The following is a 72,089-nucleotide window of genomic DNA, read 5'->3' on the forward strand; positions in this document are numbered from 1 at the left end:
GGCATGTATTGAATTTTAGAGTATCTTGGCAAGAAAAACAATTGTGAGAGATCACCCAAAACATCTTTCTTCTTTTCTTTGATTTTTATTGCTAGTTTTTGATGATGAATATTATCTTATCTTGTTTACCCATAGTTATGAGTAGCTAAATCCCTTGTCTAAGGTTTTGATGGAACCTATTGGGGGATGAACTTCTGGTTTATGTGAATACAAATTGCTAGTTTCAATCTTTATTTATTCAACTATGTTCTTGTTGTAGTTAATTGACAGGATCCTCAATTAGCTGTGCCTATTTAGTGTGCATAACTCGGGAGAGAGTGCATATTTAGGTTATTGTTGAGCAACACCACTCCCAAAGTATAAGAGGGATCTATAACTGCGGGTTTAAAGGCGGGATTAGGGATAACGAAACCTTGGTGTAATCTTAAGTGAATTGTGTTAATTAAAGCTAGCTAGTGTATCTCGGGAGAGTGCAATAGTATATTACTGTGATTACTCGAGAGAGATTTACGGTAAGAAAAGTGTTCATTATTGATAGAGGTGTGTTGGTAAATTTGTATGACGCATAAACAGAAGGGATTCCATCAATAGGGGAAATCTTTACCTTAGCTTTTTCTCACCATTGTTTACAACCTTAGCATCCCTAGTTTACAGCTGTTTATTTACGTGCAATTTTAGTTATTGAAGACACCATCAACTGTGATTCAAACGTTTGGGGAAATTGGCTCTCAAGAGTTTAGTAGTTCTAAAGATAGTGATTGATAGGTTAATTCTCTGTGGATTCGACTCTGGGCAGAATACTCAGGTTATATTTGCAACGTCCGCATTGTCCTTTTTATAAGGCATATTTGAGCGTGATCAAATTTTGGCGCCGTTGCCGGGGAATTAACGGAATTATCAATTACCATTGCTAGAAATACAAAAATTCTTCGCGTAGGCAGTTTCTCTACACCCAATTTTTGATTGAAATTTTTTACGGTTGTTGACTTGGTTGCACAGGTGTATGCCTAGAAACTCTACGAGGACTGGAGAATTACTTGAAGGACTCGCAGACCCTGAGAAAATATTCAGGGCATTTAACCGTGCCAATAGAAGACTTCAACCACCTCAACAAACAGACAAATTCGAAACTGACATGGGAGACGCAATCAACCCTAACGGAAACGGCAGGTATGAGCAAGTCAACTTGAATGTCAAGAGACGCAGCACCTCTGGTGCACTGTATGACTGGGCACAGCCCACAGCTGACAAATTAGCTACTGCCATAGTTGTGCCTGCAATACAAGCTGAGTCGTTCCAGATCACAAATAATATGCTGCACTTATTGCAAAACAAGGGACTTTTTTCTGGGACACAACTTGAAGATCCTCAGCAACACTTGAAGAACTTCCTGTCGATCTGCAAGACCCAAAGGCAGCCCAATGTCACTCCAGAGGCTATCAGGTTATTATTGTTCCCATTCTCGGTGACAGGAGCTGCACAGGTTTGGCTAAACTCACTCCCCATAAATTCTATAGCAACGTGGGATGAGTTAGTCAAGCAGTTTCATAACAAGTTTCATCCACCCAACAAAACTGCCCAACAAATTGATGAGATCGTGAGCTTCAAGCAAAAACCAATGGAGACACTGCATGAAACATGGAGCAGGTTCAAAGGAATGTTGGTTATGTGTCCACATCATGGTATTCCAGAACAGATGTTGGGACAACGATTTTATATGGGACTGTCAGATGGGTTGAAGAATATTGTGGATGCTTCAGCTGGTGGGGCATTCTTGAGCAAGACATGGAGAGAAGGTCAGAGTTTACTTGATAAAATGGCACAGAATTCGGGATGGACATCCAGGAATGCACCCATCACTCCAGTAGTACACTCAGTGCCCCTTGATCCTTCAAACACTATGGCTGAAAATATGGCGACCCTCCTGACACAAATGAGCATCCTCACCAAAAAGGTGGAGGAATCAGGACAGAAGCAGCAGGTACACATAGTAGACACTACCAATGGGGGCTTGTGCACATCTTGCATTAGTCAACCAGTTGGTAATCCTTGGAATACAGAGCTTGATCATCATCATCAGCACCCTGAAGATATGAACTATGTAGCTAACTATGGGGGTCAGAGACAGGGAAATCATAACTGGGGTCAGCAAACTCAAAAACAGTACAGACCACCTCCGCCACAATATAACGCTGGAAACATGGGAGGTATGAGACCCCCCAACAACATGGCTCCGTATCCTAGATCCCAGGGGTATAACAATCAGCAGTAGGGGTACCACCCGCCTCAGCAGCAGCATAGTGGAAGACAGGACGATGGGTTTGCTAGACTGGAAGCAATGATGCAGCAGGTTATTGGGTCCACTGCGAAGATAAATGAGAGAGTAGATGCACATGACGCATCTATCAAAAATATTGAAGAGGTGGGCCAAATTTCAATGTCTCTGAATAATCGTCCTCAAGGAACGCTACCTGCAGATACCCAAATCAATCCTAAAGATTAGGGCCTGAAGCAGCTGATGGCGGTGAGTCTCCATAATGGCAGGGATCTCGATGAAGAGCAGGAGAGAGTTCGTGACAATATACAGGCTGAGACACTTATTCAAGTACCCATTGAGCTGGATGAATCCATAAGGCTGACAGATGTGACAGTCCAGCCTGCTCAGGAAGAAAAGAATACTCAGCAGGAGACCGAGAAAGTTGTTGAAGCAGTTGAAGAGCCAGTAGTAGAGATAGTAGCTGAGAAAGAAAAGTCCCAAGTGATTGGGAAGAAAAGACCTCTTGCACCATTTCCACAGAGGTTGGCTAAACACCAAAAGGAGGAGCAATACAAAAAGTTCTTTGAGATGCTCAAGCAAATTCAGGTAAATATTCCATTGATCGAAGCTTTAAAGGAGATGCCTGGATACACAAAAATGATGAAAGACTTAATGTCCCGGAAATTTGACTTCCAAGACTTGGCTACGGTGACACTTACTCAGACGTGCAGTGCAGTGGTAACTAGACCTGTTGCTGAAAAGCTCTCAGATCCCGGGAGTTTTACTATTCCATGTACTATTGGAAACTTTGCTTTTGCGAAATCACTCTGTGATTTAGGGGCCAGCATTAATCTTATGCCCCTGGTCATTTACAAGAGGTTGGGCATTGGGAGAGCTAGACCCACCTCTATGCTATTGCAGCTGGCTGACAGGACTGTGAAGCGTCCATTTGGGATCCTTGATGATGTACTTATTCAGGTGGGGAAGTTCGTGTTCCCTGCTGACTTTGTGATATTGGATTGCAAAGTAGATGAAGAAATTCCTATCATCTTAGGAAGACCATTCTTAGCCACAGGGAGAGCTCTTATTGATTGTGATACCGGAGAGCTTAAGATGAGGCTCAATGACGAAGAGATTATATTCAATGTGCAGAAATCTATGAGGCGCCCAAGTGAGTTTGCAAGTTGCTCTCTTATTGATGCCGTGGATGTAATCGTTCAGTCTGATGATGAAGTGTTGACGATTGAGGATCCCCTCGCTGCATGTTTGACGAATTTGGAGGAAGTGAACGGTGAGGACTTGGCAGAATGGGTGTTGACATTAGAAGGTAGAGGGTTTTGGGAAAGAAATCTAGAGTTTGAGCCCCTACACTTAGAAAAGAGGGAGACTCCTCCAGCTAAGCCATCCATTGAAGAACTACCGAAGCTGGAACTAAAGCCACTGCCAGGACACCTCAGGTATGAATTTCTTGGACCTAACTCCACTCTACCTGTTATTATCTCATCTGGTTTGTTAGATGTGCAGGTCCAACAGCTTCTACAGGTATTGAAGGAGTGCAAAACTGCCATTGGGTGGACCATGGCAGACATCAAGGGGATCAGCCCCGCGTACTGCATGCATAAGATTCTGCTGGAAGAGGGGCACAAACCTTCCAGGGAACATCAGAGGAGGCTGAACCCGAATATGAAGGAGGTGGTGAAGAAGGAAGTGATAAAGTGGCTAGATGCGGGAATTATTTTCCCAATCTCTGACAGCAGCTGGGTTAGCCCAGTTCAATATGTGCCTAAGAAGGGTGGCATGACGGTTGTGAAGAATGAAAACAATGAACTAATCTCAACGAGAACCGTCACAGGCTGGAGAATTTGCATGGATTATCGAAAGTTGAATCTAGCCACCCGGAAAGACCACTTCCCACTTCCCTTCATTGATTAAATGCTGGATAGATTAGCAGGGAGGTCACACTTTTGTTTTCTGGACGGGTACTCAGGGTACAATCAAATTTCCATTGCACCTGAGGATCGAGAGAAAACCTCCTTCACATGCCCTTATGGCATCTATGCCTTTAGGAGGATGCCCTTTGGCCTATGCAATGCACCCGCCACATTCCAACGGTGCATGATGGCCATATTCACTGACATGGTTGAGGATATAATGGAGGTGTTCATGGATGACTTCTCAGTGGTGGGGAATTCATTTGATTAGTGCCTGGTGAATCTGACGCGTGTGCTGAAAAGGTGCATCGAGACTAATCTGGTGCTGAATTGGGAAAAGTGCCATTTCATGGTACAAGAAGGCATAGTCTTGGGGCGTCGGGTGTCAAGCAAGGGAATAGAGGTAGATCGAGCAAAGGTTGATGTAATAGCAAAGTTGCCTCCACCAACTTCGGTCAAAGCAATCAGGAGTTTCCTTGGACATGCTGGTTTCTACCGGCGGTTCATAAAAGACTTCTCCAAAATCGCCAATCCTCTCTGTAAGTTATTAGAGAAAGATCACCCGTTTGTATTTTCTGATGATTGCAGGGTATCGTTTGAGGAGATGAAGTAGAGGCTGGTCACAGCACCCATCATTGTTGCCCCCAACTGGGAGCAACCGTTCGAACTAATGTGTGACGCTAGTGACTACGCAGTGGGGGAAGTGCTGGGCCAGCGAAAAGATAAATTGATGCACCCAATCTACTATGCTAGTAAAACGCTGAGTGGAGCCCAGTTGAACTATACGGTGACTAAAAAGGAGATGCTAGCTATGGTGTTCGCATTCGACAAGTTCCGGTCCTACCTGATAGGATCAAAGGTAATTGTATACACTGACCATGCTGCTCTCAGATACTTAATAGAAAAGAAAGACTCTAAGCCACGCCTGATTCGTTGGGTGCTGCTTCTGCAAGAGTTTGATCTTGAAATACGTAACCGCAAGGGCACTGAGAATCAAGTCGTTGATCACCTATCACGACTTGAGGGATCTGAAAATGCAATTGAAGTTGAGGAAATTCTGGAAACTTTTCTAGACGAGCAACTGCTCGCCACCACTCATCAGGAAGCGCCATGGTATGCGGACTTGGCCAATTACCTAGCCAGTGGTATAGTCCCTCACGACCTTTCATCGGTCCAGAGGAAATGATTTTTTCGTGAAAGCCGCTTGTACTATTGGGGTGAGCCCTATCTCTTTAGAATATGCCTGGATAACATGATCCAAAGATGTGTCTCCGAGATAGAACAATCTTCTATTTTGCAGGCTTGTCATGCATCGGCTTATGGTGGACACTTTGGAGGGATCAGGACAGCAGCGAAGGTGCTAGAGGCCGGATTTTTCTGGCCGACTGTGTTTAAAGATGCGCACTCATGGGTGAAGGATTGTAATGAATGTCAACGCACCGGGAACATTTCCCGGCGCCACAAAATGCCCATGAACCCAACTCAGCAGATAGAAGTGTTCGACGTCTGGGGGATTGATTTCATGGGTCCCTTCGTCAGCTCCTATGGCAATAAATACATCCTTGTTGCTGTGGACTATGTGTCCAAGTGGGTGGAAGCTGTAGCATTACCCACAAATGATGCGAAAGTGGTGGTGAGATTTCTAAAGAAGAACATATTCACCCGCTTTGGGACACCACGGGCGATTATTAGCGACGGAGGCACTCACTTCTGCAATAGAGCCTTCGAGAAGTTGCTTATGAAATACGATGTGCGCCACAAGGTAGCTACTCCTTACCACCCGCAGACTAGTGGACAGGTTGAGGTATCCAACAGGGAAATCAAGAGTGTGTTAACGAAAACTGTAAACGCCACAAGAACTAATTGGGCAAGGAAGCTAGATGATGCACTCTGGGCTTACATAACAGCTTTCAAGACACCAATTGGTATGTCACCATACAAGTTAGTGTTTGGGAAGGCCTGTCACCTACCTGTAGAACTTGAGCATAAAGCGTGGTGGGCACTGAAGCAACTAAACTTAGATATGGAAGCTGCGGGCACATCAAGAGTCATAGAATTGCTTGAGCTTGAGGAATTCAGGTATCTTGCTTTTGAGAATACAAGGCTGTACAAAGAGAGAATGAAGAAACTACACGATCAAAACATTGTTGAGCAAAATTTCAAACCTGGGGACATGGTATTGCTATACAACTAAAGACTAAGGTTGTTCCCGAGCAAGCTAAAGTCACGATGGTCGGGACCATTTCGAGTAGTTGAAGTTTTCCCGTCAGGAGCAGTTGAAGTTGCCACTGAGAATGACTCTCGTACATTTAGAGTCAATGGTCAGAGATTGAAGTTGTATGTGGGTATGAGCGAGCTTAAGGAAGGGTCTGAACTACACCTGACTGAACCACAGAGGTCGAGCGAGCCTTAAATGCGCTGATCCTGCATCGTGCCGCGACGTTAAATCAGGCGCTCCGTGGGAGGCAACTCACGAAATTGTTGTAAGTATAACATAAAAAAAAAGACGTCAGAATCAGAGACGCGGTCAGACCGCGGTTCCACCGCGAACACGGTCAAACCGCGGTACTGACCCCTCTCTGAACCCAGGTCATCGCATTTCCACTGCGGTCGCGGTAGAACCGCGGCAAGTACGACCCTCTGAACTTGGTCTACCGCATTTCCACCGCGATCGCGGTAGAACCGCGACAGACACAGATCGGGTCCAGGTCTGATTTTTTTTTAAAAGTTTTTTTTTTCTTTCCCTTTTACCTAAAATACCCCACCCCCACCTACCACTAATCCCCCCATCTGCCCATCACAATAAAACACAACCCCCCTTTCTTTTCTCATTCTCTTCTTCTCTATCTTCTCTATATCTTCTCTTTTCCACTCTTCTCCTCCCAAAACCCCATTATCACACTCCCTTGCCATCCACCTTCATCACCCACTTCTACTCAACCACACTAGTAAGTTTTTATTTTTCTCTCTCTACTTAATCTTCTATTTTTGTGTAATCTAGAATACTTTTACTTAGTTTCAACCTAGGTAGGCTTCGTATAATTTTTGTCAATTTTCGCTTTGTTCTTGATTTTCGTTGTTGTATGATAATGTTGTGAACTTGGTTGGTGTTAAGGTGCTTGGGCCTTCATGGTATTTGTGATGTTTTGGTCTAAAAATCTAATCTTTTGGGAATAGTTGTTGTTAGGCACCATGTGGGCCACAATTTTGGAGTTGTTGTGATATTGCGGGGCGGGTTCTACACACCCCTAATTGTGGAGTGTTGTACTCGATGATAGGGGGTGTTGTTTATGTTTGGAAAGATATGCACAGGAGTAAGTGTGGGGTGGTGTTGGCAGAATGTGGTAAGTAGTTCTGTTGTGAGGCCTATGGAGGTTATGACCTTCACCACCCCGCTTGTGCGGCTAGTTGTCATGAAGAATTATATGGGGGCATTGTTTTGGTGCCATACGGTGGCGATGTCTGCGTACCCATCTGACTGGCACTAATTAGGATGAAGTTGATTTTTTTTTCCTGACTCCCTGCAGGTACTATGGAACGTAAAAGGCAAAGGAGAGGGGCGGGCACATCCCTCCAGCCGACATTTGACGAGTCCCGGTTTGAATCGGAACGAGCTGAGGACGATTTTAATGCGAAGGCTGGAAAGAACTTCATTCACGAGATTCAAATTGATCGGGCAGCCCTCCGCGTGGAACAGGAGGACATGTATGAAGAAATTCGGAGGAGGGAAATGGAATTCCTCTTTGATCTGCCCGGCCCGGTGAACTGGATGATTGTTAGGGAGTTTTACGCGAACTGCCCTGCACATATGCTGCGGGAGGTGATTGTGCGAGGCATAGTGCTGGATGCCTCTATTGTGACTGTCCAATAGGTATTGCAGCTGCCCCAGTTCACGGGCGACATTGATTTCTACCATGACAGACCAGGTGTCACGTGGGAGGCTATGACGGTTGTACTTTGTGCTGGGGGGCACCCCACCTGGATCAAAGACCAAAGCACCTTGAACTCCAATTCTTTCACGCATTTGGCTAAGTGTTGGTTGACTGTTATCTGCAGCCGGTTCATGCCCTCCGGCAATACCACTGATGTGAACTTCAACAGAGCATTATTGACATGGTGCTTCGTGACGAAGAAGGACTTTGATGCAGCCCGGGTAATTAGTGACGAAATGGTCCTGCGGGGACCGCTGCTGTCAAAGGGGTTTTACTTCCCTTCCTTGGTGACTGCACTATGCTTGCGGAGGGGGGTCCCCACAGGTCCTGCCGATGGAGAGTTGGCACCTGAGGCACCATTCCGAGCTTCACGCATCAGAGTGGGCAGGGGTACACGTGCAACAATTGTGATAGATGATGAGGATGCTGACCCATTTTCGAGTGCACCGTCCAGGAGATCGACTGACAGTGCGGGACCCTCTCGGCGCCCCCATACTGGGGCAGGCTTCGCTAGATCTCAGTCTACCATGCCTATGTTGTGTTCCATGGAGGAAGAGGTCGCGGATCTCCGCGCCTCAGTGGATGGCCTACACACACGAATGGATGCAATGTCTCAGAGGCAGGCCCGGTCTGAGAACAAGTTCATGGCCTGGTTCCGTGCTTTGGGGAGAGCTTGCCATATGGACCCCAACACCGTCTCCGACTCTGATTGAGTCTCAGGGAAGTCTTCTTACCCTTCTGCTTTTTACTTTCTTGATATGACATGAGGACATGCCATTATTTTTAAGTGTGGGGTGGGAGACTTGCTCTAGTTATATGTGTACTGTACATAGGCATTGTGTGTATTGTAGCATGAAATTGATGTTGTTGTACATAAGTAACTCTTCTTATATGAGGAGTCTGATTTGACCCAACGACGTACATTTGTCGACGGGTCTCTTGAGGGTCCAAGTCGTATATATAAAAAAAGGGACTCTTCCTGAGGACGGACCACTTGGACAGTACTCTTGAGGGAAGTAGTCCATAAAAATTTTGTTATTTATTTCTTTTTCTTTTTCTTTTTAGGTAGTGTAGCAAGTCTCCCTTGGTTTTTCTTTTGGCCACGGTTCTTTTCCAAGGGTTTTGCTTGAACCGGGTTAGGTAGATTTTCCGTTTGTAGTTAGAACTGAGATAGATAAAGGCTAGAATTCTACCTGTGATGTACACACCTGCAAACAACTAAAACGAACTTGAGAGTGTGAAGTCTGGGCTCAGTTGTGGACTTATAAATCTATGCCTTAATATTGCACATCTTGCCTTGCTCGAACGCTTGTATGAGTGTGTTGATAAACTGATTCAGAATGAGTTACATGATGTGTGTGTGTGAGGTTTGTGGTATTCTGTGCATTGCATTTGGTGCCTAGAACTTGCCCGGTGTGTTTGTAAAGCGAAATAGTAGTTTGTTCAGTCTTAGAAGTGATATAGGCATTTCTTTGTTGAGCCAGATATGTATATTTTACCCACCTAATTGTTATGTATCGTAGTAACCCCTTTGAGCCTATAATCTCATTTCTTTGGCAACCACATTACAAGCCTTACCTATTTGTTTGAATTAACCATCTATTTGAACCATTATAACCTCTCATGAGCACTTGAATTATTTATGAACTTTCTAAAAGTTAAAGTGTGGGGTGGTTGGTTTGGCTTTTGAGTGGAACTAATGAAATAATGAGAAAGGGTGCATTGATTTGAAAAGCAAGAGCCACTTGAATTGAAAAAAAAACAATATTCTTTGAGAGTGGTGACTTTTGATATAATTGTGCTTAAATAATTTAGGAGTTGATGTATATTGATGTGAAGGTGGAGTTTGGCTTGACATAAGTATGAGGTTTGAATGTTAAAGTATAAGTATTAAAGTGATAAGGGAGTTGTAGTCACTCTTATATCTAAATGTATCCTACCCGTCCCTCAGCCTACATTACAACCAAATAAAGTCCTAATTGATCCTAGATTGAATGAGCTCCATTAGTAGAGTAGTACACTACGGGCAAGCTTATGGTGCATCTTTTTTGGAATATGAATGTTATTTCTGAGAGTGAGTGAATTCTTGATATCTTCGATTCCTTGTGTTTAAATTTTATGCGTTTGGAACTGCTCTCAGATTTTTTAATGTGAGGGAATGTGACTCAGGAAGAAAAAGTAAGTCTTCACCTCTGTTAGAGTAACTAGAGTGAGCGCAAGTGTGTCATGGCAGTAGAGTCTGCAACTGGGGTGTGACCGGCACATTTCTTAGGCTGTTCTGTCAAAATGGAAGGTGTGACATACATGGGGTAATGCGTCAAATGGTTAGGCCTAGAAGTGTGGTTTAGCTTGCTCGAGGATGAGCAAAGGTTTAAGTGTGGGGTGTTGATAATAGGTGAATTTAACTTTATTCAGACCCTAAATAACTGCCTTCTTGCATAGTTTTGATAATAAAAGTGATAACAAAATACTCTTATTAGTGCTTTTAATGATTTGCAGGTTATATATGACTACGGAAGGCTAGGGAGCACTTTTGGAGTGAAAAAAATGAAGAAAGAAAGGCCAACCATGAAATATCCCAAGTGAACCACGCAAAACAGGCTGAAGAATCAGAAAACTGAGTCTACCGCGGTTCCACCGCGACCGCGGTAGAACCGCGGTGAAGGATGTTCGCGGATAGAAGGAAGATCAGAGGCCATGTTTGGCCGCGGTGCTACCGCGGCAGAACCGCGGCAGGAGGCGGGAAGTTCAGGGACTAAAGTGTAAAACACGGGATTTTCAGCCCAAAACCCTATTTTAAACACTAGACTTCGCCCAAGAGAGGCATGTATTGAATTTTAGAGTATCTTGGCAAGAAAAATAATTGTGAGAGATCACCCAAAACATCTTTCTTCTTTTCTTTGATTTTTATTGCTAGTTTTTTATGATGAATATTATCTTATCTTGTTTACCCATAGTTATGAATAGCTAAATCCCTTGTCTAAGGTTTTGATGGAACCTATTGGGGGATGAACTTCTTGTTTATGTGAATACAAATTGCTAGTTTCAATCTTTATTTATTCAACTATGTTCTTGTTGTAGTTAATTGACAGGATCCTCAATTAGCTGTGCCTATTTAGTGTGCATAACTCGGGAGAGAGTGCATATTTAGGTTATTGTTGAGCAACACCACTCCCAAAGTATAAGAGGGATCTATAACTGCGGGTTTAAAGGCGGGATTAGGGATAACGAAGCCTTGGGTGCAATCTTAAGTGAACTGTGTTAATTAAAGTTAGCTAGTATATCTCGGGAGAGTGCAATAGTATATTACTGTGATTACTCGGGAGAGATTTACGGTAAGAAAAGTGTTCATGATTGATAGAGGTGTGTTGGTAAATTTGTATGACGCATAAACAGAAGGGATTCCATCAATAGGGGAAATCTTTACCTTAGCTTTTTCTCACCATTTTTTACAACCTTAGCATCCCTAGTTTACAGCTGTTTATTTACGTGCAATTTTAGTTATTGAAGACACCATCAACTATGATTCAAACGTTTGGGGAAATTGGCTCTCAAGAGTTTAGTTGTTCTAAAGATAGTGATTGATAGCTTAATTCTCTGTGGATTCGACTCTGGGCAGAATACTCAGGTTATATTTGCAACATCTGCATTGTCCTTTTTATAAGGCATAGTTGGGCGTGATCAACTATATTGTGTAATTACTACCCTAGTAACTATACCAATTTCAATTATCCGGTGGCTTTCCAAACAGACCCTTAGTTGATTCCTATGGAATAAATAAGTATAAAAAGTGCCAAACATGAAACAAATTGGAATGGAATATTAAATTCATAAATTACTATGTTGGCATAATTTGATTCAATTTGAATTTTGCTTAAAATATTAAATGCATATATACTTGCATTAATTGTCATAAACTTTTTTCTAATTTAACTTAACAATTAAAACAATCCTTAAGTAACTCGTTAAATATATTCTCTACATGAATTTAACCTAAATCTAAATACATTGAAAATAAATTGTTCATCTCATAATATCCAAATTATTAGTTTTTAATTTCAAATAACAGGTATCAATAAGTTACCTGACTTACTCTCGAATTCTTGGTAGTTTCCCTAAAGATCCCAACACAGGAGCTAATTCAGCCTGCCTTAAGCCCGGTTTATTACGGCCTGGCTTCATACTGCAGCAAAGTTTGATTGAATTCCATTCCACTTCTGTAGACTGCTTCTATAAAACTGTCTATTACCCTTATAGATCAATTGAACTCCCCATTGTCTCACAATGCGCCCATGGATAGATGCCTCAAATAGGCCATACTGGTTAAGGTCCTTAACATCCGTACCAAATGCCTTCAGCGAAGAATAAAATGGTATGCAGGTAAAGCAAACACACCAGCCATAAGTTTACATTCTTTCTCTAGCACTGTTTTATTGCATATCAATTTGGCTTTGATGAATGATGTATAGTCATACTTTCCAGATAACCCCGAATCAGGATCACAAATGGCTGCTCCCATGAGAGTCACACAGCATATAGCAAAGCCCTCAAACTTATCATTGTACCAATCATTGGGCAGTTCAAATGAGATCGTTTGCTTAGAATTTTGATGCTTAAACCACGTGGGAATTGATATGGTGTCCATCTCATTTAAATGATTTGGTAGCCAATTTTATTGACTTGGTTTGGTTTGGTAGTCAACCTTGTTGAAATTGTGAAAAGGGTGTGCAAATTGTCAAATATTGTAGGCTTTAGAGAATGAGCTTTTGGCTATAAATGGACAGCTTTAACTCTCATTTCCACACCCCAACAAAGAGAGGAAAGAGAGAGAGCAAGGTATTCCATAGACTATAAGAAAATAGTCTGTGAAGAAAAATAGAGTGTAAGAGATATTATAGTAAGGTGGAAAAAGCAAAAGAGTAGTTTTTTCTTTTGAGGGTATAGTGGTCTTAGGAGTATTTGTACTCGTTACTACACAGTGTAAAATCCTCGCTATAGTGATATCAGTTGCTCTTCTTGGCCGTGGTTTTTCCCTTATTCAGAAGGGTTTCCACGTAAAATCTTGATGTCATATTTACTGCATTTTTGTTCTTACTGATTTAACCATAACTTGGTGGTCCACGTTTATCACTAATACCGTGAATATTATTTTTACGGCGTTTATTCCCAACAAGTGGTATTAGAGCCAAGGTTCTGTCTAAGTATGCTTTGTGGTTGCTGCACAATCTGAACTTCCATATCAGAAAAGAATTACTTTGGTCTCCTAATAAATAGTATTTGTATTTGTGATAAACGATGAAAGCCAATACTAGTAGAATGGTTACTTTGAATGACACAAATTATGTCATTTGGAAGGGCAAAATGGAAGATTTGCTCTATGTCAAGAATTTTCATCAACCTACCTTCACCACTATAAAGTCTCATAATAAATCAGATGAAGAGTGGAGTTTGTTACACAGGCAGGTTTGTGGCTTTATTAGATAGTGGGTTAACGATAATGTTTTGAACCATATTTCTGGGGAGACACATGCTCGGACCCTATGAGAGCACCTTAAAAGTTTGTATGCTCGAAAAACTGGAAACAACAAGATGTTTCTGATAAAGCAGATGTTGGGTTTAAAATACCATGATGGTTCCGCGATGACAGATCATCTGAATAATTTTTAGGGGATCATGAACCAGTTATCTGCTATGGACATTAAATTTGATGAAGAAATTCAAGGCTTGTTTCTACTTGGTTCCCTACCAGATTCTTGGGAAATTCTTAGAACTTTATTATCCAATTTTTCTCCGGATGGTGTGATCTCTATGGATCTTGCCAAGAGCAGCCTTTTAAATGAAGAGATGAGAAGAAAATTTCAGGGTTCCTCCTCATCAGATGTTGATAACAACTAGGTTGGGAATTCAAACTAGAGAAAAAATTTGAGAATTAAATGCGGAAGCAATAACAACAAGGAATTGAACAACTAGAATTAAAGAGAAGAAATAAAGGATATGGAAAAATTCAAGGAAAGAATTTCCAAGAACGCAAGTTCTATAGCCTTGACAAGATCAAAGTAACAACGTCTTGATTTATGGAAGAAATCAAACGCCTTTACTTAAAAGCAAATCAAAACAATAGATTCAGATCTTGATCGCTTTATGAGTAACCTGAGACAACAATTAATAACTAGTATTAATCGCCTTCTAAGAATATCACAAAGGAATCAAAGATATCACAAAAGAGAAGTAATCTTACTACCTTGAACTATGAACTAGTAAAGGTTGAAAGATAAATCTTAAAGCATAAGTAACAAAGGTTCAAAAGAACTCTCAAAGTATGATATACTTAATCAATATTGTAGTCCTTATGAATGAGAAGAACTCCTTATTTATAGGAGTAAAAAACCCTTAAAATAATGTAGGGGGTTGCTAAAAAGTCATATAAATTAGGTAGGGGCTGCTAAGGGGTCACAATAGCCATCAAACTTAGGTAGGGGGCTCCTAAGGGGTAACAAAAGCCATCAAAATTAGGTGAGGGGCGGCCAAGACCCTTTGGGGCAGATTTGGGCCTTAAAACAACTAGTTTGGGCCATTGGTTTGGCCTTCAATTGGGCTCCTTTTGAAACACCCCCTTTTGGACCTCTTTTAAACTTATTTTGAGCCCTTTTTGGTGGACTTCAAAGGCTGATTTGGTGACCCAATCTTCCTCCTCTTGGACTTCAATTTGGACCACCATATAATTATAAAATTTGGACAATTTATCTCCTTTGGTCTTGAGCTCTTTCTCTACAATTAAAAACTTCTTTATTTGCCATTGAAGTCTACCAACCTTAATTTGCAACTCTTTAGCTTGAGATCTTGGATATGGCCTTGGAGCTTCCAAGACTCTATCCTTGTCCTTGATGCTATCACCTAGCCAATTCACATCTTTTATCCTTGAGCTCTTCCTCTCAATTAATAACTTCTTTATTTGCACTTGTAGTCTAATGACCTTGTTTTGTAATTCTTTAGCATGACATTTTGTTAAAGCCATCTTTGAGATTCGAAAGCTTCATCCTTGTCCTAGAATAAAGTTGAGCTTCCTAGGATGCTATCAGATGTCTTGGTGACTTACTCTAGGGGGAGAAGCAAGAATCGGGATTCTCAAAATAGAGAACATAATAGAAGCAAATCCAGAAGCAGACTTAAAGATATTGACTGCTATCATTGCAGGAAGAAAGGGTACACAAAGAAGTTCTGCCGGATTTTGAAAAAGGAGAATAGAGACAAGGAAGAATAGAAAGAAGATGGAAATCGTGTGGCCACCATCACTACAGAAGATCTTGTTACTGTCCTTGATGCGGATCTGATAAATATTGTTTGTGATGAGTCAAGCTGGATTGTGGACAGTGGTGCCTCATCTCATGTGACATCAAGGAAGGAATTTTTCTCATCCTATACTCAGGGTGACTATGGAACTTTGAGTATGGGTAATGAGACTGTATCTAGGGTGGCTGGTGTTGGAACAATTTGTTTGGAAACTAGTATTAGAACTAAACTAGTTTTAAGCAATGTAAAGCATGCACCTGATGTTTGTTTGCATTTTACCTCTGTTCGTGTTTTGGATGATGAGTGATATGTTAGTACCAACGGTGCTGAAAGTGGAAGCTCATTAAGGGTCCCATGATTATGGCTCGTGGGGAAAAGCATCGTGGTCTATACTGGAATACGGACTCTACCTGTATTGATATGGTGAATGCCGTTGAGAGCAATAGCTCTTCAACGTTATGGCATAAGAGGATTAGCCACATTAGCGAGAAAGGACTAAATGTTCTGGCTAAGAAGAAATTGTTGTCAAATTTTGAAAGTGAAAAATTAGAAAAATGTGAGCATTGCTTGGCTGAAAAACAAAAAAGAGTTTCTTTCCAGTCTCATCCTCCTTCAAGAATGTCAGAGTTGCTTGAGTTAGTGCATTCAGATTTATGTGTTCCAATGAAGACAAGGACTTTGGGTGGTGCACTTTATTTTGCTACCTTTATTGATGATTGTTCAAGGAAACTTTGGGTCTACATCTTGAAGACTAAAAACCAAGTGTTGGGTGTCTTTAAGCAGTTTCAGGCTTCAGTTGAAAGAGAAATTGGAAAGAAGCTGAAGTGTATTCGTACTGATAATGGTGGTGAATATTGTGGACCGTTTGATGAATACTGCAAACAACAGGGTATCAGACACCAGAAGACTCCTCCTAAGACTCCTCAGCTTAATGGTTTAGCAGAAAGGATGAATAATACCTTGATGGAAAGAGTCAGATGTTTGCTTTCTGAAGCAAAGTTACTGAATTCCTTTTGGGGTGAGGCTTTGTTGATCGCCGCACATATTATTAATCTATCCCCTGCGGTTGCTTTGAAAAGTGATGTTCCAAACAAAGTTTGGTATGGAAAGGATGTCTCCTATGACCACTTGAAAGTGTTTGGTTGCAAAGCTTTTGTACATGTGCCTAAAAATGAGAGGTCAAAATTAACTGCTAAGACAAGGCAGTGCATCTTCATTGGTTATGGCCTTGATGAGTTTGGTTACAGGCTATATGATCCAATTGAGAAGAAGGTCGTGAGAAGCCGTGATGTTATCTTCGTGGAGGATCAAACTATTGAAGATATTAACAAAGCGGAGAAGCTAAAATCTCCAAGTTTTGAAGGTTTAGTTAATCTTGATCAAGTTCCTCATACAAATGTGGATGACGTTGGTGGGCTCAATGATGATGGTGATGCCCAGAACCATATTCCAGATCAACATATTGATGGTGATGGTGATAACAATGCTAATGTTGATGAGGTAGATGCTTATACTCACAAAGCTGTGGGCGAGTTAGATATTCCACTCAGGAGGTCTTCTAGACCTCGTACCCCTTCCTTCCATTATTCATCCAATGAGTATGTATTACTCACTGATGGGGGAGAACCTGAATGTTATGCGGAGACCATAGAAGATGAGTACAAGGATCAATGAATTGAAGCCATGCAAGATGAGATGAAATCTCTGCATGAGAACTATACTTATGAGTTGGTGAAATTGCCTAAGGGCATGAGAGCTTTGAAGAACAAGTGGGTGTTCAAAGTTAAAGCTGAAGAACATAGTTTGAAACCTAGATACAAAGCTAGATTAGTTGTCAAGGGATTTGGTCAAAGGAAAGGTATTGACTTTGACGAAATATTTTCTCCTGTCGTGAAAATGTCCTCCATTCGGACAGTTCTTGGTTTGACTGCTAGTCTTGATTTGGAGATTGAGCAAATGGATGTGAAGACTGCTTTTCTTCACGGTGACTTAGAAGAGGAGATTTATATGGAACAACCTGAAGGCTTCAAGGCAAAAGGTAAAGAAAATCTTGTATGCAAACTTAAGAAGAGTCTATACGGATTGAAGCAAGCTCCCAGACAGTGGTATAAGAAGTTTGAGTTTGTTATGAAGGAGCAAGGCTACAAGAAAACTTCTTTAGATCACTGTGTGTTTGTACAAAGATTTTCTGATGATGACTTTATCATCCTCTTGCTATATGTGGATGATATGTTGATTGTGGGCAGAAATGCTTCCAAGATTGACGAGTTGAAAAAACAGTTGAATAAATCTTTTGCAATGAAAGACTTCGGTCATGCTAAGCAGATTTTGGGCATGAGAATTACTCGTTGGAGAAATGAAAGGAAGATTTACTTGTCACAGGAGAAGTACATAGAACGTGTACCGGAGCGCTTCAATATGAAAAATGCTAAGTTAGTTCACACACCCCTTCCTGGTCATCTGAAGTTGAGTAAGAAGATGTGTCCTACAACAACGGAGGAAAAAGAGAGAATGACCAAGATTCCTTATTCCTTTGTCGTCGAAAGTTTGATGTATGTAATGGTATACACTCGACCAGATATTGCTCATGCAGCCGGTGTTGTTAGCAGATTTCTCGAAAATCCAGGAAAAGAGCATTGGGAAGCTGTAACGTGGATACTCAAGTATCTAAGAGGAAGCTCACATGAATGCTTATGTTTTGGAGGATCAAATCCAATTTTAAAGGGCTATATAGATTCTGATATCGCAGGTGACCTTGATAATAGAAAATCCACTACAGGATATTTGTTTACTTTTTCAGGGGGAGCTACATCATAGCAATCGAAGTTGCAGAAGTGTGTCGCACTGTCTACAACTGAAACGGAGTATATTGCGGCTACTAAAGCAGGCAAAGAGATGATATGGCTCAAGAGATTTTTTCAAGAACTTGGATTGCGACAGATGGAGTATGTTGTCAATTGCGACAATCAGAGTGCAATAGACCTAAGCAAAAACTCCATGTACCATGCGAGAACAAAACACATCGATGTCAGATATCATTGGATTCGCGAGCAAGTGGAGATCGAATCACTTCAGGTCAAAAAGATTCACACAAGTGAAAATCCTGCTGATATGTTGACCAAGGTGGTACCAAGAGACAAGTTCGAGCTATGCAAAGAACTTGTCGGCATACACTCAGACTAGAAGATAGTGCTACCTCCTCTAGATGAATAAGACTGGATGAGAAGATTGATATGGTGTCCATCTCATTCAAATGATTTGGTATCAAATTTTATTGACTTGGTTTGGTTTGGTAGCCAAACTTGTTGAAATTGTGAAAAGGGGTGTGCAATTTGTCAAATATTATTGTAGGCTTTAGAGAGTGAGGTTTTGGCTATAAATGAAGAGCTTTAACTCTCATTTCCACACACCAATAAAGAGAGAAAAGAGAGAGAGCAAGGTATTCCATAGACTATAGGAAAATAGTCCATGAAGAAAAAAATAGAGTGTGAGAGATATTGTAGTAGGGTGGAAAAAGCAAAAGAGTATTTTTTTTTCTTTTGAGGGTGTAGAGGTTTTAGGAGTATTTGTACTCGTTACTACACAGTGTAAAATCCTCGCTATAGTGATATCAGTTGCTCTTCTTGGCCGTGGTTTTTCTCTTATTTAGAAGGAGTTCCACGTAAAATCTTGGTGTCATTTTTGTTGCATTTTTATTCTTGTTGATTTAACCATAACTTAGTGGTCTGCATTTATTACTAATACCGTGAATATTATTTTTACGGGATTTATTCCCGACAGAAATTGCAAGACCAGGAAAGACAATAGAGTAACTTACTCGGTGATTAGAGTTAATTAGAGAAGGGATGACCACATCATCCATATTGTTCGAGAGAAACAAACAGATCTCATCCAAAACTGAGCAGCCACCTCTCTTCTCTGTACAAGATGGCTGATCAAATCTGTAACTGGTGAATGATACCAAATTCAATCTTAGATACATCAGTAGCTTTAAAGTACTTTGTCTGGCCAGAAAATCATCTGCATATAATTCCTTTATACTTGAAGGAAGTTTAGGAAGTTCCTTAAGCTTCTGACAGCGTGTTATGTTGAGATATTGAAGTCGACGACGCTGACTGATGCCGTTAGGTAAAGAAGTAAACGGGTTTCTACTCAGGTTTAATTCCAGTAAAAAGAGGGCAAGGGTATAAGAGCACTAACTTCGTCATCAGCTAAATGGCACCCGCTGAGATCTAAGCTTTTCAATTTCTGCAAATCACCAAATGAAGATGGGAGTATCAAACTCCCGGTGAATTGGCACTTATGTCCCCTTCTTAATGACAGGACTTTAAGTTTGCTGAAGTTCCAAACAGAATCTGGTAATTGCCGAATGGCAGTGTTGCCAGTATAGAATTCCTCCAACTGTTGTAGATCACCTAGGTTTTCTGGAAAGATTTCAAGCTTCGAGCAGCCTTTAAGATTCAAAATTCTCAGCTTTCTCATCTCAGAAACGCTTGTTGGGAGTGTTACAAGGTTCTTGCACGAACGCAAATCAAGCAAACTGATCCCAGTTAGGCGTTAGCCGTCCTATTGATGAGGGCAGTTCCCATATTGCGGTATGGCCCAAAAAGAGCTCTGACAGCAAGTTCATTTTCCCCTTAATTTCTGGAAATCTTCCTAATTTCTCACAACCAGAGAGGTTAAAGCTTTCAAGTGATTCCATCTGAATACTGCTTGGTAACGACTCAAGATTTTTGCAGTTTTCCATGTCCAGAAAAATACTAAGCTTTTTGAGATTCCCTATGGATGGATGAACCTCTATCAAACTTACACAACCTTTAAGGACAATTCTCTGCAGATGTGGGGTGTCCGAGAAATTGGGTGTTCTGAGCAAACTCTCAGAAAAACTTAAATTAAGGATTCCCAACTTGTCAAATTCCTGTTTATGAAAAGCGAAAGAAAAGGACCGTTAGCATTAACTGACTTTTATTTAAAAAATAATTTTTTATTCAATACTTTAAACTCTTTCATAAAACAGATTAATAAATACCTTTGGCTCCTCGAAAATTTCAACAAGAGAACTAAAAGTCGTTTTGAGCGCAACAAGGTTTCCTGGTTCAAAATTTGATGGAAGAGATTTACAAGTGTAGTATCTCAATCAAGCCATTTCAAGCTACTGGGGAGATACTAAATAGAATCAGGAACAGAGTCATGATGTCGGACCTCCTCCCCTTTTACCATGAGTAACCTAAGACAAGGCATGTTTCTGAAACCTTTGCTCCACTTATATATATGTCGGTCTGAGCCAGTTGGTACCAATATGCCTTTAATTGACTCTGCCCTCTGAAGGAAAAGAAAGTAACTTGACTAAACCAAAATTCACATCCGAGCGTAGATCCTATTCTCCTTTAACATACAAATCTTAATCTATATCTTACTTCTTTTTTGTTCTTTTTTAATTTTTTTTTTTTTGGGGAGAGGGGGGGGGGATATTAGACTTAGTAGAGCATAGTGGGGTTAGAAACATAACTATATTACCAGTATAAGATTTATATTTGCCTTCCAATTAGGAGTTTAATCAAATTTTCTTATTATGAATTAATAAAAGTGGCATTATATTCCCATACAAAAAGTTCTTTCCATAGAGTGTAGCATTTAGGAACTGTTTTATGATGTCTTTACTTAAACTACAATGAAAGCAAAACTAAGATTGTTACTTGCCAAACAATAGGTTTCCATAATGGCATCATAATTATTAAAATAAAATACTTTCTAACTCTAGAATTCAGATATCATGTTCAAACTCGTATTTTCCCATAAAATTCTTCTGTAAGGAGAAAACTTTGCTAGAAATTCTTTAACTAGATAAATGTCCTTCTCAAATAGTACCAAGCGCCACCAGTCAAATTATTTTCAAAAGGAAACAAGAAATAACAACAAAATTAAAGTAAACAAGTTATTTAGAAAGTTAACATAAAATAAAATAATTTTTTAGTATAAAAATAAGCAATATATGTGGGGTCCATCCCATAAATCAAGAAAGCAATTTTTCTTCCTTCTGTATTTGTCGATATGGCAGGCGTGCAGAAGAAAAATGTCGTAGTAGGCGAGGTTCTCCCTATAAAAGGAGAGCTTCGGCTCTCATTTTTGACACACCAATCTCAGAGGAAAAATATATCTGAAAGTTAGAAAGAAAGAGTGAGGTTTCACAAACAGAGTATAAGAAAATAGTCTGTGAGAAAAATAGAGAGTGAGTGATATTGTAGTGAGGTGGGAATATCAAAAGAGGGTTATTTCTTTTGAGTGTCTTTTAAGTATTTTACTCGGACCTACAAAGTGTAAAATTTCTTGCTATAGTGATATCAGTTGCTCTTCTCAGGGCCGTGGTTTTCCCTTATTCAAAAGGGTTTTCCACGTAAAAATCTTGGTGTCGTTGTTACTCTTTTATTCTTGTTAATTACCGTATCTCGGCACTACGTTATTATTCCGCTTTTATTACCGTGAATATTATTTTGTAGGGGGTTTATTCCCAACAACTGGTATTAGAGCACAGGTTTTGTTCGTTCACTGAAATACTATTCACTGTCGATAGTACTATACTCGGTGAAAAATAAAAATGCTCGGAGTAAAGTACGAGGTAGTAAAATTCAACCGAGATAACGGTTTCTCAACATGGCAAAGAAGGATGTGAGATCTGCTCATCCAACAAGGATTACACAAGGTACTAGATGTTGATGCCAAAAAGCCTGATACCATGAAAGCTGAGGATTGGGCTGACTTGGATGAAAGAGCTGCTAGTGCAATCAGGTTGCACTTATCAGATGATGTGGTAAATAACATCATTGATGAAGACACTGCACGTGGAATTTGGACAAGGTTGGAAAGCCTATACATGTCCAAAACGCTGACAAATAAATTGTACCTGAAGAAGCAGTTATACGCCCTACACATGGGTGAAGGTACGAATTTTTTGTCACATTTAAATGTGTTTAACGGACTAATCCCACAGCTTGCCAACCTCAGAGTGAAAATCGAGGAAGAAGATAAATCCATCTTGCTATTTAACTCGTTGCCATCTTCGTACGATAATTTGGCAACAACCATCCTACACGGTAAGACTACTATTGAGTTGAAAGATGTCACATCGGCTCTTCTACTCAATGAGAAGATGAGAAAAAAGCCTGAAAATCAAGGACATGCTCTCATCACAGAAGGTAGAGGCAGGAGTTATCAAAAGAGTTCGAGCAACTATGGTAGATCCGGAGCTCGTGGGAAGTCAAAGAACCGATCCAAATCAAGAGCCAAAAATTGCTGCAACTGTGATCAACCAGGTCACTTCAAAAGAGATTTCCCAAATCCAAGGAAGGGCAAAGATGAAACCAGTGGCAAGAAGAATGACGACAACACAGCCGCCATGGTGCAAAACAATGATAATGTTGTCCTCTTTATAAATGAGGAAGAGGAATACATGCACCTGTCAGGTCCAGAGTAAGATTGGGTGGTTGACACAGCGACATCTTACCATGCCACACCGGTAAGAGATTTTTTTTACATATATGTAGCAGGTGATTTTAGCACAGTGAGAATGGGTAACACAAGTTACTCAAAGATTACGGGGATTGGTGATATTTGTGTCGGATGCACATTGGTTCTAAAGGATGTGCGTCATGTACCTGATTTGCGGATGAACTTGATCTCGGGAATTGCTTTAGACCGAGATAGATACGAGAACTATTTTGCAAATCAAAAGTGGAGACTCACTAAGGGATCATTGGTGATTGCAAAGGGAGTTGCTCGTGGCACGTTGTACGGGACAAATGCAGAAATATGCCAAGGTGAATTGAACGCTGCACAAGATGAGATTTCTGCAGATTTGTAGCACAAAAGAATAGGTCATATAAGCGAGAAAGGATTGCAGATTCTTGCTAAGAAATCACTCATTTTTTATGCCAAAGGTACAACGGTAAAACCTTGTGACTACTGTTTATTTGGTAAGCAGCATAGAGTCTCATTTCAGACATCGTCTGAAAAAAAGTTGAATATACTTGATTTAGTATATTCTGATATTTGTGGCCCAATGGAAATTTAATCAATGGGCGGTAACAAATATTTTGTTACTTTTATTGATGATGCTTCACGAAAATTATGGGTTTATATTTTATAAACTAAAGATCAGGTGTTTCAAGTTTTCCAGAAGTTTCATGCTCTAGTAGAAAGGGAGACGAGTCGAAAGCTAAAGCGTCTCCGAAGTGACAATTAAGGTGAGTACACTTCAAGGGAATTTGAAGAGTACTGTTCCAGTCATGGGATAAGACATGAAAAGACAGTTCCTGGAACCCCACGACACAATGGCGTAGCCAAGAGGATGAACTGCACCATTGTGGAGAAAGTGAGAAGCATGCTCAGAATGGCTAAACTATCTAAGTCATTCTGGGGTAATGCAGTTCAGACAGCCTGTTACCTGATCAATAGGAGTCTATTAGTTCCGTTGGCATTTGACATCCCAGAGAGAGTTTGGACCAACAAGGAGGTGTCCTACACGCATCTGAAGGTGTTCGGTTGCAGAGCTTTTGCACATGTACCAAAAAAGCAGAGAACAAAGCTGGATGATAAATCTGTTCCCTGCATATTTATCGAATATGGAGATGAAGAGTTCGGGTACAGATTGTGGGATCTTGTAAAAAAGAAGGTCATCAAAAGCAAAGATGTAGTCTTCCGAGAAAGTGAAGTTGGAACTGCTGCTGATATGTCAGAAAAGGCGAAAAATGGTATAATTTCTAACCTTGTTACTATTCCTTCTACTTCTAACAATCCTACAAGTGCAGAAAGTACGACCAACGAGGTTGTCGAGCAGGGGGAGCAACCTGGTGAGGTTATTGAGCAGGGGGAGCAACTTGATGAAAGTGTCGAGGAAGTGGAGCACCCCACTCAGGAAGAAGAACAACCTCAACCTCTGAGGAGATCAGAGAGGCCAAGGGTAGAGTCATGCAGGTACCCTTCCACAGAGTATGTCCTCATTAGTGGTGAGGGGGAGCTAGAAAGTCTTAAGGAGGTGTTGTCCCATCCAGAAAAGAACCAGTGGATAAAAGTCATGCAAGAAGAAATGGAATCTCTACAGAAAAATGGCACGTACAAGTTGATTGAACTTTCAAAGGGTAAAAGACCACTCAAATGTAAATGGGTCTTTAAACTCAAGAAAGATAGAAATGACAAGCTGGTCAGATACAAAGCTCGATTGGTGGTTAAAGGCTTCGAACAGAAGAAAGGTATTGATTTTGACGAAATTTTCTCACCTGTTGTCAAAATGACTTCTATTCGAACAATTTTGAGCTTAGCAGCTAGCCTAGATCTTGAAGTGGAGCAGTTGGATGTGAAAATTGCATTTCTTCATGGAGATTTGGAAGAGGAGATTTATATGGAGCAGCCAGAAGGATTTGAAGTAGCTGGAAAGAAACACATGGTGTGCAAATTGAATAAAAGTCTTTATGGATTGAAGCAGACACTAAGGCAGTGGTACATGAAATTTGACTCATTCATGAAAAGTCAAACATACCTAAAGACTTATTCTAATCCATGTGTATACTTCAAGAGATTTTCTGAGAATAACTTTTTTATATTGTTGTTGTATGTGGATGACATGTTAATTGTAGGAAAAGACAAGGGGCTGATCGCAAAGTTGAAGAGAGATTTGTCCAAGTCATTTGATATGAAGGACTTGGGCCCAGCACAACAAACTCTAGGGATGAAGATAGTTCCTAAGAGAACAAGTAGAAAGTTGTGGCTATCTCAGGAGAAGTATATTGAACATGTACTAGAACGTTTCAACATGAAAAATTCTAAGTCAGTCAGCACACCTCTTGCTAGTCATCTAAAGTTGAGTAAAAAGATGTGTCCTACAAAAGAGGAGGAGAAAGGGAACATGGCTAGAGTTCCTTATTCTTCAGCAATCGGAAGCTTGATGTATGCAATGGTATGTACTAGATCTGATATGCTCACGCAGTTGGTGTTATCAACAGGTTTCTTGAAAATCCTGTAAAGGAACATTGGGAAGCAGTCAAGTGGACACTCAGGTACTTGAGAGGTACTACGGGAGATTGTTTGTGCTTTGGAGGATCTGATCCAATCTTGAAGGGCTATACAGATGCTGATATGGCAGGTGACATTGATAATAGAAAATTCACTACTGGATATTTGTTTACATTTTCAGGGGGAGATATATCATGGCAGTCTAAGTTACAGAAGTGTGTTGCACTTTCAATAACTGAAATAGAGTACATTGCCCCTATAGAAACTGGCAAGGAGATGATATGGCTTAAGTGGTTTCTTCAAGAGCTGAAATTGCATCAAAAAGAGTATGTCATTTATTGTGACAGTCAAAGTGCAATAGACTTGAGCAAGAACTCCATGTATCATGCAAAGACGAAGCATATCGACGTGAGATATCATTGGATTCGAGAAAGGATAGAGGATGGGTCTATGCAGGTAAAGAAGATCCATACAAGTGAGAATCCTTCAGATATGCTGACCAAAGTGGTATCAAGAGACAAGTTTGAGCTATGCAAAGAACTTGTCGGTATACACTCAAACTAGAACCTCCGGTGTTACCTCCTTCAGGTGAATGGGACTGGAGGGGGAGGTTTGTGGGGTCCATCCCATAAATCAAGGAAGAAATTTTTTTTCCTTGATTAACAACCCATGTTTCCCTTCTGCATTTGTCAAATATGGCAGGCATGCAGAAGAAAAATGTCAAGCGTAGTAGGCGAGGTTTTGCCTATAAAAGGAGAGCTTCGCCTCTCATTTTTGACACACCAATCTCAGAGGAAAAATATATCTGAGAGTTAGAAAGAAAGAGTGAGGTTTCACAAACAGAGTATAAGAAAATAGTCCGTGAGAAAAATAGAGAGTGAGTGATATTGTAGTGAGGTGAGAATATCAAAAGAGGGTTATTTCTTTTGAGTGTCTTTTAAGTATTTTACTCGGACCTACAAAGTGTAAAATTTCTTGCTATAGTGATATCAGTTGCTCTTCTTAGGGCCGTGATTTTCCCTTATTCAAAAGGGTTTACTACGTAAAATCTTGGTGTCGTTGTTACTCTCTTATTCTTGTTAATTACCGTATCTCGGTGCTACCTTATTATTCCGCTTTTATTACCGTAAATATTACTTTGTAGGGGGGTTATTCCCAACAATATAAAAAATAATAAGAGCATATGAATCTAACAGGTAGTCATATTTAAAACTAGAACTCTAGTAAACAAATATTGAGCAAGCTATTCCCATAAATATTTCCTAAAGCCCCCTGGTAATCTATGAAAACTGAGTATGTGATTAACTTGTTTGCCTTGATGACTATACGAAACATACATGCTGCCATAAGTGTACTGCAAAATTACAGGGGAATACTTGTTGCCAGAACATTGCAATGAATTAAGTAAGAAAATATCCCATAATTGGATATCTACTTTTTTATGAAACCCATCCAAAGAGAAAATGGAAAATCTCCAACATTTTCAACCATTAGAGGAACACATACCTGATTTGCAGAAAAAATAGTTTTTATATCTTTTTCAAGCCATAGTCTAGTGTGATTCCAAGGCTTGTCCCGCTCACCATCACGTGCCACTTGTTGACCCATTTGTTCTATCAAATCATGCATCTCCACCATTCCTTCTGAAATATATAAAAGTGATCTTTTGGAAAGGATATCTATTCCTATTTTTGTATTCATACCAAAACTTTTTAAGATATCTTTCACATAATCTTCCCCTTTTCCTCTAAAGAAGCATGCAATATCAAGAAATATATTCTTGTCTTCAAGGGTTAATCCATCTAGATTCAAGCTGAGCTGCTCCACAACATCTTTTTTTCCAGTACTTTTGAGTCTAACGAATGTACTTCTCCACTCATTTATGCTTCGTTTGTAGAGAAAAGATCCCAAGACCTTAAGAGCTAAGAGTAAACCTTTAGCATAATCTACCACACACTTGGAGAGTTTGAGAAACTCTTTATCCAGAATCGGCTTCTGAAAGGCATGCAAACTAAAAAGTTCAAGAGCCTCACGCTTAGGCAATTCAGGGACAGGATATAATTGGTTGTGCTTACGAAATAAATCACTGTCTCTAGTTGTTAAAATGATTCTACTGCCATCACCAAACAAGTCAGGCATTCCAATTAAATTCTCCAATTGGTTCTCATCATCAAAAACAATCAGAACTTTCCTGAGACAAAGTTTCTTTTTTATCAAGCTCGCTCCTTCACAAACACATGTTATTTCAATAGATTTTTCATTTAAGATTCTTGAAAGGAGCACTTTCTGCAAGTGCTTCAGCCCGCGCATCTTTGACTCGTCTCTAACTTTTTCAAGAAAACAAGACCTTTGAAATTGATGAGAAATCCTGTCAAATATTTTTCTTGCAACAGTTGTCTTCCCCACGCCTCCCATGCCCATATTCCAACAAAACTAACACCACCTGATCCAACTTTTAGCAACTCCTCCACTCCACCAACCCGAGATTCAATTCCCACTAAATATTTTTCGGTAGCTGAAACTGTGCATTGAATATTTTGAAAATTCTCGTTTATACATTCTGCTTCGTTCCTGCCAAATAGAAGTACAATAAGGTAGTGAAACATATATGCATGCTAAAGATGCCAAAGCAGTTCCTATACTCCATCCAATGCTTATTTTAAACTAGTATAACATGTGAAAGGAAACAAGACCTTCACATTTACAAGAAATCTCATCAAAAATTTAGCTAGCAAAAGTGATGTTCCCTGCTTTACCTTTTCTCTTACTCACATTCCAACCACCACCAACCTATTAGGGGTTCATCTAAAGTGTGTTCTAGTCCAAAAGCTTTAATAACACCATCCATCTGAATTCTATCCACATGATGTAATTTAACCTTTTAAATTTCAAAGTAGATGGAGGATCTTGAAATATTCTCCATTTAAAGTTAGAGTTTTACTTATGTGACGACCAGACCGGTCGTTTTAAGAATTTACGCCCCGATCCCCCATTAATTACTTTCCCCAAGTTTATTTTTGCTATTTTGATTTGTCGGGATGTTCGATTTTGAGTTTCAGAGAGTTTTGGGACACTTAGTCCCTAAATGAGAGCTTAAGTGTTGGAAAGTTGACCGTAGTTGGAACAGTATGAAGATGGCCTCAGAATGGAAAACCAATGGTTCCGTTAGCTCCGTTGCGTGATTCTGGGCTTAGGGGCGTGTTCGGATTGTGTTTTGGAGGTTCGTAGAAAATTTAGGCTTGAAATACCGAAAATTGAATTTTTGAAGTTTCCGTTCCGATAGTGAGATTTTGATCCGAGGGTCAGAATGAAATTTTGAAAGTTGGAGTAGCTCCGTAGTGTTGCATGTGACGTGTGCGCAAAATTTCAGGTCATTCGGACGAGGTTTGATAGACTTTTCGATCGAAAGCGTATTTTTAGAATTTTTGAAATTCTTAGGCTTGAATCTGATGAAAAATAAGTGTTTTGATGTTGTTTTGAGCATTCCGAAGGTTGTAACAAGTTTGAATGATGTTTTAGGATTGGTTGGCAGGGTTGGTTGAGGTCCCGGGGGCCTCGGGTGTGTTTCGAATGCTCAACGGATCATTTTGGAACTTAGAGAAATTGCAGATTTTTGTTTTAGCTGTTGCAGATATTTTACTCTTCGCGTTCGCGAGTGGACCCTCGCGTTCGCGAAGAGTCAGTTGAGGAAGGTGGAATTTAAGCGTTCGTGTTCGCGAGGAAGGCTCCACGTTCGTGAAGGGGTAAGTATTTGTGCATCGCGTTCGTGTGGCTGGTGTCTCGTTCGCATAGAAGAAAATGAGCGGCTGAGCTTCAGTGAATTTAATTCATCGCGTTCGCGATAGGTGGAACGCGATCGAAAAGGCATGTTTGAGTAAAGAATCGCGTTTGTGAGGGGTTGATCACGATCGCGTAAGAGGAAAAATGGTCAAAGTTATTTTCTGCTTCGCGAACGCGAGGCTTCGACCGCGTTCGCGAAGAAGGAATTACCTGGGCAGATATAAGATTTCAAAATCGAGAGTTTAGCTATTTTTATCAAAACTTAAGCTTGGGAGCTCATATTTGAGCGAGATTTTGAGGGATTTTCAGAGATATCGATTGGGTAACGATTCTTAACTCCTCTTTGCTTGTAACCCATTAATCTAAACATGAATTCATCCTTTAATTTCGGAGTTTGTATGAAAATTGGGAGAAAGTTCTTAGATCAAGAATTTTAGTTTTGATTTGGGATTTGACATTGGATTAGGATAATTTTTATATGGTTAGACTCGTGAGGCTGTGAGAATTCTAGAAATGTAAATTTTACCTAATTTCGAGACGTGGGCCCGAAGGGCATTTCGGTCATTTTACCTAATTTCGCGTATTAGCTTAGAATTTAATTGTAGAATCAGTTACTTGAAGTGTTATTTATATTATGAAATTTAATTGAATAGATTTAGGCCATTTGGAGTCGAGTACTCGTGGCAAGAACGTGATTGAAATGCCTTGTACGTGAGGTGACGAGCGCGTACTTGTACTAATTGTTGGAAATCCGATTTTTTAAAGTAATAACTAGTATGTTTCCTTTGATGTTTCTATTACTAGCACTATTAAGACTGTTGTTAGCTTAGGAAAGCATGTCTAAGTGACTTAACTGCTTTACTTGCTCAAACTGCCTTACCTGAATTCTGTGCAGTATGCTAGGCTAGAATCACTTGTTGTATTGATATGAAATTTTGCTATTTTTGTATATTTTCCTGTTGCTGTTGTGTATTCATTTTGGGACTACGGATGTGGAATTCTGGTAGCTACCTCTTGTCTGTTTAATTTAGGACTACGGATGTGGGATTCCGGTAGATCTCCCTGCACAGTTATATGGAACTACGGGAATGCACCTGGTAGATTCCCCCAGTACTGGGTATTTACATTTAGGACTACAAAACGGGATTTTGGTAGATCTTCTCGCACTATGAGTTGGACTACGGGACGGGATCCTAGGAGATCCATTGGATATGTACATATGGGACTATAGGACGGTATCCTGGGAGATCCCCGATTGTTATTATTAGTGTTGAGCTGTACTCCTTTTCGTGTTTACCTTGCTTCTGCATAGTTGTTGATGTCTTGTACATCCTGTGTTATTTTACTGTTGTACTTATTTATATTGTTCTGTTCTATTCTGTTGATCTTTATATTTTGTTTAATCGCAGTAGGGCCCTGACCTTCCTCGTCACTACCCGACCGAGGTTAGGCTTGGCACTTACTGAGTATCATTGTGGTGTACTCATGCCCTTTCTGCGCATGTTTTTCATGAGCAAATCCAGGTACTGCGACTCAGTCCTATCACCTTTGAGGCGAGGCGACTGCTCCAGCGACTTCGAGGTATATCTGCCGCGTTCGCAGACCGAGGAGTCCCTTTCTATTCTAACTTTTAAACATTTGCCCTTTTGTATTTCTTTCCCTTGTTAGATATTCTGGAGTTAGACTGTGTAGCGATCCTTAGCTTGTGATTCATGGGTTTTCGGGTCTTGGAAGTATGTATTGGTTTGAGAGTTAAATATTGTGTATGCCGAGCGGCACTTTTAAACGTTGTTTTAGCATTCTTCATTCTGTCTTAATTTGTTTTTTTTCCGCACTTGGTTTATCTTCCGTAATTTAGTCTTACCTAGTCGTATAGGACTAGGTGCCGTCACGACGTTTCACTGAGGGCGAACTGGGGTCGTGACGTCATGCAATTCCTGTAACTGATCCTTCAGCCCCTTCAACTCAGGAGGAGCCATATGATACGGAGGAATAGAAATGAGTTGAGTGCCCAGCAACAGATCAATGCCAAAATCAATATCTCTATCAGGCGGCATGCCTGGAAGATTAGCCGGAAATACATCAGGAAAATCCCGTACTACTGGAACTAAATCAACTAAAGGGGCATCAATACTGACATCTCTCACATAAGCTAAATACGCATCACACCCCTTCTAAACCATATGATGATCCTTAAGGAAAAAAATAACTCTACTGGGAGTGGGATCTAAAGTACCCCTCCACTCAACACGCGGTACACCTGGCATAGCTAGCGTCACAGTTTTGGCGTGACAATCAAGAATAGCATAATGGGGAGACAACCAATCCATGCCAAAGATAATATCAAAATCTATCATGATGAGCAATAATAAATCGGCTTTGGTCTGAAAACCACTAAGAGCAACCAAACACGACCGATAAACGCGGTCCACAATAAGAGAATCTCCTACAGGAGTAGAAACATAAACATGGGAACTCAAAGAATCGCGAGATACACCCAAATGCGGAGCAAAATAAAAAGACACATAAGAATAAGTGGAGCCTGGATCAAATAGAACTGATGCATCTCTGTGACAAACCAGTATAATACCTGTGATGACAGAATTAGAGGCAGCACCTTTGGTACGGGTAGGAAGGGCATAGTATCGGGTCTGTCCTCCCCCTTTAGGGCGACCTCTACCTCCCCGACCTCCACCTCTAGCTGGCCGATTAGGTGGGATAACAACTGGAGCTGTAACCATAGCCTGAGAACTCTGTGGGGAACGTTGTGGCTGAGAAGTCTGTGGAGGTTCACCCCTCCCAAGTCTGGGGTAATCCCTCAAAATAGGACGGGTGTCACCACACTCAAAACAAGCTCTGGGAGGATGTGGTGGCTGTGACTGGATGGAGCTAGGTCTGCTGGACTAACCTCTGAAAGCACCCCACGCAGGAGGAGCGCTAGATACCGGATGTGCATAATAAGGCTCCTGAGGTCTAGAAGGAGCTGGAATACCACTGGCTGCTGGAAGAGCTGAATGAACAGGGCGACTCATACAACCCCTGCCATGACGACCTGCTGCTGGGGCACGGGCACCAGAGAAATGGCCCGACTCTCGAGACCTCTTGGCCTCCCTCTCCTCTCTCTCCCTAGCATGCATACCTCAATCCTCCTAGCAATGCCCATCACCTGCAGATAAGAAATATCTATCTCCAACTCACGAGCCATGCTAGACCTGATGCTGGGAATAAGGCCCTCAATAAACCGGCGAATCCTCTCGCGAACAGTAGAAACCAAGGCTGGTGCATGCCTAGCCAAACTGGTGTAACAGACAACATACTCTAAGACAGTCATAGCACCCTGGCGCAAATGCTCAAACTTTGCGCACCATGCGTCCCTGAGGCTCTGAGGAACATACTCTCTCAGGAACAGATCTGAAAACTGAGTCCAAGTCAGTGAAGCAGCCTAATCCAGACTGTCTAACTCATAGGTGCGCCACCACTCATAGGCGGCTTCTCGAAGCTGGAAGGTAGTGAAGGAAACTATGCTCGATCCTGATATACCCATGGTACATAGAATATGGTGACTCTCATCTAAAAATCCCAGAGCATCCTCCGATGCTAAACCACTGAATACAGGAGGCTTGTACCTCTTGAACATCTCAAGCCTCAGCTGCTCCTCCTCGGAAGCCGTTGCCCTCTCCTCGGGCTGAACTGGCACTGCAAGCAGTACAGGAATAATCTCAAAGACCTGCTCAACATGCACTCACTGCTCATGATTGCGGGCGGCGGGAGTTTGTACTCCTCCCCCGACCTGAGATGTAGCTGCAGCAAGGGGAAGCAACCCTGCCTGAGCCATAGTGGTGTACATGCTCATGACTAAGCTAGAGTATCCTAAAGAGTTGGAGTAGTAGTAGCAGTAGGCGTGTAAGGTGCCTAGACTCCGGCTAGAACTGCTGGTGATACCTCGACGGCAGCTCGCGTAGGTACTCTGGTTGCACCACGTGCGTGTCCTCGGCCTCTACCCCGGCCCCGGCCTCTGACGGCTGCAGTAAGGGGCACAGGTGCCTGATCATCTCGTGTAGCGCATATCCTCACCATCTATGAGAGAATAGAAGACAGAATTTTAGAATTGTGATGTCAAAAATATCGCCCGACAAGAAAATCAAATGAAGTGAAATTTTCCTAACAGTTACATAGTCTCTCGTAGATAAGTACAGACATCTCTGTACCGATCAGTGACACTCTAATAAATCGGCTTGTGATCTATGAATCCTATGAACCTAGAGCTCTGATACCAACTTGTCACAACTCAGGTTCGCCCTGCGTGAACCATCGTGACGACACCTAGTCCTCTACGACTAGGTAAGCCTAAATTGCGGAAGATAAACCAAGGAATAAAAACAAATTAAAATAGAATGAAGAATGCTAAAACAGTGTTTAAAAGTGCCGCTCGGCATACACAATATTTAACTCTCAAACCAATACATACTTCTAACTCCAGAAAATCTAACAAGGGAAAGAAATACATAAGGGCAAATATTTAAAAGCTAGAATAGAAAGGGACTCCTCGATCTACGGATATGACAGATATACCTCGAAGACGCTGGAGCAGTCACCTCGCCTCAAAGGTGATAAGACTGAGTCACAGTACCTAGATCTGCACATGAAAAACATGCGTAAAAGGGCATGAGTATACCACAGCAGTACTTAGTAAGTGCCAAGCCTAATCTCGGTTGGGTAGTGACGAGGAAGGTCAGGGCCCTACTGAGATTAAATAAAATATAAAGATCAACAGTATAGAACAGAATAGTATAAGTAAGTATAGCAGTAAAATAACACAGGATGTATAGGACAACAACAACTATGCAGAAGCAAGGTAAACATGGAAATGAATACAGGTCAACACCAATAATAACAATCGGGGATCTCCCAGCATACCGTCCTGTAGTACTATATGTACATATCCAATGGATCTCCCGGGATCCCGTCCCGTAGTCCAACTCATAGTGCACGGGGATCTACCGGAATCCCGTTCTGTAGTCCCAAATGTAGTTCCATATAACTGTGCAGTGGGATCTACCGGTAATCTAACTCGTAGTCCCAAAGTAAATGTGCAGGGAGATCTACCGAGAATCTAACCCGTAGTCCCAAAGTAAACAGACAAGGGAGAGCTACCGGAATCCCACATCCGTAGTCCTAAAATAAATAAACACAGCAGCAGGAAGATAAATAGAAATAGCAAAATTTATATTAAGGAAATAAGTGATTCTAGCCTAGCATGCTGTACAGAATTCAAGTAAGGCGGTTAAATCAAATGAAGCAATTAAGTCACTTAGACATGCTTAAAGAAAATTGGGTTTCCAACAATTAGCACAAGTACGCACTTGTCACCTCACGTACAAGGCATTTCAGTTACCAAATATACCAATCCTAAGGGGAAGGTCTCCCACACAAGGTTAGACAAGTCACTTACATCGAACCGGCTCAAAATCAACCTGAGATTACGTTCTTGCCACGAGTACTCGACTCCAAATGGCCCAAATCTTTTCAATTAAATTTCATAATGTAAATAACACTTCAAGTAACCAATTCAACAATTAAATTCTAAGCTAATAAGCGAAATTAGGTAAAATAACCAAAATGCCCCTCGGGCCCACATCTCGGAATCGAGTAAAATTTATATTTCCAAAATTCTCACACCCTCACGAGTCTAACCATATAAAAATTATCCCAATCCAATGTCAAATATCCAATTAAAACTCAAATTATTGGTCTAAGAACTTTCCTCCAATTTTCGTACAAATTTCGAAATTAAAGGATGAATTCATATTTAGATTAATGGGTTACAAGCAAAGAGGAGTTAAGAATCGTTACCCAATTGATATCTCTGAAAATCCCTCAAAATATCGCTCAAATCTGAGCTCCCAAGCTTAAGTTTTGATAAAAATGGCTAAACCCTCGATTTTGAAATCTTATATCTGCCCAGGTAATTCCTTCTTCGCGAACGCGGTCAAAGCCTCGCGTCCGCGAAGCACAAAATAACTTTGACCATTTTTCTACTTATGCGATCGCGATCAACTCCTCGCGAACGTGATGCTTTACTTAGACAGGCCTTCGCGATCGCGTTCCATCTAACGCAAACGCGATGAATTAAATCCATTGAAGCTCAGACGCTCATTTTCTTCTATGCGAACGTGACACCACCTACGCGAACGCGATACACATACACTTACCCCTTTGCGAAGGCAGAGCCTTCCTCGTGAACGCGAAAGCTTAAATTCCACCTTCCTCAACTGACTCTTCGCGAACGCGAAGAGTAAAATACCTGTAACACCTAGAACAAAAATCTGCAATTTCTCTAAGTTCCAAAATGACCCGTTGAGCATCCGAAACACACCCGAGGTCCCTGGGACCTCAACCAACCCTGCCAACCAATTCCAAAACATCATTCAAACTTGTTCCAACCTTCGGAACGCTCTAAACAACATTAAAACACCTATTTTTCATCGGATTCAAATCGAAGAATTCCAAAAATTCTAAAAATACGCTTTTGATCAAAAAGTCTATCAAACCTCGTCTGAATGACCTGAAATTTTGAACACATATCACATTTAACACTATGGAACTACTCCAACTTCCAAAATTTCATTCCGACCCTCGGATCAAAATCTCACTATCAGACCGAAAACTTCAAAAATTCAACTTTCGGCATTTTAAGCCTATATTTGCTACGGACCTCCAAAACACAATCCAAATATGCCCCTAAGCCCGAAATCACCCAATGAAGCTAATGGAACCATCAAATTTCTATTCTGAGGTCATCTTTGCACTGTTCCAACTACGGTCAACTTTCCAACATTTAAGCTCTCATTTAGGGACTAAGTGTCCCAAAACTCTCTGAAACTCAAAATCGAACATCCCGGCAAATTAAAATAGCAGAAATAAACTTGGGGAAAGCAGTTAATGGGGGATTGTGGCATAAATTCTTAAAACGACCGGTCGGGTCGTCACATCCTCCTACACTTAAACATTTGTTCGTCCTCGAACGAGCATAGAGACATACCTGAAGAAGTGAAAAGATGAGGGTAACGGCAGCGCATATCCTGCTCGGTCTCCCAAGTCGCCTCCTCGACCTACTGGCCTCGCCACTGAACCATTACTGATGCAATGTTCTTTGACCTCAGCTTTCTAACCTGCCTATCCAATATTGCCACTGGCTCCTCAACATAGGATAGATCCTTGTCCAACTGGACTGAACTGAAATCCAACACGTGTGACCAATCACCGTGTTACCTCCGGAGCATCGAAACATGAAATACCAGATGAACTCCTGCCAAGCTGGGAGGTAAAGCAAGCTCATAAGCAACCTCCCCAGCATGCCTCAATATCTCAAAAGGGACAATAAACCTCGGACTCAACTTCCCTTTCTTCCCAAATCTCATAACGCCCTTCATAGGCGAAACCCGAAGCAGAACCCGCTCTCCAACCATATAGGAAACATCACGAACCTTCCGATTCGCGTAACTCTTCTGTCTGGACTGGGCTGTACATAGTCTATCCTGAATCACCTTAACCTTCTCTAAAGCATCCTAAACCAAGTCTGTGCCCAATAGTCTAGCTTCACTCAGCTCAAACCAACCCACCGGGGATCTACACCGCCTACCATATAAAGTCTCATATGGTGCCATCTGAATGTTGGACTGATAGCTGTTGTTGTAAGCAAACTCCGCCAATGGCAAGAACTAATCCCAAGAACCTCCAAACTCAATACACACGCACAGAGCATATCCTCAAAAATTTGAATAGTGAGCTCGGACTGTCCATCCGTCTGCGGGTGAAATGTTGTACTCAACTCCACCCGAGTACCCAACTAATGTTGAACGGCTCTCCAGAACCGTGATGTGAACTGAGTACCTCTATCTGAAATGATGGAAATCGGAATACCATGCAGACGAACAATCTCCCGAATATAGATCTACGCCAACCGCTCCGAGGAATAAGTAGTACACACAAGAATAAAGTGAGCGAGCTTGGTCAGCCAAACCACAATCACCCAAATAGCATCAAACTTTCTCAAAGTCCGTGGGAGCCCAACTACAAAGTCCATGGTGATTCTCTCCCACTTCCACTCCGGAATCTCTATCTGCTAAAGCAACCCACCCAGCCTCTGGTTCTCATACTTCACCTGCTGACAGTTGAGACACCGAGATACGAATCCAACTATATCTTTCTTCATTCGTCTCCATCAGTAGTGCTGCCTCAAATCCTGATACATCTCTGCGACACCCGGATGAATGGAATACCGCGAGCTATGGGCCTCCTCTAGAATCAATTCTCGAAGTCCATCAACATTGGATACACAAATCCGACCCTGCATCCTCAATACCCCATCATCACCAATAGTCACATCTCTGGCATCACCATGTTGAACCTTGTCCTTGAGGACAAGCAAATGAGGGTCATCATATTGCCGCTCCCTGATACGATCAAATAAAGAAGACAGAAACCACGCAAGCTAGAATCCAACTAGGCTCCGAAAGATCCAATATCACAAACTGGCTGGCTAAGACCTGAACATCCATCGCCATAGGCCTCTCCGATGTCGGTAAATACGCCAAACTCCCCAAACTCTCTGCCCTGTGACTCAAAGCGTCGGACACCACATTGGTTTTGCCCGAATGATACGAAATAGTGATGTCATAGTCCTTCAGCAACTCTAACCACCTCCTCTGTTGCAAATTTAGATCCTTTTGCTTGAACAAGTGCTGCAAGCTCCGATGGTCAGTATAAATCTCACAAGGTACCCCGTATAAATAATGGTGCCAGATCTTCAGGGCATGAACAATGGCAACTAACTCAAGGTCATGAACAAGGTAGTTCTTCTCATGTATTTTCAACTACTTGGATGCGTAGGCAATCACCCTACCATCCTGCATCAACACCGCTCTAAGGCCAATCCTCAAGGCATCACAATAGACCATATAAGACCCCGAACCTATAGGTAATATCAAAACCGGGGCTGTAGTCAAAGCTATCTTAAGCTTCTGAAAGCTCTCCTCACACTCCTCCGTCCACTAAAACGGAGCACCCTTCTGAGTCAACCTGGTCATAGGGGCTGCAATCGATGAAAACCCCTCCACAAAACGACGGTAGTGGCCCGCCAAGCCAAGGAAACTATAGATCTCGATAGCTGAGGATGGTCTAGGCCAACTCTGCACGGCCTCTATCTTCTTTGGATCCACCTGAATACCCTCACTCGATACCACGTGGCCTAAGAATGCCACTGAATTCAACCAAAACTCACATTTCAAGAACTTAGCATATAACTTCTTCTCTCTCAGAGTCTGAAGCACAGTCCTTAGGTGTTGCTCATGATCTTCCCAACTCCGGGAATACACCAGAATATCATCTATAAAGACAATGATGAGAGTCAAGATATGGTCGGAACACATTGTGCATCAAATGCATAAAGGATGTTGGGGCATTGGTCAGCACAAATGACATAACAAGGAACTCGTAGTGTCCAAACCGAGTCCTGAAAGCAGTCTTCGAGATATCTGGCTCCTGAATCTTCAACTTATGGTAACCTGAGCGCAAATGAATCTTAGAAAACACCCGTGCGCCCTGAAGCTAGTCAAACAGATCATCAATATGAGGCAAAGGATAACGGTTCTTCACTATAGGCTTGTTCAACTGGCGATAATCAATACACATACGCATAGAACCATCCTTTTTTCTTCACAAGCAAGACAGGAGCACCCCAAGGTGATACATTAGGCCAAATAAAACCCTTATTAAGCAATTCCTATAACTGATCCTTCAACTCCTTCAACTCAGGAGGAGCCATACAATATGGAGGAATAGAAATGGGCTGAGTGCCCGATAACAGATCAATGCCAAAATCAATATCTCTATCAGGCGGCATGCCTGGAAGATCAGCTAGAAACACATTAGGAAAATCCTATACTACTGGAACTGAATCAACTGAAGGGGTATCAATACTGACATCTCTCACATAAGCTAAATACATATCACACCCATTCTCAACCATACGCTGAGCCTTAAGAAAAGAAATAATTTTACTGTGAGTGTGATCTAAAGTACCCTTGCACTCAACACGCGGTACACCTGGCATAGCCAGCGTCACGGTTTTGGCGTGACAATCAACAATAGCATAATGGGGTGACAATTGATCCATGCCCAAGATAATATCAAAATTTACCATGCTTAGCAATAATAAATCAACTCTGGTCTCAAAACCACTAAGAGCAAAACACGACCGATAAACGCGGTCCACAATAAGAGAATCTCACATAGGAGTAGAAACATAAACACGAGAACTCAAAGAATCCCGAGATACACCCAAATATGGAGCAAAATAAGAAGACACATAAGAATAAGTGGAGCCTCGATCGAATAGAACTGATGCATCTTTGTGACAAACCAGTATAACACTTGTGATGACAGAATCAGAGGCAACAACCTTGGTACGAGCAGGAAGGGCACAGTATCGGACCTGGCCTTCTCCCTCTAGGGCGACCTCTACCCCCGACCTCCACCTCTAGCTGGCTGAGCAGGTGGGGTAGCAACTGGAGCTGTAACCATAGCCTAAGAACTTTGCGAGGCACGCTGTGGTTGTGAAATCTGTCGAGTTGCACCCCTTCCAAGTCTGGGCAATCCCTCACCATATGATGGGTGTCACCACACTCAAAACAACCTCTAGGAGGACGTGGTGGCTGTGACTAGCTCGGGCCAGGTCTGCTGAACTGACCTCTGAAAGCACCCCGCGCAGGAGGCGTGCTAGATACCGGATGTGCATAATAAGGCTCCTGAGGTCTAGGAGGAGCTAGAATACCAGTGGCTGCTAGAAGAGCTGAATGAACAGGGTGACTCACACAACCCCTACCATGACGAACTGTTGTTGGGGCACGGGTACCAGAGAAATGGCCCGACTCTCGAGACCTCTTGGCCTCCCTCTCCTCTCTCTCCCTAGCATGTATAACCTCTATCCTCCAAGCAATGCTCACCACCTACTGATAAGAAATATCCATCTCCAACTCATGAGCCATGCTAGACCTGATGTTGGGAATAAGGCCCTTAATAAACCGGCGAACCCTCTCGCAAGCAGTAGAAATCAAGGGTGGTGCATGCCTAGCCAAACTGGTGTAACGGACAACATACTCTGAGATAGTTATAGCACCCTGGTGCAAATGCTCAAACTCGGCGCGCCATGCATCCCTAAGGCTTTAAGGAACATACTCTCTCAAGAATAGATCTAAAAACTGAGTCCAAGTCAGTGAAGCATCCTTATTCGGACTGTCTAACTTATAGGCGCGCCACTACTCTTAGGCGGCTCCTCAAAGCTGGAAGGTAGTGAAAGAAACCTCGCTCGATCCTGATATACCCATGGTACGGAGAATGCGGTAACTCTCATCTAAAAATCCCAAAGTATCCTCTGATGCTAAACTGCTGAATATAGGAGGCTTGTACCTCTTGAACCTCTCAAGCCACAGTTACTCCTCCTCGGAAGCCACTGCCCTATCATCGATCTGAACTGATACTGCAGGCAGTACAGAAATAATCTCAGGGACCTGCTCAACATGCACACGCTGCTCAGGAGTGCGGATGGTGGGAGTCTGTGCTCCTCCCGGCCTGAGAAGTAGCTACAGCAAGGGGAAGCAACCTTGCCTGAGCTAGAGTGGGGTATATGCTCATGAACTGTGCCAGAGTCTCCTGAAGAGCTGAAGTAGTAGCAACAATAGGTGTGTCAGGTGCCTGGACTCTGGCTGGAACTGCTGGTGGTACCTCGGCGGCAGCTCGCGCAGGTACTCTGGCTGCACCACGTGCGCATCCTCGGCCTCTACCCTGGCCCTAGCCTCTGACGGCTGCAGTAGGGGGCGCAAGTGCCTGATCATCTCGGGTAGCGCGTGTCCTCACCATTTGTGAGAGAATAGAAGATAGAAGTTTAGAATTGTGATGTCAAAAATATCGCACGACAAGGAAATCAAGTGAAGTAAATTTTTCCTAACAGTTACATAGCCTCTCGTAGATAACTACAGACGTCTCCATACCGATCAGCGAAACTCTAATAAACCGGCTTGTGATCCATGACTCCTATGAACCTAGAGCTCTAATACCAACTTGTCATGACCCCGGTTCGCCCTCAGTGAAACATCGTGACGACACCTAGTCCTCTAAGACTAGGTAAGCCTAAATTGCAGAAGATAAACTATGTGCGGAATAAAAACAAATTAAGACAGAATGAAGAATGCTAAAACAGTGTTTAAAAGTTCCGCTCGGCATACAAAATATTTAACATACTTCCAAGACCCAGAAATCCATGAATCACAAGCTAAGGATCACCACACAGTCTAACTCCAGAATATCTAACAAGGGAAAGAAATACAGAAGGGCAAATGTTTAAAAGCTAGAATATAAAGGGACTCCTCGGTCTACGGACGATGCAGATATACCTCGAAGTTGTTGGAGCAGTCACTTCGCCTCAAGGGTGATAGGACTGAGTCACAGTACCTGGATCTGCACATGAAAAACATGCACAGAAAGGGCATGAGTACACCACACCGGTACTCTGTATGTGCCAAGCCTAACCTCGGTCAGGTAGTGACGAGGAAGGTCAAGGCCCTACTGAGATTAAATAAAATTTAAAGATCAACAGTATAAAACATAATAGTATAAATAAGTACAACAGTAAAATAACACAAGATGTACAGGACAACAATAACTATGCAGAAGCAAGGTAAACACGGAAAGGAAATACAGCTCAGCACCAATAATAACAATCGGAGATCTCCCAGGATACCGTCATGTAGTACCATATGTACATATCCAATGGATCTCTCGGGATCTCGTCCCGTAGTCCAACTCATAGTGCGCGGGGATTTACCGGAATCCCGTTCCGTACTCCCAAATATAAATACCCAATACTGGGGGAATTTACCGGGTGCATTCTCGTAGTTCCATATAATTTTGCAGGGGGATCTACCGAAATCCCACATCTGTAGTCCCAAAATAAACAAACAAGGGGGAGCTACTGGAATCCCACATCCGTAGTCCCAAAATGAATACACAGCAGCAACAGGAAAATATACAGAAATAGCAAAATTTCATATCAAGGTAACAAGTGATTCTAGCCTAGCATGTTGCACAAAATTCAGGTAAGGCAGTTTGAGCAAGTAAAGTAGTTAAGTCACTTAGACATGCTTTCATAAGCTAACAACAAGTTTAATAGTGCAAGTAATAGAAACAGGAAAGGAAACATACTAGTAATTACTTAAAGAAAACTAGATTTTCAACAATTAGCACAAGTACGCACTTGTCACCTCACGTACAAGGCATTTCAATTACCAAATATACCAATCCTAAGGGGAAGGTCCCCCCCACAAGGTTAGACAAGCCACTTACATCGAACCGGCTCAAAATCAACCCGAGACCATGTTCTTGCCACGAGTAATCAACTCCAAATAGCCCAAATCTATTCAATTAAATTTCATAATGTAAATAACACTTCAAGTAACTGATTATACAATTAAATTCTAAGCTAATAAGCGAAATTCGGTAAAATGACCAAAACGCCCCTCGGGCCCACATCTCGGAATCGGGTAAAATTTATATTTCCAGAATTCTCACACCCTCACGAGTCTAACCATATAAAAATTATCTCAATCCAATGTCAAATCTCCAATTAAAACTCAAATTCTTGGTCTAAGAACTTTCCTCCAATTTTCGTACAAATTCCGAAATTAAAGGATGAATTCATGTTTAGATTAATGGGTTACAAGCAAAGAGGAGTTAAGAATCATTTACCCAATCGATATCTCTAAAAATCCCTCAAAATCTCGCTCAAATCCGAGCTCCCAAGCTTAAATTTTGATAAAAATGGCTAAACCTTCGATTTTGAAATCTTATATCTGCCTAGGTAATTCCTTGTTCGCGAACGCGGACAAAACCTCGCTTCCGCGAAGCACAAAATAACTTTGGCCATTTTTCCTCTTATGCAATCGCGATCAACCCTTCACAAACGCGATGCTTTACTCAACAGGCCTTAGCGATTGCGTTCCATCTAACGCAAACGCGATGAATTAAATCCATTGAAGCTCAGCCGCACATTTTCTTCTATGCGAACGTGACACCACCCACGAGAACGCGATACACATACACTTACCCCTTCGCGAAGGCAGAGCCTTCACCGTGAACACGAAAGCTTAAATTCCACCTTCATCAACTGTCTCTTCGCGAACGCGAGGGTCCACTCGCCAGCATGAAGAGTAAAATACCTGCAACAGCTGAAACAAAAATCTGCAATTTCTCTAAGTTCCAAAATGACCCGTTGAGCATCTGAAACACACCCGAGGTCCCCAGAACCTCAACCAACCCTGCCAACCAATCCTAAAACATCATTAAAACTTGTTCCAATCTTAGGAACGCTCAAAACAACATCAAAACACCTATTTTTCATCGGATTCAAGCCTAAGAATTTTAAAAATTCTAAAAATACGCTTTCGATCAAAAATTCTATCAAACCTCGTTTGAATGACTTAAAATTTTGCACACACGTCACATTCAATACTACGGAGCTACTCTAACTTTAAGAATTCCATTCCGACCCTCGGATCAAAATCTCACTATCAGACCGGAAACTTCAAAAATTCAACTTTCGGCATTTCAAGTCTAAATTTGCTACGGACCTCCAAAACACAATCTGAACACGCCTTTAAGCCCAAAATCGACCAACAGAGCTAACGGGACCATCAAATTTCCATTCCGAGGCCGTCTTCACACTATTCTGACTACAGTCAACTTTCCAACACTTAAGCTTCCATTTAGGGACTAAGTGTCCCAAAACTCTCCGAAACTCAAAACCGAACATCCCGATAAATCAAAATAGCAGAAATAAACTTGGGGAAAGTAGTTAATGGGAGATCGGGGCGAAAATTCTTAAAGGTCGTCACAACTTATCAGGGAAGAAAATCCTTTTAAATGATATCTCAAAAAGCTTGTTTATTTCAAAAAAAGGGGGGGAAGTATGCAACATTTGACAGTTCAGATAGCATAATTGGTAATGATGAACAAGTCTCACAAAAATTGACTCAGACTCAAGGGTTCCGTGAATCTACTACTCACCCATTGGCAGTTTTACGAACATCCCATCCTGCTATATTGGCCTCTTTATTTAGAGTGTCCTTCCACCTCTGCACCTTCTCCAGATCAGTACCCTTGAGATCTGCCTCGTGTTTGGCCAGCACTTTAGCAAAGCTATTTCTGTGCATGCGTACATCTGATGGCTCAATGTTATAGAAGACTGGGATGGCTTCCTGTCCCTTCTTGTCTGCACGCTCCATGATCTTTGTGAGTTCCTCCAAGCACCACGTGGATGAAGCATAGTTCTTAGAGAAGATGATAATGGCAGTTCTTGACTCCTCAATTGCTTCCAAGAGTTTTAGTGAAATGAATTTTCCTCTTTCAAGTTTCATATCGTCTTTGAATGTGTTGATTCCTCAGTCTTCTAATCGTTTGTAAAGATGGGCGACAAAGTTATTGCGAGTATCTTCCCCTCTAAAACTCAAGAAAGCATCAGATTTCCATTTTTGGATGGATGCATTTTGGGAAACCATGAGGATTGTTGGACTTCTGGTGATCTGCAAAAAAAAAAAGAATACAAAAATAAGGAGAGCTAAATATTTTGGGATTAACAGCAGAAGGGAAAAGAGTGGGATGAAGAAGAGATGGAAAATCTCCCGGAACATTAAAAGAAAGTGGCGTATAACGGTTGAATTACGATACACCATTTCCTTTAATTCATCAACCTTCCTCCCGCCCTCCTTCTTCTTGTCCCTTTTACCTTCACTCTTCTTTTTAGTTACCTACTCTTATATTTTTAGATAAATTTGTCCTTTAGTCCTTAAAGCGTAGTATTAAATTCAGTTGTCCTTGAAATTTGATGTGTCTTAACTGTATACTCAATACTTTTGGACTAAATCACTGGCTAAGAATAATTGTATTTGCTCATCTGAGGAAACGGTTAGCTCAGCCACTATCCATTACAAGAGAGTTGAGTTGGTGAAACTGTGTTACGATTTTGTGAAATGGACAAAGAAGAGATTGAAAGGGGAAATAAAAGCGAGCAGAACGAATATGGTAGGAAGAGTCTAGAAAATCCGTCAACTTTAAAAATCGTGAGGTAGCCTCGTTAGATTGTACATCTTTCTACGTAGCACCCTATCTTTGATACCACCCTATCACACAGTACCCTCTTGGTACTGTTCTTTTATTAAAATTTTGCCCTTGATAAAAAAAATTGCTAGATTATTCCTTCAAGCATGTTGGGGTTTAAATAGTGTATACAAGTAATCTAATTGAAGAAAAGAAAGCAATGCGTATTCCTAATTTACAAGGATTCTGAACCAGTATTTTAAAAGGCGTTTTCGGGGCGAGGCGCACCAAAAACACCCTGAGGCGATGGTGTGGGGCGAAAGTCTCAAAAGGCGTACTCCCAGCAATTTGGGGTGTTTAAGGCACATTTTTTTAGTGAGGCGTAAGCCCCAGAGACTTTTCAAATAAAAACAAAATTTGTTGAATAAGCCCTTCATATAATACCCAAATTCTCAAAAGACTGCTTGGTAATTACTCAAAAGTTTTAAAAAGAAACTAAAAAGTATTAAATTTAAAAGTCAAGACCTTTTTTATTGATTGAAGCCCTAATTCATGGTCTTTCCCTATCCTTTATCGTGTCCGTTGATCTGCTAATATCTCCTAAAAGTAATGAATATTTTTTTTTTTACAAATACAAAGAGAACTTGCAGGTTAGTCATCCTTTTTGTTCCTCCATGTAGAAAACTTTATTCTTTTCCACTCAAGTTAATTGTTCTTCTAAGTAGCGTATAATAGATTATTTTGACTAGTTTTTTGTGGAGATGGAGCATATATATATATATATATATATATATATATATATATATATATATATATATATATAGTTCTCTTTAATTTTATGCAATTTTATCTATTTATAAATATTTACTTTAATTATATTATTTTATAAAATATTTAAAATTAAATACCTATTGGGCTTACGCCCCGTGCCTCAGGGCTTACGCCCCGCTGAGGCATATGTACAATGTCTCGCCTCACGCCCACGTCTTTCAAAATACTGTTCTAAACCTTTACCTTATTTACAAGGAATAGAATCTTGTCATACTAACAATCTCTTAATTCTTAACAATAACTAAAGCTAAACTCTATAAAATGATAATTAAGTAAGCTATTCCAACCAGCACCTTCCAAAGGCACATATAGTAATCTCCCTTTTTGTGTGTGGGTAATAACGGTGGTGTTCGAGTCGGCTTCCGTACACCTCGATTATTCCACCGGGTACCTACTACTCCCATCAGCACAGATATCGAGTAACTCTGTCCAACATGGATTAGATAGATGGTAAAAACTCACCTAGCATTTTTTAGTCTCTGCTGGGATTTGAACCCTGGTCTCCAAGTTTTACACCTATTTCATTGACCAATAAGTCACACCCTTGAGTGCAACCTTCCCCTTTTTTGTTCTAGGATAAGTAAGCCACAAGTAGTATGAAAATAGTGTTGGGATATATTATTAACCATGCGGTTTAGACATAGTATTATATTTTATTCTTTATGGAACAATTATTTATTTAATTTATTAAATTCAATAAAGTATTATTTTAAATAGATCATTTGTTACATGTGTGTCCTTTTAGTTATGTAGTAGACAATTTAGTGTATGGAGTCTTAGCTCATGCACAGAAGATTAAATTGTTGGTTCTCATAATTAATAAACTATGTTCACAATCAAAGATATTGTTGGACAAAATATCTTGATGATTGTAGCACAAGATTATCGTATAATTTGTCTTGATTATGGGAGTAGTTTTACTCCAACTTCTTGTGCTAGTATACTCAATGTATATTGAACAGACCAAGTAGAGAAAAGATGTTTTTGTACTGAATATTATATAATATTTTCTCTAATTCATTAAATGAGCTTATACTCCTAATCTTGATATAATTATTATGATCAATGTAATTTGTTTATTGTTTTGATTTATCAAGAGGTACGACTCTATTTAGAGTTAGTATATGCCTAATAGATTGGACAATAACGAATAACATTTGTGAATAATAATTAGTTGATAGAATCCATGACTTGGTTTTGGGTTTGATGATGCCCCTTTATGTAAGCTTATAAATTTTCGTGTGAGAACCCGGCCGGTGGATTTTGTATCCGTCACATGAAATAGTTAAGCGGAATTATAAAGGATTTAATTAGTTAATTGAATTAAATTTTCAGTGATTTAATTTAATTAACTGGTATTTGAAATCTTAACATGGGGAGTTAAAATAAGTGTTAATGAATTTTCGAAATTCATATTGAGGAGTTCAATTGCAGTTTTTAGTGGAATAAATTGCAATTAATTATAGTAAGAATTAATTCATGCTAATTTCGAATTAATACTATAATTAGTAGCCTCTTATTATTTATGTGGTCCCTGCTATACCTAGTAAAAACCTGGACAGACTTGGGTAAAAAGTAGCTTGGGAGAAAAATTATCCTTTTGAGTTAGAGCAGAATTCTACTTGCAGAATACTACACGTTTTTGAGCCCCTATTGTGGCTTAATTTCGGGTCTATTAAAGGAAGACTAGTTTCACCTAATAACTTACCTTTCAATTGTATTGTTCTTGCCCACCCAATAACAAAATCGTCCAAGGTTTTACTAGGCAAAATAGCAGAAGACTACAGCCCTGGATTCTTATTGTTTGGAAGGTTTGTGCAACTACTTCAAGAGGTTAGTGCTTCTAATCTCGTTATTATTACGTTGTCTAGTTTACATGTATTTGATGCCTAGATTGTATGCTTGCTTCCGTTGCGCATGTTCTAACAATTGGTATCAGACGCCGTCTTACATCTAACTAGATGATGTAATATTGCATGCATAGAGTAATATTAAAACGTGTTATTTATTGATACATGTTTGGGATGATTATTCTATGTCAAAAACATGATTGTATTTATTAGTATCTTAATTCTGTAATTCTGAAATTATGAATTAATATACACATGTATAAATAGTGGTGTTATTTTTAAATAACAGTATGTTTAAATTATGTTTTTTGCTTAATAACATTTTTTTGATAAAAACGTGACTGTGTTTTTGAATGCTATTAATTCTGTAATTATGGGTTAATATACATATGCATAAACAGTGAATTAATACCATTAATCTGTTTTATTTGCGTTCTATCCATAATCACAGTGTTATATTAATAAAAACTTGACTTTTTTGTATGATATTAGTTCTGTAATTTTGGATTAATATACAGAATTATGAACAGTACCGTTTTTGACTAGTGAAAAACATATTGTTTTACAATTCTGTCTAAACACGTTTTTATTAAATAAAAAAATCATTTTGAGTTCTGAAATCATGTGTTAACAAACATGAGTATATTATGTGATTTGAACAAATCAAAATTATTAAAAACCCTTAAAACGCCAAAAACAAAATTCTAGAAATTTTAGAATTCTGAATTTCTATCGAACTCCGATTGACCTCAAATTTGGTAGGTTCGTCGAAAACGGCCCAACTTAAAAAACTCATCAGCTTGCTAATGAACTATGTCATTTTTTGGGCATTCGGGGTCGTTTAGATGGAGTTTTGGCCTTTTTTCTGTTTCCTGGATTAAAAAAAATCCAGAAAATAGAAATCTATGATGGTAGGGTTCAATTCCCATTGTTTCCAATCATGTTTTACAATAATATAATAAATTTATATGGTGACATAGGTCTTCTTACACATTGGATAAATTCATTATAGATGATTACTGTAGTTTTGCCTCTAGTTAATTCATTACTTGTATTAACTCTCCAACTGAGTTACATGTTGATTGAATGAAACTAGAGTTTATAAAAGTGATATTTACCTATCTTAAATTAACAGTTTACTCTCCATCTGAGTTGGTCCTGTTTAAATTTATGGGGTTAATATCTTACATCACTCATATATTTTGCATGAATAGTTAAGTTTCCCTAACTAATCTAACTATTCAATGAGCATGGTTATATGTGTAATGTGTTGTTTTTAATTTAATTATTCTAAATACATATCTAATGATCTATTTAATATGAATATCTCTTAGATTAACCATGTCTTCATTCAACCCACTTACCTCAATTTTGAACCAAAACAAGTTAGAAGGACCGAATTATGTTGGCTGGAAAAGGAACCTTGATATTGTCCTAACTGCTGAAGGTTACAAATTTGTAATCATTGAGGAGTGCCTAGAAAAACCTGAAAATGCTATTGATGATCAGGTTAAGGCCTATGACAAATGGGTTAAGGCTGATGAGATGGCGCGATATTACATTTTTGCCTCTATGGTGGATGTTTTGCAACATCAGCATCATTCTATGGGGTCTGCTTATGATATGCTCGAAAGTCTCAAAGAGATGTTTGGTGAGCAAAATCGTGCAGCTAAGCAGACATCCATGAAAGTCCTTTTGAACACCAAGATGGCTAAAGGATCATCGGTCAGGGACCATGTTCTGAAGATGATGAGTCTTCTGAATGAACTGGAGGTCCTTGGAGCTATGATTGATAAGGAGTCTCACGTTGAGGTGGTCTTGCAGACTCTGCTTGGCGGTTTTTAACAGTTTCGCTTGAACTATAATATGAACAAAATAGATTTGTCACTAGCGAAATTGTTGAATGAGCTGCAAGCGGCAGAATCTATTATCAAACAACAAGCTCCAGTTGTGTCACTCAATGTTGAGAAAGCTTCGGTTTCTAAGTCGAAAAGCAATAAGAAAAAGAAGAAGGCTCAAAAGATTCTGGCACCTGGTGGTGCGGCTGGTGTGAAAAAGCCCAAAGGCAAGTGCTACCATTGCAAGCAACCTGGGCATCACAAAAAGCAATGCCCTGCCTATCTAGCAAAGTTGAATAAGCAAGGTAATTCAAATTTAAATATCGTTGAAACTTGTTTAGCGGCTATTTCTACCATATTTTGGTGTGTAGATTCGGGAGCCACTAATCACATCTACACTACTTTGCATGGGTTTCAGGAAACGCGGCGGCTAAGCAAGAATGAAGTTTGCGTTTTTCAAGCCAATGGAGAGCCAGCACCGGCTTTAGCTTTAGGAGATATTAGAGTTTCGTTTAGTAGTGATAGAGTTTTAGTTTTAAAAGATGTTCTCTATGTACCTTCTATTAGAAGGAATTTGATTTCGGTTTCAAAAATAATGGATGTTGGTTATAATGTTTATTTTGCTAATAACTCTGCTGTTATTAAGTTTAATAAACATTTTATCTACATTGCTACTAGAGTACATGACCTTTTTATTCTTGATATATCTCCTCATGTGCTACAACAATCAAAAGAACTAAATAACATTAATCTACCACATAAAAGAAAACGTATTTCTGAATTGAGTCAAACTTATTTGTGGCACTTACGTCTAGGTCATATAAATCTAAATAGGATTTCGAGATTGGTCTCTGATGGACCTTTGAGTTCATTGAAAGTGGAGTCACTACCAACATGTGAATCCTGTTTAGAAGGCAAAATAACCAAGAGACATTTCCCCTCAAAAGGAAATAGAGCCAGTGATAAGCTAGAATTAATTCACTCTGATTTGTGTGGTCCTATGAATATACAAGTAAGAGGTGGTTTTGATTATTTTGTAATTTTCACAGATGATTACTCAAAATATGAATATATTTATCTGTTGCGATGTCAGTCTGAATGTTTTGAGAAATTCAAAGAATTTAAGATGGAAACAGAGAAACGACATGATAAATATATCAAAACATTGCGATCTGATCGTGGTGGTGAATACCTATCTGTGGAATTCATAAAATACTTATCAGATAATGGAATTACATCTCAATTATCTGCCCCAGGAATACCACAACAAAATGGTGTGGTAGAAAGAAGAAATAGGACCATAATGGAAATGGTTAGATCAATGTTAAGTTATTCCGATTTTCCTCCTTCCTTTTGGGGATATGCTTTAGAAACAACAAACTACATCCTAAATTTGGTTCCTTCAAAATCGGTACCTTCAACACTAGTAGAATTGTGAACTGGGCACAAGCCAAGTTTACGGCATATTCAGGTTTGGGATTGTCCAGCACATGTGCTGAAAGGGAAAACGGATAAATTGAAATCAAGGACAAAAGTATGCATTTTTATTGGATATCCAAAAGGAACAAAAGGCGGTTTGTTTTATTGTCCCAAAGAAAAGAAGGTAATTGTTACGACAAATGCCAGATTTTTAGAAGAGGACTATCTAACGAACCATATTCCTAGAAATAAACTAGTTTTACAGGAATTAAACAATGGAGTAACTAAAGACTCATCTCTAGAACATATCCCGGAAGCCAGTATTGACATACCACTGCATTATCGTAGTGGGAGAAATGTCAATAGGCAGCAGATTGCACAATAGCAATTGCCTGACATCTCACTACCCCAAAGTAGTGGGAGTAATGTTGAGCAACCTCAGATTGTTGAACAACTTGAAATTGTTATGCAACCTGCACTCTAGGAAGAAGTTAATGATATCCCAGCACCGCAAGGTGTGGAGGATAACATTGAGGCTTCAGTTCCAGAAAATGATGTTGTAATTAAACAACAAAATCAGCCTCCACCTGTAGTGACTAGTCGTAGTGGGAGAATTATTAGAAAACCTCTCCGGTTTGCATTATTGGGAAAATCTTATGATAGAATCCTTGAAGAGCCTAATACAGAACCTATTAATTATGACAAAGTACTACATCATACAAAAGCTGATAAATGTGTTGATGCTATGAAATCTGAAATGGAGTCCATATACTCCAATCAAGTATGGGATCTTGTAGAACCACCTACTCGAGTCAAACCCATAGGTTGTAGATGGATCTATAAGAAAAAGAGAGGAGTGGATGGAAAAGTGCAAACTTTTAAAGCTAGGCTTGTTGGAAAAGGGTTTACTCAAAAAGAAGGGATCGATTATGAGGAAACTTTTTCACCGGTAGCCATGCTTAAATCCGTTAGGATTCTCTTATCCATTGCTGCTTATTACGATTATGAGATCTGGAAAATGGATGTCAAGACCACTTTTCAAAATGGAAGTCTTGATGAGTGCATCTATATGGTACAACCAGTTGGTTTCATAAAAAGTGGCAATGAGCACTTGTTGTGTAAATTAAAGAAATTCATTTATGGATTGAAACAAGCTTCTAGAGCATGGAACACTTGTTATGACGCATTGATTAAGACCTTCGATTTTGATCAATGTGAAAATGAGTCTTGTGTCTATAAGAAGTGGAATGGAGATAAAGTTACATTTTTAGTTTTGTACGTAGATGATATTTTGCTCATAGGAAATGTAAGCATGTTGAATTCAGTAAAGGAGTGGTTGTCCTTACGTTTCGATATGAACGACTTGGGACAGGCAGCACATATCCTTGGGATCAAGCTTATGCGAGATCGCAAGCAAAGGATATTAGGCTTGTCCCAATCACTTTATATTGGTACTATTCTCACCAGGTTTAGCATGCAAGATTCCAAGAAAGGGTTTCTCCCCTTTAGACATGGAATCTCTCCATCAAAAGATCAGTCCCCAAAAATGACTGATGAGATAGAAAAGATGAAGGTGGTCCCTTATGCTTCTGCTGTAGGGAGTTTTATGTATGTTATGTTATGTACTAGACCTGGCATCTGTTTTGCTGTTGCCATGGTTAGTAGATTTCAGTCTAACCCTGGTCAAGAACACTGGATTGTTGTTAAGCATATAATCAAGTATTTGAAGAGGACTAGGGATTATATGTTGGTGTATCACTCAGGTGATCTTGCACCCATTGGCTATACTGATTCAGATTTCCAGTCAGATAGAGACTCTAGAAAATCTACCTCAGGATATGTTTTTACCTTAGGAGGTGGAGCCATAAGTTGGAGGAGCATCAAGCAATCATGTGTTGCTGATTCCACCATGGAAGCCGAATATGTGGCTGCATCTGAGGCAGCTAAAGAGGCTGTTTGGCTCAGGAACTTTCTGAAAGAGCTTAATGTGGTTCCTTCGATTCAAACACCAATTGTACTTTATTGTGACAATAGTGATGCAGATGCAAACTCGAATGAACCAAGAAGACATAAAAGGAGTAAGCATATTGAGCATAAATATCACTTAGTTTGAGACATAACTCAGAGAGGTGACGCAAGAGTGTTGAAGATTGCGTCAGAGGACAATTTGGCAGACTCGTTTACAAATAGCTTGATACAGAAGATTTTTGACAAGCATGTAGAAGGAATGGGTGTTAAAGTAGTAGACGCATGGTTATGAGTCTAAGTGGGAGATTGTTGGGATATACTATTAGCCATGCGGTTTAGACATAGTATTATATTTTATTCTTTAGGGAATAATTGTTTATTTAACTTATTCAATTCAATAAATTACTATTTTAAATAGATCATTTGTTACATGTGTGTCCTTTTAGTTATGTAGTAGACAATATAGTGTATGGAGTCTTAGCTCATGCACCGAAGATTAAATTGTTGGTTCTCATAATTAATAAACTATGTTCACAATGAAAGATATTATTGGACAAAATATCTTGATGATTGTAGCACAAGATTATCATATAATTTGTCTTGATTGTGGGAGTGGTTTTACTCCAACTTCTTGTGCTAGTATACTCAGTGTATATTGAACGGACCAAGTAGAGAAATGGTGTTTTTGTACTGAATATATAAAATATTTTCTCTAATTCATTAAATGAGCTTATACTCCTAATCTTGATATAATTATTATGATCAATGTAATTTGTTTATTGTTTTGATTTATCAAAAGGTAGACTCTATTTAGAGTTAGTATATGCCTAATAGGTTGGACAATAACGAATAACATTTGTGAATAATAATTAGTCGATAGAATCCATGACTCGTTTTTGGGTTTGATGATACCCCTTTATGTAAGCTTATAAGTTTTCGTGCGAAAACTCGGCCGGTGAATTTTGTATCCGCCACATGAAATAGTTTAAACGGAATTATAAAGGATTTAATTAGTTAGTTGAAGTAAATTTTCAGTGATTTAATTTAATTAACTTGTATTTGAAATCTTAAAATGGTAAAATAAGTGTTAATGAATTTCGAAATTCATATTGAGGAGTTCAATTGCAGTTTTTAGTGGAATAAATTGCAATTAATTATAGTAAGAATTAATTCATGCTAATTTCGAATTAATACTATAATTAGTAGCCTCTTATTATTTATGTGGTCCCTGCTATACCTAGTAAAAACCTGAACATACCTGGGTAAAAAGTAACTTGGGAGAAAAGTTATCCTTTTGAGTTAGAGCAGAATTCTACTTGCAGAATACTACACGTTTTTGAGCCTCTATTGTGGCTTAATTTCGAGTCCACTAAAGGAAGGCTAGTTTCACCTAATAACTTACCTTTCAGTTGTATTGTTCTTGCCCACCCAATAGCAAAATCGTCCAAGGTTTTACTAGGTAAAATATTAGAAGACTGCAGTCCTGGATTCTTGTTGTTTGGAAGGTTTGTGCAACTACTTCAAGAGGTTAGTGCTTCTAATCTCGTTATTATTACGTTGTCTAGTTTATATGTATTTGATGCCTGGATTGTATGTTTGCTTTCGCTGCGCATGTTCTAACAAATAGATGTGTGATTAACCTGTTCTCATTATAACTATATGAGACATGTATGCTTGCAAAGTAGTATGGAAGTGCATATCCAAAGATGAGGGTAAATTTATTGCCAAGATGTTACAGCAGAATTGAATATGAAAAATATCCCATGACTTGCAGTTTAAGTTTAAAAAATGAACTAGCACTTCAAGTATTGTAGTAGAACTCGACGTCTACCTTTTCGTGTGGCCAAAGTAATGTCCAAGAGAAAAATGGAAAATCTTCAGCATTCTCAACCATTAGAGGACATACATACCTGACTTGCAGATAAAACAGTCTTAATATCTTTCTCTAGCCATAGGCAACTATTGCACAGTTCCACGGCTTGCTCTGGTCAGCAGCACGTGCCACTTGCTGACCCATTTGTGCTATTGAATCATGCATCTCAATCATTCCTTTTGACATATATAAAAGTGATCTTTTAGTAAGGACGTTTATTCCTATCTCTGATTTGACGCCTAATCTATTCAGTAAGTTATCACATCATCTTTCCTTTTACTTCTAAAGAAACATGCAATATGAAGAAATACGTTTGCTGCCCCATGCATCTAGACTTAAACTTAGTAGCTTAACAATTTTTCCATTTCCAAGATCTTTGAATCTATGTAATCCACTTCTCAGTTCTTCCATGCCTCGTTTATATAGAAAAGAACCCATGACCTCCAGAGCTAAGGGTAAGCCTTTAGCACAATCTACTACACAATTTGAGAGCTCCTCAAACTCTTTAACAGGAGCCCTTTGTTGAAAGGCATGCCAGCTAAAAAGTTCTAAAGCCTCATGGCTAGCGAGCTGAGGGACAGGATATAGCTCATCATGCTTGCAAAGTAAATCAGTGTTTCTAGTTGTTGTAATGATTCTACTGCCATCACCAAACCAATCCAATCGCGTTCCCCAACTAAATATTCCAATTGATGGGGGTTATCCACATCATCAAGAACAATTATAACCTTTTTTGAGACTAGGAATTTGTCTTAGCTTAAAGACTCTTTGGGCAACACTTTCCACATCCACAAAAGCTTGCATCGAGATTTGTGAAAGAAGCTTTTGTTTCAAATGGCTCAGTCCATGTTTCTCTGAAACTTCCCCAACAGTTGCAAGAAAACACGACCCTTCAAATTGACAAGAGATTTCGTCAAAAATTGCTCTTGCAACAGTTGTCTTCCCTGAACCACTAATCCCACATACTCCAACAAAATAAACACCACCAAATCCAATCCTCAACAACGATTTTATTTCCTTTACACGAGATTCGATTCCCACAATGCTTCGAACCTGCCAAATCTTGTCAACAATTTCTTGAATGCATTTTTCCTCTCCCTATATCAAAAAGAAAATATAATAAGAAGAATAAATTATTTGAAACATTACATGATGAGGAAGTTAAAGCAATACCCACATTCCAGCATATGCAACACTCAAACTTCTCTAATATTTTCAACGCAACGAACACCTTCAGATTGACAACATATCTTGTCAAATATCTTTCTTAGAATGGTTTTCTTCTCTGTGGCACTGATTTCTCTCATCCTGACCAAACAAATACCGGACTTTCCCACTAAAAGAATCTAACTTGACCCACATACTATTCAACTGCAGAGTATAGGGTGTTTAGCTGCAGCTTAAAATTACACAAACTAAGTTTATACAAACCCTTCTTAGCTTGATCTCCAAGCAAACAATAATTTCAAAACTCGAGCTTGAACAAGAATGTGAGCTTAGTCGCAGATGGATGTGGAGGTCATTTATCATATTTTAATCTAGAATACCAATTCGACTAGAAAGTTCATGTGATTTGATTAACGCACATTTAAGATGATAAATCAATTCCATATCTGCTGGAAACACACCCACTAGGATAAAATTCAACTACCTCCAAGGTCAAAAACACAAGCTCAAGCAATACCTCCGTCTAACATAAAACACCAGTAAACTTTTTTCCATTTTGTATATAGTGTGTCTAGAAGAGATTTTTCCCGTTCATGTATAGCGTCCAAAAGAGCAATAAAACACAAACTACAATAAAGTAGCAAGAGAACAATCTCCTTTCTTACATTTAAGTAGTATACATATAGGCAAACAAAATAACAACACTAACTGGTATAAATCACAAGCCCATATGGCACTCTTGCTTATTTTGTTAATATATTCTTTTTTTTTTATAGAAGACACTCTTTAACTGAAGACAAGTAGAGTGAGATTTATTATTCAACTTCAAATTCATGTACATAATGAACTGAAATTTTCTCTATTTATAGAAGAAAGAAAGCTGATGTGTAAGCTGCTACTGCAAATTCTATGTAAGCTGCTACTGCAAGCTGCTGTGTAAGCTACTACTGCAAGCTGATGTGTAAGCTTCTTGTAAGTTGCTTTTAAGCTGCTACTGTACCACATATAGATAATCTTCTGTCGGGGGTAATATTTATCCATAACGGAGTACCGAAATGATAAGCTTCTTCAGGAAGCTGTAAAGGCTAGGAATAACATCAGGTTCGTGACCTGCATTAAAGCCTATTGCTAAATCTCCATACCGCGCGCACTAGACTCAAAGGCAGGCACTGTGATACTTTCCAAATATTTGCTCGAGATGGCAAAATCTCGTGCTGATAACGTGTTATAAAATAAAGACTTTAAAGTAAAGAAATCATAGACAAGTAGAGAGAGAGAGAGATTTATTATTCAACTTCAAATTCATGTATATAATGAACTGAAATCTCCTCTATTTATAGAAGAAAGGAAGTTGTTGTGTAAGTTGCTACTGCAAGTTGCTGTGTAAGTTGCTGTCACGACCCGGATTTTCCACCCTCGGGAGTCGTGATGGCGTCTACTAATGGGAGCTAGGCAAGCCAAACCTTAACTACTTACTACACTTTCATATTGCTTTTTTTTAACAAACACAAGGCGATAACATGATAACAGCGAAATTTTAATAAATAAGCAGAAGGCAACAATTATATATCTTAAGGCTACATCCATTACAACTTTTAAAACCTCAAATACCCAAAACCGGGTGTCACAGACTGTCTAAGAGTTACTATATACAAGGTCTGAAGAAATACAATACACTGTTTCTGAATAAAAGAAAAAGAAACAGGAAATAGAGATAGAGGGAGATGCCAGAGCTTGCGGACGCCTGCAAGTCTACCTTGGGTCTCCGAGTGGACTGAAGGTAGCCCTCCAACTACTGTCCAAAAGCTTCTTCGAGATCTGCACATAGTACAGAGTGTAGTATTAGCACAACCGACTCCATGTGCTGGTAAGTGCCTAGCCTAACCTCGGTGAAGTAGTGACGAGGCTAGGACCAGACTACCACATAAACCTATGCAATTTAACTTAATACAGCAGAAAAGAAGTACAGAAAGGAACAGTCATATACAGTCAAGTATGGGAGGGGGGAAACATGTTGCGGGGAAACATCGAGTAGTAACAGAAGGGCAATAAATAAATATGAGGATCTCCACAGTTCAATTGGAAATAGGAAGGGGAAATCATGTTGCGGGGTACAACAAGTATCAACCGGAAATCAACAATTTAGTGTAGAGAAACATAACACAGTTATCAATAAAAATTAGGAAATCAAAAACAAGTGCACGGCATCACCCTTCGTGTTTTTACTCTCTCTCACCAAAACAATACACGGCATCACCCTTCGTGCTTTACGCTCTTCCTCACCCAAACAACAATCACAAGGCAAATAGGGTAAGGGAATCTATAACCTCGAAGTAAATCAAATAACAACAAGTAATGAAAGAAACAACATAACTCGGATATCAACAAAAAATCAGAAATTAACAAATGCACGGCATCACCCTTCGTGCTTTTACTCTCATCCTCACCAAAGCAATCATATAATAAAAATATGCACGGTATCACCCTTCGTGCTTTTACTCTCTTTCCTCACCATATAATCAATAAAATCGGCACGGAATGGTACATCGTGCGGCACGGCATCACCTTTCGTGTTTTACTCTCTTTCCTCACAATAACAAACAATGCACGACATCATCCTTCGTGCTTTAACTCTCTTCCTCACCCAAACAATAATCACAAACAATAGGGTAAGGAAATAAAGGAAATTTGCAATAATAATCCCGGCAAGAGAACAACAAGTCACCAATTAAATTCCGGCAAGGGAACAACAATTAAACAATTAAATCCCGTCAAGGGAACAACAATTAAACAATTAAATCTCAACAAGGGAACAACAAATAAATCAACAATAGACCGGCAAGGGTGACAACATAATGATCTCTTCACTTTCTCAATTTTACTTTACAATTCACTTTACAACTCGAGCAACGCTCTAAAGGTTCGATTATCACTTATACTTTCACAACTCATTTCACAACTCGATCCAATGCTCTAAAAGTTCAATTGTCACTTATACTTTCACAATTTCGCTATATAACTTGAGCCAACGCTCCTCAATGTTCATAGGTCACAATTCTTTCCACAAACTTTATACAACAATTAGAAATCTTCACCAAGGCATGAATAATACAACGAAACCATGAAAATCACAATATAAGACCCACGGTCATGCTTGACACCAACGTATAGATACTCGTCACCATGCTTATACGTCGTACTCGACAAGAAGCAAACAGCAAATAGGACATAACTCCTAATCCCTCAAGCTAGGGTTAGACCAAACACTTACCTCGAACTTTCATGGCCAACTCAAGCCTCAAACATCGCCTTTCCTTTCAAATTTGGCTCCAAGACAATCGTATCTATACATAATCGACTTAATAACAACAATAAATACTAAACAATTTAATTACAATACCTAATTATAGCTTTCCAATCATTCTTCCCAAAAATCCAAAAATCGACCCCAGGCCCGCTTGGTCAAAACACGAGGTTCGGACCAAAACCCGATTACCCATTCACCCACAAGCCCGAATATATAATTTGTTTTCAAATCCGACCCCAAAACGAGGTCTAAATCACAATTAATCAAAAAGCCCTAATTCTACCCAAATCCCTAATTTTCTACCATTAATCACATGTTTTAGGCCTAGAAATCTAATGGGTGTTGATAAAAATGGAAGAAAACAAGTTAAAGATTACTTAGCCAAGAGATTATGGTGAAGAAATGCTTTAAAATCGCCTAAGAGCTTTGGAGAAGAAGTGGTTTGTGAATTTTTTATAAAATCCCGAAAGTGTTCTGTTTTTGGCTTTTAAAAATCACTGGGCGAAAATGCCCTTCGCGATCGCAACAGACCCTTTGCGTTCGCGATGGGTCAGGTTGGTTAAGCCTTCGCGTTCGCGTAAACGAGCTCGCATTCGCGGAGAAGGATCCCCTTGAGCCCTCACATTCGCGTCCAATGGGTCGCGTTCGCGTGGGGGTAATTACCCCACCCCCTGCCCAGGCCCATTTGGCCTTCGCGTTCGCGTGGCCAAGACCGCGTTCGCGAAGGGATATCCCCCTAAAGCCTCGCATTCGCGACCTGAGCTACACGTTCGCATAGTAGGAAATTCCTTCAGCAACAATTAACCCATCGTGTTCGCGTGGGTACTCCCGCGAACGAGAAGAAGGAAATACCAGAAATCCAACAGCTGAAAACCTGCAATTTTTCTTAAGTCCGAAACCTTCCGAAACACACCCTAGCCCTCGGGTCTCCTAACAAAATATACGTACTAACTCAACAACATCATACAAACTTATCTGTGCGATCAAATCGCCAAAATAACCTCAATAACAACGAATTAAACCTAAAAATTAAAGGATTTTTCTCAAACTTCATAAAACATCAACTTTAGCAATTTAAGTCCGAATCACGTCAAATGACATCCGTTTTTTACCAAATTTTACAGAAATGTCTTAAATCATATATAAGACCTGTACCAGGCGCCAAAACCAAAATACGGGCCCGATACCATCATGTTCTAATCAAATTTCATTAAACAATTTCAGAAAATAATTTTCTTTAAAAATTCATTTCTCGGGCTTGGGACCTCAGAATTCGATTCTGGGCATATGCCCAAGTCTCATATTTTCCTACGGACCCTCCGGGACCGTCGAATCATGGGTCCGGGTCCGTTTACCCAAAACGTTGACCGAAGTCAATTTAACTCATTTTATAGCCAAATTTTATTATTTTTCACAAATTTTCACATATAAGCTTTCCCGCTACGCACCCGCACTGTGCACGCAAATCGAGGTGATGCTAAATGAGTTTTTCAAGGCATCAGAACACAGAATTTCATTTTAAATTAGGTCATCACATTCTCCACCTCTAAAACAATCGGTCGTCCTCGAACGGACAGAAGAAGGAAGTACCTAATTCGGGAAAAAGATGGGGATAACGGCTCCGCATATCAGACTCGGACTCCCAGGTCGATGCCTTAGGAGGATGACCTCTCCACTAAACACAAACAGAAGGAAAACTCTTCGACCTCAACTGACGAACCTACCGGTCTAGAATAGCCACCAGCTCCTCCTCGTAAGACAAGTCCTTGTCCAACTGGACAGTGCTAAAATCTAATGCGTGGGATGGATCGCCGTGATATTTTCGAAGCATGGACACATGAAACACTCGATGCCGGCTGATAAGCTCGGAAGCAATGCAAGTCTATAAGCCACCTCTCCCACTCTATCAATAATCTCAAACGGACCAATGAACATAGGGCTAAGCTTGCCCTTCTTCCCAAATCTCATCACGCCCTTCATAGGCGGCACTCGGAGCAACACCCGCTCACCGACCATAAAAGCCACATCTCGAACCTTGCAGTCTACATAACTCTTTTGCCTGGACTGGCCTGTACGAAGCCTATCCTGAATAATCCTGACCTTGTCCAAGGCCTCCTAAACCAGATCCGTACCCAACAACCGAGCCTCCCTTGGCTCAGATCCGTAACATATAAAGCCTCATAAGGATCCATCTGGATACTTGACTGGTATCTGTTGTTGCAGGTAAACTCTGCTAAAAGCAATAACTGATCCCACGAGCCTCCAAAGTCAATGACACAAGCTCGGAGCATATCCTCCAAAATCTGAATAGTTCGCTCGGACTGCCCGTCCGTCTAAGGATGAAATATTGTACTCAACTCGACCTGGGTGCCCAACTCTCGCTGAACAGCTCTCCAGAAACGCGAAGTAAACTGCGTACCTTGGTCCGAAATTATAGATACTGGCACACCATGTAGGCGAACAATCTCCCGGATATAGATCTAGCTAATCTCTCGGATGAATAGGAGACTGCCATAGGAATGAAATGCGTTGACTTGGTCAGCCTATCAACAATGACCCAAACTGCGTCGAACTTCTTCCGAGTCAGCGGACGTCCAGTAACGAAGTCCATAGTCATCCGCTCCCACTTCCACTCGGGAAGCTCAATCCTCTGAAACAATCCACCAAGCCTCTAATGCCCATACTTAAACTGCTGACAATTCAAACACCGAGCTACATATGCTACAATATCCTTCTTCATTCTACGCCACCAATAATGCTGCCGCAAATCCTGATACATCTTCGCGGCGCCCGGATGAATAGAGTACCGGGAACTATGGGCCTCCTCTAAAATCAAATCCTGAAGCCCATCCACATTAGGCACACAAACTCGACCCTGCAATCTCACAACTCCATCAGCATCAAAGGTAACCTGCTTGTCACCTCCACGCTGCACCGTGTCTCTAAGGACACACAAATGGGGATCATCAAACTGCTGATCACGGATACGCTCCAATAACGAAGAACGAGCAACTGTGTAAACTAATACTCGACTAGGCTCAGAAATATCCAACCTCACAAATCGATTGGCCAAATCCTGAACATCCAAAGCAAGCAGCCTCCCACCGACTGGAATATAAGCAAGACTGCCCATACTGGTTGACTTTCTACTCAAAGTATCGGCTACCACATTGGCCTATCCCGGGTGATATAAGATAGTGATATCATAATCCTTCAACAATTCCAACCACCTCCTCTGCCTCAAATTCAACTCTTTTTGCTTGAACAAATACTGAAGACTCTTGTGATTAGTGAACACCTCACATGCCACGCCATACAGATAATGCCTCCAAATCTTCAGTGCGTGAACAATGGCTGCCAACTCTAAATCATGCACCGGATAGTTCTTCTCATGAATCTTCAACTGCTGCGAAGCATAGGCAATTACCTTGCCATCCTGCATCAACATTGCATCAAGCCCAATGCAAGATGCATCACAATAAATGGTATAAGGCCCTGAACCTGTGGGCAAAACTAACACCGGTGCCGTAGTCAGAGCTGTCTTAAGCCTTTGAAAGCTCGCTTCATACTCGTCCAACCATCTTAACTGGGCACCCTTCTGGGTCAACTTAGTCATCGGGGCTGCGATAGATGAGAACCCCTCTACGAACCGATGATAGTAGCCTGCCAATCCTAAGAAACTCTGAATCTCTGTAGCTGATGCTGGTCTAGGCCAGTTCTTGACTGCCTCAATCTTCTTCGGGTCAACCCGAATACCCTCTACTGATACGACATGACCCAGGATGAAACTGAACTTAACCAGAACTCACACTTCGAAAACTTCGCATATAGTTGACTATCATTCAGAGTCTGAAGAACTAACCTGAGATGCGGCTCGTGCTCCTCCTGGCTGCGGGAATATATCAGAATATCATCAATGAAGACTATCACGAACAAGTCCAAATAAGACTTGAACACTCGGTTCATCAAATCCATAAAAGTTGCTGGGGCATTTGTCAACCCGAATGACATAACCAAGAACTCATAATGCCCGTACCGAGTGTGGAATGTTGTCTTAGGGACATCGGATGCCCTAATCCTCAACTGATGGTAGCCAGATCTCAAGTCAATCTTTGAAAATACCTTGGCACCTTGAAGCTGATCGAACAAATCATCAATCCTTGATAGTGGATACTTATTCTTGATTGTAACCTTGTTCAACTGCTGGTAATCAATGAACATTCTCATCGAACCATCCTTTTTCTTAACGAACAGCACTGGTGCACCCCAAGGCGAAACACTGGGCCTAATTAAACCTTTCTCAAGCAAGTCTTGCAACTTCTCTTTCAACTCTTTCAACTTTGGCGGGGCCATGCGATATGGCAGAATAGAAATGGGCTGAGTGCCCATAGCCAAATCAATAGAGGGAAAACCTTAGGAAACTTACGAACCACGGGCACAGAATCAATAGAGGGAACCTCAGCACTGGAATCACGAACATAAGCCAAATAGGACAAACACCCCTTCTCGACCATACGCCGAGCCTTCACATACGAAATAACACTGCAGGTAGAATGGCCAGGAGTCCCTCTCCACTCTAAACGTGGAAAATCAGGTAATTCTAAGGTCACAGTCTTAGCATGGCAATCCAAGGTAGCGTGGTACGGGGATAACCATTCCATCCCCAATATAATATCGAAGTCGACCATGTCTAGAAGCAACAAATCCACGCGAGTCTCAAGACCCCCAATCACCACAATACAAGAACAATGGACTCGATTGACCACAATAGAATCACCCACCGGTGTAGATACATAAACAGGAATACTCAATGAATCACTAGGCATGACCAGGTACGGTGCAAAATAAGATGACACATACGAATATGTAGACCCTAGATCAAATAGCATTGAAGCATCTCTATCACAAACCAGAATGGTACCTGTAATGACTGCATTTGAAGCCTCAGCCTCGGGCCTAGCTGGAAGGGTGTAACATCGGGGATGGGCCCCACCACCCTGAACTACCTCTCTGGGACGGCCTGTTGCTAGCTGGCCTCCACCTCTGGCGGCCTGAACTCCACCTCTATGATCTCTACATCCACCTCTAATACCTCTACCTCCCCCTCTAATATCTCTCTCTGAGTGATGGGAGAAACTTCTCCAGAAATAGCTGCGTGAACTGCTCTAAAGTCGAAGCTGGCGATCCGACTGGTCTAGCCAAGCAATAATCTCTCCACCAAGTCTTAGCGGATCCAGACAAGCGAAAAGTAGCAAAATCGATCCCATTGGTCTCAACTATCCCCATGTTTCTGAGAACCTCATGAAGGTTGTCTAAATAATCTTGGGGATCCTCATAAGAGCATCGCTGAAATTAGTAGTGAAGAGCTTGGTGAAACCTATCCAACCTCCACAAAGCCTCTGAAGACGTAGCTGATCTATCACCGATCTATGCTGCTGCTTGGCTGAAAAAGCGGTACATGACCTCGCCATTCACGAAAAGACAAGAGTAGAGGTTTCAATTTAGCATTGAGAGATCAAAATCGCGCGACATGAAAGAATAAATGTGAAGTTTTTCCTAACTCTGTAGCCTCTGGGGGATAAATATAGACGTCTCCGTATCGATCCCTCAGACTCTACTAAGCTTGTCTGTGAACTATGAGACACATGCAACCTAGAGCTCTGATACCAACTTATCACGACCCGGATTTTCCACCCCCGGGAGTCGTGATGGCGCCTACTAATAGGAGCTAGGCAAGCCAAACCTTAACTACTTACTACACTTTCATATTGCTTTTTTATAACAAACACAAGGCGATAACATGATAACAGCAGAATTTTAATAAATAAGCGGAAGTCAACAATTATATATCTTAAGGCTACGTCCATTACAACTTTTAAAACCTCAAATACCCAAAACCCGGTGTCAAAATATCACAGACTGTCTAAGAGTTACTATATACAAGGTCTGAAGAAATACAATACACTGTTTCTGAACAAAAGAAAAAGAAAAAGGAAATAAAGATAGAGGGAGACGCCAGGGTATGCAGACTCCTACAGGTCTACCCTGGGTCTCCGAGTGGACTAAAGGAAGCCCTCCAACTACTGTCTAAAAGCTGCTTTGGGATCTGCACATAGTGCAGAGTGTAGTATCAGCACAACCGACCCCATGTGCTGGTAAGTACCTAGCATAACCTCGGCGAAGTAGTGACGAGGCTAGAACCAGACTACCACATAAACCTGTGCAATTTAACTAAATATAGCAGAAAAGAAGTATAGAAAGAAACAGTCATATACAGTCAAGTAATGGAGGGGGAAAACATGTTGCGGGGAAACATCGAGTAGTGACAACATAATGATCTCTTCTCTTTCTAAATTTTACTTCACAATTCACTTTACAACTCGAGCCAATGCTCTAGAGGTTCGATTATCACTTATACTTTCACAACTCATTTCACAACTCGAGCCAATGCTCTAAAAGTTCAATTGTCACTTATACTTTCATAATTTCGCTATGCAGCTTGAGCCAACGCTCCTCAATGTTCATAGGTCACAATTCTTTCCACAAACTTTATACAACAATTAGAAATCTTCACCAAGGCATGAATAATACAACGAAATCATGAAAATCACAATATAAGACCCACGGTCATGCTTGACACCAACGTATAGATACTCGTCACCATACCTATACGTCGTACTCGACAAGAAGCAAATAGAAAATAGGACACAACTCCTAATCCCTCAAGCTAAGGTTAGACCAAATACTTACCTCGAACTTCCACGGCCAACTCAAGTCCCAAACACCACCTTTCCTTTCGAATTTGGCTCCAAGACAATCGTATCTATACATAATCGACTTAATAACATCAATAAATGCTAAACAATTTAATTCCAATACCTAATTATAGCTTTCCAATCATTCTTCCCAAAAAACCAAAAATTGATCCCGGGCCCGCTTGGTCAAAACACGAGGTTCAGACCAAAACCCGATTACTCATTCACCCACAAGCCCGAATATATAATTTATTTTCAAATCCGACCCCAAAACGAGGTCTAAACCACAATTAATCAAAAAGCCCTAATTCTACCCAAATTCCTAATTTTCTACCCTTAATCACATGTTTTAGGCCTAGAAATCTAATGGGTGTTGATAAAAATGGAAGAAAACAAGTTAAAGATTACTTACCCAAGAGATTATGGTGAAGAAATGCTTCGAAAATCGCCTAAGAGCTTTGGAGAAGAAGAGGTTTGTGAAATTTTTATAAAATCCCGAAAGTGTTCTGTTTTTGGCTTTTAAAAATCACTGGGCAAAAATGCCCTCCGCGATCGCGATAGACCCTTCGCGTTCGCGATGGGTCAGGCTGGTTAAGCCTTCGCGTTCGCGTAAACGGGCTCGTATTCGCGGAGAAAGGTCCCCTCGATCCCTCGCGTTCGCGTCCAATGGGTCGCGTTCGCGTGGGGTAATTACCCCACCCCCTGCCCAGGCCCATTTGGCCTTCGCGTTCGCGTGGCCAAGACCGCGTTCGCGAAGGGATATCCCCCCAAAGCCTCGCATTCGCGACCTGAGCTACACGTTCGCATAGTAGGAAATTCCTTCAGCAACAATTAACCCATCGGGTTCGCGTGGGTACTCCCGCAAATGCGAAGAAGGAAATACCAGAAACCCAACAGCTGAAAACCTGCAATTTTTCTTAAGTCTGAAACCTTCCGAAACACATCCGAAACACACCCGAGCCCTTGGGTCTCCTAACCAAACATACATACTAACTCAACAATATCATACGAACTTATTCGTACGATCAAATCACCAAAATAACCTCAATAACAACGAATTAAACCTCAAAATCAAAGGATTTCTCAAACTTCATAAAACATCAACTTTAGCAATTTAAGTCCAAATCACATCAAATGACATCCGTTATTTTACCAAATTTTACAGAAATGTCTTAGATCATATATAAGACCTATACTGGGCACCGGAACCAATATACGGGCCCGATACCATCATGTTCTAATCAAATTTCATTTCAAATTTCTTTAAATAATTTTCTTTAAAAATTCATTTCTCGGGCGTGAGACCTCGAAATTCGATTTCGGGCATACTCTCAAGTCCCATATTTTCCTACGGACCCTCTGGGACCATCGAATCACGGGTCCGGGTCCGGGTTCGTATACCCAAAACGTTGACCGAAGTCAATTTAACTCATTTTATAGCCAAATTTTATCAATTTTCATAGATTTTCACATATAAGTTTTCCGGCTACGCACCCATACTATGCACGCAAATCGAGGTGATGCTAAATGAGCTTTTCAGGGCCTTAGAACACAGAATTTCATTTTAAAACAAGTGGTCACAGCTGCTATGTAAGCTGCTACTACAAGCTGCTATGTACGAAATAAGCCTCCTGAAGAAGCTTATCACTTCGGTACCCGATTATGGATAAACATTATCCCCGATAGATAATTATCTATATCGGGTATAATAAGCTTATCCTTTCGGTACCCGGTTATGGATAAATATTACCCCCTGTAGAAGATTGTACCCGGTTATGGATAACTATTACCCCCGGTAGAAGATTATCCATACCAGGTATAATAAGCTTATCCTTTCGATACTCCGTTATGGATAAACATTACCTCCGGTAGAAGATTATCCATACGGGGTACAATGAGTTTATCCTTTCAGTACTCCGTTATGGATAAATATTATCCCCAGTAGAAGATTATCTATAACTGGTACAATGAACTTATCCTTTCAGTACTCCATTATGGATAAACACTACTATCAGTAGAAGATTATCCATATCAAGTATAGTTGCAGCTTACACAGCAGCTTGCAGTAACAGCTTACCAGGGCGTTTTAATCAATTTAAATATCTCCTTATATACGTGTCGCTGGAAGTTTCCACAAACCCTATGTGCGAATTTGATTTCATTACAGCTGTCTGACAACTTGCTTTTTTTTCAATTCAAAGAGTATACCTTATGTTTCTACCGTCTTCTTCTTGCTCTCAAGATCTATTGTTTGTGTTCTTTCTGCAATTTATTTTGCACAGATCTTCTTCTTTTTCCTTAATTCTTTTCCTTTTGAGTTCTCTCCAACCTTTTTAGTTTTTCTATTCAATGGTTGTAGAATTCACTCATCTTCAACCTCAAATTTCATCTTTTGTATCTCGCTTTATCTCTTTTTTTTTCCTTTTACCAGAAGCTAAATAGTTTCCCATTGTTGATCTTCTCTTTTTTAGAGCCTAAATGCTTGTCTATCTCAGCTCGATACTTACACTAATCTGGCTGATAAGCCTACTTAAGAAGAAGAAAATTTTGGGTATAGCTTTACATTGCTTAATAAAGTTTGGAGTTCTTTATCTTCTTTGGTTCTCTTCCAATGTTCCTTTTCTTCAATTTCATCTCCTCTGTTTTGCTCTTTCATGGCTTTGTCACTATCTAAGTCTGAATAACAGGAACGAGATTCGAGTTTTTGCACCATCTATATAAAGGCTTCAATTATTGGGTTTTAGCTCAAGTAATCTTCTTCAATTTGATTCCCAAACTAATACCTACCAAAGTCCCATTACTAAGCAAAGACGGTTCACCAAACCAAGAAATAATCAAGCAACAATCATAGATCTCATATGCTGCAAAGAGAAGATGGAATGAATATGTAGAAATTTGAATAAGAAATCAGAAGCGAAAGCGTCAAGGAGAAAATTTTGGAAGAGGATCTGTGTCAACGAAAGGGAGCGACAGTTATTAGGAGGAAAAATAGAGGCTATGCGTCATCGAAGGAGAGCAAACAACTCATAAAGGTTAGCAAAATGTCAAAACTACCCTCACTTTTGGTTTAAATGATATGAAGCAGACATGTCGAAACTTGAGCGAGGCACATAATAATGAACATCCAAAGAGGAGTGTAATGAAAATATTATTGTGGGTGTTCATTTATTACTCCGCTGTAGATAATCTTCTTCATTAGTACTCCATTGAAGTTTTCTATAAGCAGTTGATGCTGTAAGCACATGATTTTTGCCCTATATGAGAATTACTCCCAAAAATTCAAAATAAAATGATTTTCCTTGGTGTGCAATTTTGAGAATTTTTATGACATTTTCGGATAATTATTTGTGGTTATCTGTGCATGTTTATTTGTTAAATTAATAAAAAATACAAAAATATGTCGCATTTTTCATGTAGGATTTAATTCTACAATTTTTAGTAATTGAGTTTGTTTTACAAAAATTAAAAATTACAAAAATAGGCATCTTTTGCATTTTTAGCATTTAATGTCTAAATATACAATTTTATGCTTAATTATTACTTAATTGTGCGTTAATTGTTATTGGGAGTTAATTTGCGCTTTTATAACTTAATTTAAGTATTTTTATAATTTAGTTTTAGAAAAATAAAAGAAGAAAAGAGAGCAAAAATATAAAGAAAATCTGAATTGGGCCTCTTCTTCAATTTCAAACCACAGGCCCAAAAAATTGCCCAACCTTCCCCATGACCCGGTCCATTTTAAACCGGGTCGACCCAGTCCATAACCCAACACCCCTATTATCTTACATTTCATAAAACAACACAAAACAAAAAAAAAAGAAGAGGAAAAACCCTAAAAACCATCCGCCCCCCCACCCTCTCTTCTTCTTCTCCAAAATCCCAAACACCCCATCCATGGCTGCCCTTCCTCACGCCTCTACCACCTCAACACACACACACACACGTCATTCCCCATCGTCCCATCGACCCCAACACGAGCAGCCATGGCTGCTTTCCCCCTCACCCTCACATCAAAACCATCCAAACAACCAACGACATCCATTGCTGCCCGTCGTGTTGCTGCTCCGCCACTGCTGCGTTTGCTGCTGCTCGCTGCTGCTTCGTCATGCTGCTTCTTGCTTTTGCTACGACCAGCCATGGACGAGCTTCATCGAGCTCGAACTCGAGCTCCCATGGCTGCTGCTGCAGATTCTCTGTTCGCGCTGTTGCCTGCGCCGCTGCTGTCACGGCTGCTTCTTCTGCTCCTTTTGTTGCGTCGTCCATGGCAGCTTGTGCTACTGCTGCGACGCAAGCTCCATCTCGTTGATTGCTGCTTTCCGCTACCTCTCCTTCAAGTTCTTCGTTTGTCCGTTCGTGATCGTCTTCGGCGTCAAATGTTTTGGTGCGATATTTGTTTTCAGGCAGATTTGTTTTCGTTCGAGTTCATCATCGTTCTGATCCGGTTAGTTGGTTTAAGTTTCGTTCTCATTCGTAATTTGTTTGATATTTTTCGGATATGAAACCATTAAATGTTTGATTCTTGTTCTTGATTTTTATTCAGTTGTTTTGTTTTTCTTGTTTATTTTTTGTAGAAATTGTTAGTTTGATTAATTATATTGTTGATAGATTTAAGTTGAAGATTCAATTAAATTATTTTTCAGTTTGTTTTTATTAATTTTAAGAGGATTTAGTTTAATATAGAAAGGTATTAGTTTAAATCGTTTGAATCCGTTGTTTGTTGTTAATATAGATTTAGTTCGTGTTCATCTTGTTTGATGTTCGTTTTTAATTCAGTAATTTAATGTGAAGTTATGTTTTGGTTTTTAATTTTTTTTTGAATCATGTATCTTTGTTATAATTTTGTTGGATTTAATTTTAAAAGATCAATTGATTATTTGAAGTTTAGTGATTTGAATAAGTTTGTTTGTTTTGTTTAAGCTTAAAACAAGTTTAATTCGAATTTGAATAAAACTTGCTTGTTATTGTTGTTGAATCTTTTCATTTATGTCCATACTTTGTTTGATTGTTCTTGAATCCGAAATTAGTATAAGTTTGATTTTCTTGTGTGTTGTTTATCATTTATGATTATTTCTTCAGTTTGCTTCATGATCTTGTTTAGTTTTAATATAGAAATTGTTGGTTGTAATGTTGTTAGATTTAATTTTAAGTTCAAATGATTATTGAATTTAGAAATCTGAATATACCTGTTTGTTGTTGTTGTTGTTGAATCTGAAAGTAGGTTTGTTTGTTGTTAAAAATGTTGTTCAATCAAGATAATTTTAGTTGTTTCTTTGTTGTTCATCATTTAGTTTGAATTTGTTGTTGAACATTGTTAGAAATTGGTCATATTTGCTATATTTTTGTTGAAATTGATTAAGTAAATTGGTTATAGCTGATAGGGGTAGTTTGGTAATTTGCAGTACGTTCAGGGGTAAAAGGTTAATTTCGGTAAGGGCAGAGGGGTATTTTTGGAATTTAAATTCTGAATAATTATTTATTTTGAGTGTTCTTTCCATTAAAATTAAGATAATATTAAAGTAATTAATAATGGGGGGACAAGATATAATGGTGGGGATTAATGCATTTATTTAATATAAGCATGGGGACAAGATATAATGGGATATTTGTTTAATAAGGTGGGGGACAAAACATTAGATAGTGGGATTAAAAGGGGGTTGAGTGGGAAGATAATGGATTTTTATGTTTTAAAAATGTTGAAAGATGGGGATAAAAGGGAGAGGCTTGATCATATTTAAAA

The 72,089-nt window shown here is 40.1% G+C and overlaps 1 protein-coding gene, 1 long non-coding RNA gene and 1 pseudogene across 3 annotated transcripts in view; 1 reads left to right on the forward strand and 2 right to left on the reverse strand.

The window, feature by feature from the left end:
• Positions 1-12,161: 12,161 nt before the first annotated feature.
• Positions 12,162-44,548, reverse strand: LOC107763832 (disease resistance protein Roq1-like; annotated as a pseudogene).
• Positions 44,549-55,195: 10,647 nt separating this feature from the next.
• On the reverse strand, positions 55,196-56,430 carry LOC142163125 (disease resistance protein Roq1-like). The gene is made up of 4 exons (XM_075220379.1): positions 56,326-56,430; positions 55,889-56,221; positions 55,435-55,693; positions 55,196-55,299 (listed from the first exon to the last, which is right to left on the reverse strand). Exons 1-4 carry the CDS (start codon positions 56,428-56,430, stop codon positions 55,196-55,198), a joined length of 801 nt encoding a protein of 266 aa, XP_075076480.1.
• A 12,055-nt stretch (positions 56,431-68,485) lies between these two features.
• The window catches only part of LOC142162716 (uncharacterized), a 4,212-nt gene continuing 608 nt past the window's right edge, over positions 68,486-72,089 (forward strand). Inside the window, exons 1-2 of one of the 2 annotated variants that reach the window (XR_012694009.1) lie at positions 68,486-69,384; positions 70,050-70,793. This is a non-coding gene — a long non-coding RNA (uncharacterized LOC142162716). The remainder of the gene's footprint in view (positions 69,385-70,049; positions 70,794-72,089) is intronic. The other variant, XR_012694008.1, reaches the window with a different exon arrangement.

This window comes from Nicotiana tabacum, chromosome 8 (genome assembly GCF_000715075.1).
Source record: "Nicotiana tabacum cultivar K326 chromosome 8, ASM71507v2, whole genome shotgun sequence".
Lineage (NCBI taxonomy): Eukaryota > Viridiplantae > Streptophyta > Magnoliopsida > Solanales > Solanaceae > Nicotiana > Nicotiana tabacum.

Bases quoted from the DNA above. Each gene is read 5' to 3' on its own strand.
- LOC142163125 (XM_075220379.1), bottom strand. From the start codon at position 56,430: ATGAGAGAAATCAGTGCCACAGAGAAGAAAACCATTCTAAGAAAGATA. The intron at 56,222-56,325 runs GTTTGAGTGTTG...TTTTTGATATAG, and splicing joins GCGTTGAAAATATTAGAGAA to GGAGAGGAAAAATGCATTCA. The intron at 55,694-55,888 runs GTCTTTAAGCTA...CCTGTCCCTCAG, and splicing joins TGGAAAGTGTTGCCCAAAGA to CTCGCTAGCCATGAGGCTTT.